The sequence below is a fragment of the Lycium barbarum genome, chromosome 8 (assembly GCF_019175385.1).
Source record: "Lycium barbarum isolate Lr01 chromosome 8, ASM1917538v2, whole genome shotgun sequence".
Taxonomy (NCBI): domain Eukaryota; kingdom Viridiplantae; phylum Streptophyta; class Magnoliopsida; order Solanales; family Solanaceae; genus Lycium; species Lycium barbarum.
This window is the reverse complement of record NC_083344.1, coordinates 104,474,438-104,527,979: the sequence shown is the minus strand read 5'-3', so window position 1 is coordinate 104,527,979 and position 53,542 is coordinate 104,474,438. Positions and strand designations below refer to the sequence as shown.

Genomic DNA, 53,542 nt, shown 5'->3' with positions numbered 1-53,542 from the left:
TATATATATATATATATATATATATATATATATAATATAAGTAGCATGCATGAGAGCCCAAATAAAAGCTACAACTTTATCGGAGTGATGTAAGGTCGGTAACCTCCGATTTATATTATGGAACAATCATCATCGCTATATCTCACCTTGAAGGAACAATGATTATAAGGTGAGATTAACAACAATGAATAAAATCGAGAAAATCATGAAATAAGCTCAATAATCTCATAATAGCATTAAAATCATAAGCTTTGAAATTTCTAGAATTAGAATCATCATCATCACGTTCATCATAGAAAACATCTCATCTTTGGTATCATAAGAAACTTTTAAGAATCATGAACTTCTAACTTTTGGAAGTAAGAAGGTTATGGAAACACATATGGAATCGTAACATAGGAATCATGCCTTTTGAAAGAAAGGGATTAGCCTTAACATACATTTTCGGTCACCTTAACTTTAACTATTTAACGCTTATCCTCCCAAGCTCGTAAATCTACATTCAAGAGAATTCATATTATTGTTAGGCTTATCGTCATATGCTTATCTTAAGCCTTCAAATTAAACCCCTTTAGAATCTGCGAAATTCGGGTAGCATCTCCCCCGTTTATATCCCTAGCCTGAAATCACAATACCAACAAAACAACAACAATAGCAATACTAATATCAACAACATCATCATCAATACCAAAATATTCCATAAAACATCCCACACAATGTTTTTCAACATACAACAACAATATACATTTCCTTTCTTCCCAATCAAGGAGCATAATTTTATCAACACACCAAAAACGTTAGATACTATCCATATACATGGAAATCAGCCCAACCACATGGCCACAACATGCTCAAAACAGTCCATAAACTCTACAACTACAACACAACACTTTATGACCTTTCTTCCATAACTATTTTCACTTTTAAGACTCGCTAAACCTTCAAATCAACTCAACATAAGAGATAGAATGAAGAACATACCTTATACTTGAAGAACTTTAGCCACACCAACTTTCTTCAAGACCAAACTCACCACAACATCAAGTAGAAGCAAGAACAATCACTTTTCATGGACTAGTTTGGCGTAATCTTGTTAAATTCTTGATTTAATGGGCTATAATGTTTGGGGGATGTACTGGGAGATTTCTAGAACTCATAATAATTTAGAATGATGAAAAAATGGAGTTGATGGGGGGTTTTTATACCCCTCATAAGTCGGTTCCACCGACTTTCCCAAGTGGGACCCGCGGAAGCCATTTGGCAGCTTGGATGGGTTATCTTAAAATGGCCATGACTCTCTACTCGAATGTCGTTTTTGACGAGCGGTTTGTTACGTTGGAAACTAGACTTCCTGAATTTCAATTTAGGCTTTTGTTCCACTTCAAAACTCCTAATATACTAGGAGATATACCCCTCCAAAGTTGACCCAAAATCCTGCCAACTTTTTTCAAATTTTCGACAAACTTATTTTCTTCAATTTGCTTGGTCTCGGAATCTTCCGAAACTCTCCATACATGATATTTATCATTAATCATACTTGATAATGGTCATGTCCTTTGGTTCCAAGGTTGTCCTTCCCGGTTACGACTTACGGGATCGTAATTCATCATTTACTTCACTGCTATGTACTTCCCATGGCTTGTACCTTCCAAAACTTCATGGGACCTCTCCGATACTCCATTAATACGGTGAAGTACGTGGCATGCTCATGCTTTGAAAGTGCGAGGTGTAACACAGACTACCGTGTGAAGGAGAAAAGCTAACTAAAATTGAAGGGCACAATTTTTCAAAAAAAAAAAAAAACATATCTTAGTTTTTATGATTAATTATTTTTAGAAAATAAATATATGCCAAAACTAAACTAAATTATCTAATATTTTTTATTATAATTGACTGGGGATAACATGCGAAACATGTTCACAGAGACTAGTAATAATATAAGTGAGTTTGCATGTGGTAGGTTAATATTGTACATATTTTTCAATTTTCTGACGTATTCCTACCAATACATTAAACAAGATCAATTAAAGCGGCTTTTGGTCTTTCCAAAAAAGATTAAACCCATGTTGTCATGTGATTAACACCGGATATAATTTTTCTGTCGAGCGATCCTTAACTAGCAAGCATGATAGCTGATATCATTGAACTGTTTGATTGAACTAAAAAGTGCCAACATGATTATCAACTCTAAAACAAGCGTGTTTGAAACTGATTTAAGGCAACTAAACAGCGAAAATCCATAAACACACACTAATACTAGAATGAGCTTTTAAGAATACTTAAAATATATTATTGTTGAGGTATTTTGTGGAATACTAAAAGTCTGAAATAACGTGATAAAGATTGAGCTCCTACAGGAATAACTAACGGAAGTGAGCAGAGTTGAAGTCTAAACATACATGACTCTGCCTGAAACGTAATCTACAGTATCTACATCTAAAAAAAAAAAGGTGAAAATCATTTACACCCCTTAACTTTACTTTAAAAATCAAGCTCGCCCCCTCAACTTTGAACAATATACACTCCCCCCCCCCCCCCCCCCCCCTTCCCTCTTTGTCCTAATTGATTTTTTTAAATGCTTATATTAGCCTTACATTATCAACTTTTGTCTTTTTTTTTTTTTAATATATGTAACAAATTTCTTATAAAACTAAATATTATCTTTTGGGCGAAGAAAAAAGTGAGAAATACTAATTGAATATATAAGTTAATAATGTTCTATAATGAAATAAATTAGCAGAATAAAAAATTAATTTTATTTGATAATCAAAACTCTAATATCCATTTATACAAGTGAAAATAACATGTAACAAAAACTTTTTCCTCCTGATCTTAATTAGGCCCTGACTCACCCTCCGTGGATGAACCTTGCGGAGGAACCCTTAGGTTTTCGGGACATTGGATTCTTACCGATGTTTATAAATATATTTTAATGTAGGTAATACAAGAAAATTAATAAAAATAGAGACAAATTTATTAAATTTATTTATTTATATTGTAATGAGTTTAAAATTATAATTCACATACATACATACATACTTTAAGAGAGAAGTGAAACGTAAATATACACATACATACATGTACATACATATATACATACTTAATGCATATAATATTGAAATAACAATAATTAAAAATAGCATTAGATTTTCTGAGCAGATCATAAAAATATTATTCTACTTATAATGTTAATGAACTTAAATAAGAATCTACAAATACCTAGGTTAAAAAAAAATAGTATACATAATATAAAAATGTATTACATAAATAGAGGATTGAAAATAACAAGGGTGAAATAGACATTGCATAGGATAAAGGTGGGGTGGGGTGGGGGGGTGGGGGGGATGTTTATTGTTCAAAGTTGAGGGGGGAGTTTGATTTTTAAAGCAAAGTTGGGCGGTGAAAATTACCCATAAAAAGTAAAAACAGGCCCTCACATGGTTAAATTACTCCGATAGGATACTAGTATGTAGAGGTGGAAAAATGGGTAAAAAATATGGTTATTCACCCAACCCAACCCATTTTAGATGGGTCGGATATCCAACCCATTTAAAATGGGTCCAATATGAGTCAACCCATATTATCCACTTAAAATATGGTAACTTAATGGGTAAAATGGATAAAACTCACAACATATAGGGTGTGTTTGGTATGATGGAAAATGTTTTCCTAAAAAATGATTTCTTGGAAAATAAGTGATATTCCTACTTATTTTCTTGTGTTTGGTTGGATGCGAAAAACATTTCCGGAAAAATATTTTCTAGTGTTTGATTTGACGGAAATACCAATTTGACCCCCTAACCACACAAACCTTCATCCCCCAACTCACTACCTCTCGCCTCCTACACCCCCACTCCAATTCCCACCCTGCATTTGAAAAAGATGCTACTTCCACAAAGTGACTATTTTTATAAGATAACCATATATGTGCATACCTTTGCAAGGGACCTTTTTCTAAGATCGAAAAAAAAAACTACTTTTCACTTTGAAGACAACCCAAAAAAGTGACTATGTTTGTAAACTAGCCAATTTTATAAAGTGACACAAAATGGCTATTTTTGTAAATTGACCATTTTTGAAAAGTGACGTAAAGATGGCTATTTTTGCAAAAAACGTATTTTTTGCAAAATGTCCAAAAATGCAAATTTGCAAAAATAGAAACTTTTTGGTCATTTTTCAAAAATGGCCACATTATAAAAGTAGCCATTTTTCTGTCACTTTTTTAAAAAATGGCTACCTTACAAAAGTGGCTGCTATCTTAGAAAGGACACATGGAAAAAATGGTTATTTTAATACTTTCACAAAGTGGCTATTTTTATAAGATAACCAAATATGTGTATACCTCTGCAAGTGGTCTTTTTCGAAAACAACCAAAAAAATGACTACTTTGCACTTTGACGACAACCCAAAAAAGTGACTGTGTTTGTAAACTAGCCATTTTTTAAAAGTGGCACAAAAATGGCTATTTTTGTAAATTGATCATTTTTTAAAGGTGATATCAAATGACTATTTTTGCAAAAATATATTCTTGCAAAACAACCGAAAATGCAAATTTGCAAAAATAGCAACTTTTTTGGTCATTTTTCAAAACAAGGCCACTTTATAAAAGTATCCATTTTTGTCACTTTTAGAAAAATGGCTACTTTACATAAGTGGCCACTATCTTAGAATGGCTACGTTGCAAAAATGATTATTTTAATACCCCCCCCCCCCCCCCGGGCATCCCTACCCCTCTCGAGTTTTCTACTTCATATATTTTATTTTTCTTTTATAAATTTTTTGTAAAAATAAAAAAATTGTGTGGTTAAATTTGGTGTGGGATAGGTGGTAGGGTGGGGGCACAATGGGGCGGGTGGGGGTAAGAATGTTTTTTTCATTTTTTATAATTTCTTATAAAAGTAAAACAAGATATATCAAATAGACGAGTTAGGAGGGGGGTGGGTGAGTATTTTCCAGAAAAGGTTCTTTGGAGGTCGGAGGTCGTATCATTGGAATGTTTCGAAGTTTTATTCTTCGATAAATGCTGAGGCGCAACTATGTACTACGGATTGGATTTGTGGACAAGAAGGTAAATTAATCTTCCCCATATTAGTTACATGAAGCCAACATCTTTTAAGTAGCTTGGGATAATATGGATATCCATATTATCCGTTGGGTAACCCATTTTTTATCCGTGTTAAATATGGGTGGGTCGGGTAATTGATCCGTTTTTTGTTAACCCATTTTCAACCCGACCCATATCCGACTCGACCCGCGCGTTTGTCACCCCTACTAGTATGTCTCCTAGGATAACGCCTGAGTAAAAAGTAGGCGAAAGGTTCTTAGATAAAGGTACACATAGCAAGGAAATAGGAAAATCATATAAGCTAAGGTTGGAACTGATACATGCAGATAACTAAAGTTGTAAGTTGATGACACAGTATTGATAGCTAACACTACACTATAAACCGAACTGTAACTGAATAACTGTCAAGAAACTGAATGTTGAATTAATTTTGAAGATAAATGACTTTTTGGTGAAAAGCATTTGAGATCTGCAAAAACGCATGGGGGAGTGTCAACTTATCTCCCCAGCAAATAATGCAATAGCCCTTACGAGCGTGTGGTAGCTAGCCTTGACCCTCGTTGCACTCATGTAAGGGGAGGCGGCTAGCTCTCTCGCATGAGTCTAGATGTGATCACACTAGTAACTAAATCTAGACTGGACATACTTAGACTAAAACATTTATTAGGAAAAAAGTTAAATTTGTTTGAAAGGGGTCTATAGCAACAAAATTAATTTAATTAATAAATTATTGTATTCAGGTGATGTATTGGTCAAAATGCTCTGATATTTTAGATGGATACACTTGGCAGAAGAAGATAAGATCGAGACAAGCAGAGGAGTTCGAAAATTGAGCCTGATAAATCGGAACGATATGCAAAGGAGTTTCCAGTTATGAATGCCTTCGTTCTAAACATATATATAGCATATATATCACTAGCTGGAGAGTCATCCCACACTTCCGGTAAATGACATTTGAGGATAAGCCCTTATACCTATTGATGCAAGCCAAACTCCATCAAGAGACCTAGCACACAAAATCGAGCTAGGGAGTTCATGGACTTTGCATCAAGTCGCTACTTCGAATGTTTAGAGGGTGCATTGCATCACAATTCATGGAGCATTTCCACACGTCAAGCTATGCACTCCTTGATCATGAAGATGGAGTGTTTGAAGATCAAGAAAGATCAACATAGGACGACCTTCAAGATATGAAAGATAACTTGTATGGAAGACTCCAAGACCACTACGTTCAAGATATGAAAGTAAGCTTGATGAAAGAGGTTATTTATGCAAAAAGGCTATTCTTTAAATATGCTTCCATCATCCCTAAGAAGACTAAGAGGGTGTTTGGATTGGCTTATTTTAGTGCTTATTGACTTTTAAACTCTTTTCTACTTTTTGAAGTGTTTCGGTAAAATAAAAAGTATTTTTAAGCACTTACTTTCAGACAAAAAAAGTACAAAAATAAGTCAAAAGCCAAAAGTTGAGTATTCCCAACTTATGACGTTTAGCTTTTAGCTTATAAGCTACTTTTAGAAAAGTCAATCCAAACACCCTCTAAGAAGACCCTCATTTCATTAAGGGTATTTTTTGTAATAGTCATATTAGTCCTCTTAGCCTAGTTTAGTATAAATACTACACTATATCATTTCATTCCTTAGTTTTTGGATGAACATTGTTGTTTAGGCTCTTTTTGTGAGTTTTGGGAAACCCTCTTAGCTCTCCAAGTTGAACCATCTTGATTACTTGGGTAAGTTTTCCTCGTATGAGTTCATTTTCTCTTCCCTCTTGGATTAATCTAATGATTATTGCATCTAATTGTTAGATTGTCTTTTTTTTTCTAAAGTCTATGCTCTCTCATTTCTATTTCTTAATCATATCCTTATTATCTTATCTTGTTTCCTTGATTGTGGTTCAATTCGTTGTTCTTGCATCTAGAATCACATCACCTTTATTAATGGAATCATAATTTATCCCACTTTGAAGTCCACAATCTTTACGCCAGTAACGTCTACTACATGTCTAGGATTAGGAGATTTAAATAACTAGGTCAAATCTGTATTTACTCCCTTAATTCTTGACTCGTACCCCATCAAATCTCTCACCTAAATAAAATTTTACTTAATGTTGTTCTTCTTGAAGTCACAATTGTTTATGGGCATTCGTTTCACTATTCAAGCAAACTGTTTAACATTCTAGGAGATCGAATAAGATTTTTTTCTAGCTTTTAGTTCAGTTATTTTGATTATTTGTCATTGATTCGCCTAGTCTTAATTATTATTCGTTGTTTCAAACCTAACATCAAAGATTTACAGGATGATTCAATCAATTTCGTTGCTATAAATCCTTTTTAGATAAATTCAATTGATTTTTTTTTAGGTTAAATAGTTTGACGCCCATCGTGAGGTCTTAGCAATATCAATTATCCCAAGTTATTTTAATTCTTCATCTTTTTGTGTTTGCAAGCAAAACTAGGGTTGATGCAAACAACATTTGATTGCTTTTCAAACTGCTGCTATGGCACGTGATGTTGCTGAACTCCTAAACCCTAACAAAATCTTGAACGAGGACGACCCTGTGGTCATAGAGGAAGTCTCTAATGATGATAGGGAACATGAAAAAAGTGAGGACTAGAGTCAATGATCTTCGTGGCAACCGAACAACCTTCACTACGCAACACATCAGGAATGCCCCTCAGCCAAACCGCGCAGAAAAGAGTAAAGGCAACACACAACCTACAATGAAGTAGTTCGCGGGTCTGGCAACAAAATATGAATGCAAAACTAGACCGTATGATTTCCTCTTTGGCCATCCACACGGGATCACTTTCGTAGTCAAGGACGACTCCGGCCTCAAGCATGCCAAACCTCGCACCGAGAAGTTCTGGCATAGCAGACATTCCTGAAAATTCAGAAGCCCAGGTAACTCAGGGCCTGAAGTAATGGTCCAAGGGCCCTATCTGGTGTTGTTGCCACCAACTCATCATCCATCCTGATAGAACGAGTACTAAAACGTATGGAATCGACCAAATTCCTAGAGCCCCTCCGATTATCAAAGTTATTGACATGAAGACGTATTCACAACAACCCTGGAAATCAAGTGCGGCTCCCGCGCTGATTCTTAAGAAATTCAGGATGCCGATCCCCACGAAACTCGTATTTATTCATTCCGACTTTGATTATGGTATCTTGGTAACTTGAGTTAATATGCCTCTAATGTTCAATTATTACTTGCTGGCAGTTAAGGAGAATCTGCAATGTCCCGCTTCATGTTGTTTCACCAATAAATATCCTTCAAATCGTGGTACATCTTAAAAGAACCTAATTATAGTGAATATCTAGAGTTGATAGCCTCTTCCCTAACTACCCTCCAAAGACCATCTAAGTTTGACACATATAAGCGACCATTTATCCCATTCTTATCAAGTTTGAAATTCTTGATCTTACCTCTAAAGACGTTTCCCGTAAGCTTAAATAGACTTGCATCATCAAACCGTCTAACCTTCACCTGTTCAACTAAAGAAGATCTAGCCATTGTTCCCGCTACAAGATCCCATCATCCATTTCGTCAAATGACTTTCTTGATTAGCTATTTTGAACTTCTTTCATTATCGGATGTTTGACTACTACCGAATCAGCCAAACTTCCCATAGATATTCTTCTTAGAGCATCGACAACAATATTAGATTTTTCTCGGATAGAAAATGATATTACAGTCATAATTCTTAAGCAGTTCTGATCATCTTCATTGTCTCAGGTTCAGCTCCTTCAATATGTGAATATATACTCCAAACTCGTGAGATAATATGCACATATTGCAGGGCTCTCCGTACATATAGTGATGTCATAATCATACCTTGTTAATTGGTGGTCCTGAAATTTTGACCCTACCTACCTCCTTGATAGATTTTAAATATTAAAAGTCAAAACTCATTATTCCCTCAGTCCACTTGTTTGGAAAATCAAAGACAAAAATTATCACTTAGTTTCTATATCCTTATTATTAATTAAAATCATTTCCCAAAATATTAAATTTATTATATTCAAAAGGTGATATAGTAAATTTATTCCCTTCATCTCAAAATATGCTTTTGACTTGACGCGAAATTTAATAAAGTAAAGACGAAGTTTAATAAAATAAAGAAGACTTTTGAATTTTGTGATCTTAAATTAAAGATGGGTAGATTGTACCAAAACACATTTTAATCTTGTGATCTTAAACATGTCATGTGAAAAATTATAATTAAAGAGTTGTTAAAAAAAGGAAGAATCATTCTTTTTTAAACTGATTAAAAAGTAAAGTAAAACAAGCATTTTGAAAGGGAGGAATTACTCTATCCGTTTACTTTTACTTGTCCACTTTGAACTTTTTACGCTGTTTAAGAAAATAATAAATGAAGCGCATAATTTATAAATTTATTCATATTAATTGATGTATATGTTATTGAATTTAAAAAAATGATTTGAAGTGAGTATTTAATATCATGAGTAAAATATAAAAAAAAATTGTCTTATCTTGATATGCGATAAAATGACAAATAAAAATAAAAATCTATTTTTTAAATAATGGATAAGTAAATTCATTATTTAAGAGCATATGAGGTCAACAATGGGAGGAGAGAGTAGGGAAAACATTTCTTGGAAAGCGGATGTAAAGGGTTGTAGGCTTTTTCAACAGTATTTTAAGAACCGGTAATTCAAATGTGGTTCGTTTCCAGAACTTGAAACAGCTCACCAATCCTCGTAAAAGAATAGGAAGAAAGAAACCGAATGAAACATCTTATTTACTATTTGGAATGTTTCCAATAATAAACCCTAGTTCCATTATAACTCCACCTCAATTCTCATATCCTCATCCAAACACAACCTCTATTCGCTGCACTGCTGCCGCCGTTGACCCCATTGTCTTCCCCCGGCGCCGGCAGAGCCAAATGTGAGTACCGGAAAAAGATAAGAAAATTAATGGGTGGGGAAGGCGGAACAGAGAGAGTTACTTGGCTGATGATGCTGAATCTCTTCCACTTCCTATGACTTATCCTCACACTTGTCCTGTTTTCCCTGACGAGATTGATCGCCGCCTTCGTTGTGATCCCCAAATACAGGTATGAATCTCGATTTCATTTATTTGTAACTCTGTCCACCAAGACCGCGACAGCTGGACTAGTGTTTTTGTGTCTGCTAGGAATTGAACTTGTGACCTCGTGATTTTCTTCCCACTTCATTAACCACTAGGCTACACCCTGCCATGTTTATTTCATTTATTGTTATTCTAATTTTAGGCTAATGAGAAGCTATCACATATTCCCTCCGTGGCACAGTTTGAATTCCGACAGTCAAACAGTTTAATTTTTTTCACATATCTTTTAAATATTTTGAATTGTCAATTACATATTTTCCAAATATATAAATTTTATGTCCTAAACCTTAAAGATTCTTTGTCCGGCAAAATTAATACGTTTGACTCTCGAAATCCAAACTCTGCCGTATAATTGGACAGAGGGAGTAGCTTTTTTCCCATGCCGGGATATGAACTTGGTCTCTCATGATTGATTCCAGTTTGCAGGCCACACATTTGGGTGCAAGTAAAAATTAGCTAACTATGATAAATGAAAGACCCAAAGTTGGGGCATATTGATTGATAGATTGATTTTGCTTCTTCAAATGGTAGACCCACCCCTATAGTTATTTTTTAGGTTCCCTATAGTTATTTTAGTTTTCTCGTGTTGTTTTGGGCCGATATTTTTGGAGGTCCCTAGCATGTCCTTAATGCTGAGGAATACAACATTACCATTCTCAAAAAAAAAAAAAAAAATGGTGGACCCACACCTGGTCTCTATTTTGTTCTTTTTGAGTGAAGTGCATAAGTATATTACACAGCAACAGTATGCTTGATCTCATTGTTCTAGTTCAGACTATTGAGTTCTGAACTAACTTTTGGTTTTGTAGTTTAAGTTCTTTTATGGATAAAAGGGACCTTTTAGAACATTAATTCTTGTGTATGGACTTAAGGAAAACATCTTCTGTAAAACAAAAAGAACTATATTTTTGAAACTTATATTGCAGTTCAATTCAAGATCTTTGGTCTAGAGGTCACAGGTTCGAACCACAAACACAGGCAAAAGGCTGGTATTTAAGTGGAGGAGGATAATGGGGCAGGCCCATTATCCATCAAGTTTCGAACCACATGCCATTTGACCCTCGGGGATTTCTCACCGGAAAAAATGATCAGCATTTTGTCCAGTATCTTGTGGCACAAAGTTATTTGTAGAGTTACTGACCACGATTGGTCAATATACAGTCTAATTTGTCTTATCTAATTTGTTTCAAACTTTTTCCACAACTAGACTACTAGAAGTATTGGTAGGAACAAGTATGGTATTTGTTATCACAGTGTAATATCTTTGTCTACGTAAAAGAAGATGTTTACCAGAGAATGTTAAAGATATTGTCTGGTCTAGGTTTTATCGTTTTTCTTTGGTCATTCTTATTTTTTGATGAAGCCCTTTGGTCATTCTTGTTACCTTAGGATTGCAAGGAAGTCGTCTATGAGTGGACTGGGAAATGCCGGAGTTGCCAAGGAACAGGATTTGTAAGTTACTACAACAAACGAGGGAAGGAGACCATTTGTAAATGCATACCTTGCCTTGGAATTGGTACAAGCACTTTGCTTTTATTTCCTCTGTGCTTTATATTTTCATGATCATTATTTGTCTTTTCTCTTCTGCTTTACTTTGAAAACGTGGACTGCATGCTCATCCATTCAAGGCTTCTTTGTATACAGTAGTATGCAGTAGGTTATATATTCTTATGTAGGATTAACTGTGAAAGATACCTAAAGATTAATTCCGCGTCAATAAAAAAGGATGCATTAAAATGATGTTAACTTACCGTATCCGAATACAATAACAACTATGCCTCAATCTCAAGCAAATTGGGGTTGACTATATGAGTATGTCCCTTCCAGAAGTTGGGTTCTTGAATCATTTAAATAGCACTTCTCTTGATATGGTATTTATTCGAATTTTGACAGAGTGGTTTGACTCCACCGTGGACCATTAAGGGGAAGGCCCTTTTCCAATTATATGGATCTTTTCCTGATTCGTTAACGATTTTCCTTTGGACAAAACATAGTCTGTGTGCATTTTTGGTTGGATTGAGAAATAATTGCTTTTAAATGCCGGTACCTTGAAAAGTAATAAGAAAACAATAACAGGAGAGGGAAATCGAGAGTGGGCGAGAGAGATGTTTAGTGAATTTCTTGTGGTAGGAATAGTATGGTTACAAAAAAGTAGGAAGTTCTAAAGGAGCTTACGGACCAAGTGATCATGAAGGAGTGGGAAGGCCTTTGACGGGAACAAAATCACTCCAAATTCCTCCTTCATACTAATATTATTCTGGTGTTTTATTGAATATTTGTACATGCTGACTGCTTAGAAATGTATTGTGATTTTGGAACATCTTTCTCAGTATTTCTATTGTAGATTTTGTGTAGGAAAATAAGAAGAGGAGCACCAAGGAGGTTTGCATTTTAAGGTATGAAAATAAAGAGTAGCAGAAGAAAGAGGATCAAAGATGCATTGCTAACAGAAACTACAATGTGTCAGCTAAGTAGTCTAGGAATTGCAATAATTCTCATATCATATCTGAGCACTCTTCGAATTACGATGAATTTGGGGAGTGCAAACCCTTTTTCATTCATGGTGTGTAACCCCCCAGTCTTTCAAGAATCTTCTTTTTCTTCTGTTCATGCTCTTGCTATCTTGTCTTTTTCTTTGGGGGCAGGGGGTTGCAGCACAGTTTCAAGAAAGTTGAGATTTTATTGCCAGCTGATCTCATTAAAACATCAGCCCATTAAAAACATATGAAAGCAATCTGTTAGAGGTTTTGTACTATTTTTATGAGATTGACACTGGTTCATTGCTTATTGCACTTCCTTCACCCCCGCAGTTAGATGGGATTTCACCTTAAATTTCTGGTGGAATAAGTATTATTCTAGCAATCTTTATAATAAATTAATATTATTATGAAAATGCATGACTAATTAAGCTAATTTCTTGTGAATTAATTTCTAAGGCAAAATGTACTAGTTCTCTAAATATCACACACTTATTCGAACCTCACTAGAAAGAACCCTGACATTACCAATCTAATTTTAGCTAAGAACAAGAATGACTAAACCTTAACTATTTCGTATCACCTGTTTGGATCTTTTACTTCTATTTACCATTCTTAGCTCTGTAAACATAGATAGAGATTGCAGGGTCTTTTGAGACCATATACCTTCATGTGATTTTAGGTTTATCTTGTCCTTATTTGGTACCTTCAATCATTTTAGTGTTGCACCTATACATCATTGCACATGGAGGTTTACGTAAGGCGTGACCAATACTTATCTCTTTGTACAGATATATTTTATGAATTGAAGTGCATTTTCTTTAACACCATTAGAAAAATTAAATAAAGTTCTTTACTTTATTTGGCTCTTCTGCTTTAGTACAAGCTTAAACGAGAAGGTATTTGGATACAATTAGCTGACTGAAAAGAAGACAATTGATACTTCTGTACTTTCTAGAACACTGGAACTCGTATCCCTTGATGAAGGTGAAGACGAAAGGTTCATAACAATATTTTTCTCATGGTTTTGTGAGTTTAAACTCTGTAAAAGGATGGATGTCAGTTATAAAGTCCCCAACTAGGCATGAGCCTCATACCTCTTGAGATCTTTAGATGTTCTCTCTTATGGACTAAAACAATACAGAACAGGGGAAAATAATTGAGAAAACAGCAGGGCCGAACTGGCCAATGACTTCTCTAATTGTAATCGGAGCTACAGGAAGCTATAGAATCCCATAATGAGAGCTTTATATCAGTTAACAAAATTTCAGCTTGCTTTTGAGATTGTGGAGCAATCTGATTTTTAATACAAAATCTTTGTCACTGCAGGTTATGTGCAGAAGATAACAGCACACAAGGATATCGATGTTATGGAGGACTTGGATAATGGAAGACCACCTTGACAGAAGTAAATCATCTGATGCACTTTTTGTCTAACCTTAGCAGACATTGATGATAGTTTTGAAGAGGCTTGTTTACTACGGAATCCTAGTATTCTTTAAGGTCCAACACAGTTGCCAGACCGACATAATTTCTGGAGTCAGATAAAAGAGAGACCCCCCACCCCCCATACTCTATTCATAATGCGAGCAAGAAATTCTTTAAAATCAAGGCCAGCATTCTGGGCAGAATGATGATTACATTCCTAGTTCTATAAGCAAATGATATTATTTCACTTCTTTCCTTGATTATTTTGATTATTTCATATTCTTATAGATTGACTCCGACCTCTTGGTTATTAATAAACCATTGATGAATGAAATCTGGTCTTATCCTTCTTCCTTGAAACAGCAGAACGACTTCCTCCCTTTTTGGCCTGACCATTCTACTGTATTCTAGTGTATCACATTCTTCTTGCTCGTTGATAATTTTAAATGGTAATGAAAAAGTGTGTGTTTACTGTAAGTCTTGACCCAATTTATGTTTATACTATTCAGTCAATCAACTATCACTTCCAGATTATTTCGGATGAGCTATATGAGTCCTCTATTGTCTCAATTCCTGATTAGTTCGGATGGGCTAATTTTCATTGCATTACAAGAATGCCAGGTAAAATATGTGGATGCAATTTATAGTCTGCTGTGAGAGGTTACTATCCTAAAGCAGCTTCCAATATTCCAAAATTTCTGTGGGAGTGCCAAAAGGCCTGGTCATGATGTACTGAATTCAATTATCTTTTAGGTACTCGGATAAGTCAAGTAATTTCTGAATTGGTAACCTAAACAAGTTGAAGCAACTAATTGCTTCGTCTTACTGTTATATATTATCAGAACGAAAGAAGAAAGGGTGATTTTGTTTTGGAGCCACTTTAGTTAAAGCAATTGCTATTGACTTATCACTATTTCGTGAGTTTCACGCCTCAATTATTAGCTATTTTTTCCTACCTAAATTATCACATCCATATATTAAACCACACTTTGAAGCTGATGAATAGATGTGACCTAGGTGTGTTTTAATATATAGGTGGTGATAGTTTAGGTGTGTTTTTTATTTTTATTTCAATCTATTATTGGTTTTCTTCTCTGTATACGTGGCATATTGTATATGTCATCCGCCATTTTGTTTACTTGATCTAACTTTGCCTAGCATGCTAGATAATATGTACTACTCACAAATTGAGCTTTCTCTAATTAGGAGGAAAAAAAAAGATTTAATAAAAAAGTATGTTCACCAGATGGGAGACTATAAGAGACACATTGCCCGTGTTTCAAGGCCCTCCTAGTAATTTATAGTCCATTCCTCAATGAATTTTGTCCAATAACCTCGTCCCTCTTGAGTAGTCTCCAAAAGCTATCTCACAATATTAATCTTAATCTAAAAAATCAGTCACCTATTGGGCACCCATTCAGATAGGAACATAGACCATGTGGTGGTCAAATTTTCCAATCAATGAAGTGGAATCTTTTTCACCTTTTCATATTATTAGTCAATCATATACCTTGACCAGTCTTACTGTTTTGGATGACTCTAAGAACTCAAAGCAAAAAGGGGCCAAAAACAGATGTGCCTTGGAAGTTGCCAGTTAAGCCTAGGGATAATATATCTTTGGAGTAGCGTTTTTTAACAATAGAGAATTCAGTATCTAAGCAGAAGTTGACAAGTTATAAAAGCATGTGTTGTGCCTTAGAAACGAAAAGTACATCAAGACTTAGTTCTTAAGCTTGCCAAGTTTTTTCTTTTTCTTTTTTCTTTCTTCTTTTTATTTTTTATAAAGGGTAGTGTTTTCGTTGTGCTTCCCATGTTCTGCATCTTAGTATCGATCATTTTTTTACGCAACCCTTGAGCATTGCTCATGGACTAGCTGGCTAAATTTGCAGAAATGGGTGCATTTTGGAGCTCAATGTAACCAAAAAGCAAATTAAATCTCGGGGGGTCGTAGTAGCTTAGAAATAAAAACATGTATGTGATAATACATCTAAATGTGTGATCTAATGGTTAATAAAGTGAGTGAAAATTATGAAAAATTAGAGTTCAAATTCTAACAGAAATAGCAAAAACCTTGTAAAATAGTGAAAGTGCGTGGAAGTTGCTTGAAAAGAGAACTTTTTGGCTTTCTATATTGCTCAATGGTCCTAATATACAAATTAAATACCGTATTGTTGTATCATCAGGTAATCTCCAAGAAATTGCTCGAAATGTTCAGCGGGATTGGTATTTATTTTTGTTCACGTTTTTGTATATATAAAAAATAGGCATATTTGAATTTACAGGCAAGGCAAATGATGATATATATGGGCTTCAAATAGAAGCAGGTATATCACAAGCTTCCAACAAGTTAATGAGTAAACAGAGAACTTGTGGTGATCTAAATTTGTGACTAATTTAACAAGATAACTAGATTGAGTATGACACATGTAAGATTAGACCAGTATATCCTAACTTGCATGCCGTTGTTCTAAAATGATTTTTTTTTTGTAGCTTTGAAATCGTTAAGAAAGATATCATGAAAGAATAGAATATATAGAAGAGAGAGGCATCATGATTGAAATGTAGTAAATAAGAAAATGTACAAAATAGCGGAATGGAATTAGTTTAGACGAGGTAACGTACCAAAAAAGTTGAAACATGACAATCCGGTATGTTTGTGAGTAATCCAACTGGATATATTCATGAAGTCATACCGATCTATCATGACTTGAATGTGACTATTCTAAATTTTTTTTTTTTTTTTTTTTGAAATCATAAAAAAGAGGTATCATGAGTGAATTGAACGAACAAAGAAGAGAAGCATCGTGAGTCGAATAAAGAAGAGAAGTATCATGAGTCAAATAAATAAAGTAGAGGTACTGTGAGTGAAGTTGAAATTATGACTGTTCTGTATGATTTATGAATTTTCTAACAGGATAGTTGGGTTAGGTATAACATGAAATTGTATCGATTTGTCATGACTTGCATACTACCGTTCTGAAATGCACGTTTTCCTCTTCTTTTAACTTTGAAATCATAACCCTCCCGTATGATTTCTGAGTAATCCAATATAACGATTAGGTTGAACATAACATGAGTGACAGTTTGTTGTGACTTGCATTTCATAGTTTACTAATTTTGATAACTCTTTCATCATCTCTGTCGCTCAACTTAAATGTATTTTAGTCTAAAATGTTTTCATTAAACTTAGAAGGCCTTTTTTTGCATAAATATAAAACTTGAAAGAACATTTAGATTACAGCACAAAATATCCCGGCAATCTCATTGCTCAGGTTTATCCAATACTTAAACAGGAATGAGCAGAAATCCCAGTTGTCTACTTCGAAGAAACAAAATTAGAAAAGTTTTTTCAAAAGAAGAAACCTAAACCATTTAGGACGCCCCTAGTTCAGAAAATTGCTCTTTATTGCGCATTTTCTTTTATTTATTGGTTTATTCACCTTCTTTTTCAATATGTAGTTTACAAAAAGAAAGCAAGGTTTCAAAGACTGCTAGATACTATTCTGCTCCAATTTATATACTAACGATATATAAAATAAAAAAAGAAAAAAAGAAAAGTCCGGTGCACTAAACACCTGCTATGTGTGGAGTCCGAAAAAGGGCCGGACGACAAACTCATTTCTTATACTAACGATTTAAAAAACGTTTATATAATCATGTAGCACAAAAAGCGATTACTAATCAGGGAGGGACTTGGGGGTCGTTTGGTTATTGATTGGAGAGGAATTATTCATGTATTAAAAAAACTAGCATGACTTTATGCAATGTTTAATTACAAAAATGGGGAAAAATAATCTCCACATACAATCTAGCATTGTTATTACAATGTTGGTAATTAAATTATACATTATATAATTAAAATAAACTAAATTTTCAATAAAGTAATTTCTACATCACATTTCATGTGATTAACTCTTTCGTTATCAATCACTATATAACTAATTCTTGCATAATTAATTATTGTATTACTAATTCAAATAATATTTTTTTTGAACCCAATAAATTAAGTGAGCTGTGATAGCATTTGAAATTCAAACTTAGATAAACTACACCATCAGTAAGAAATCTGTTTACATATAAGAACAGCAATTACATATTGTCTGTGAGTGGGCAGAACCTGGAAAACTAAATGCACACTTATCCAATTGTCCAAGTATACATGAGACATTTTCTGCTACATAATTAAGGTTTTTGGAAGCATATATAAGACCATTCAAACATTTACTTTATGGACTGTTGTGTGTACATGAAAAGTAATGTGTTCACAGTCCACATAGATCCATATTATTATTATATTACCTTGATCCTGCCCTCTTTATCTTTGTGGTGGTAAATAGTCAAAAAAGCAGCAACGATTTAAGCAGAAAATTATAGGTTATAGAGATCTAGCTGCCGTATTCAATGCATCTGGCATAACTATAAGGGGCCGTTTGGTTATAGCCTGCAGGGATATAAAATTTAGGATTAGCTTATTCGGTATGAATTTATACTGGGTATGTTGTTGTTGTTATTATTCTAAACCAAATGACCACTAGGATAGAGATGATAAATTAATTTCTCTTCACTAACTTATACTCCAACAGAGAAGATAAGCACTCCAGGTATGGCAATCTGTTATCACGTACTTATGCTGGTTGAAGGTAATGAATACTTAGTAAAATAATTGAAGTGTGCATAAGATAAAAATTATTAAGTACTAAGTGAAAAATAAGTGCAGATTAGTTCGGACAGTTGTAATAAATTAAAGAACAGAGGAGATAACACATGCGATGTGTTATATTTTAATGGACTCACATGTCTGCAGTGTTAGATAAATTAGTTCAAATAGTTGTCAATATTATTCATGCAGCGATGTGCTCATTAATTGTTTTATAACAGACACTTCGTACATACTACTTTCGTGTCTTTTTTTTGGAATTCTTGCTCATCCTCTCGTGATAGTTGTTTAGTAAATGATCATATATTTTTTTTAATTTATGGACCATTTAGACCACAGTTTAAAGATTCACTGAAAATCTTATGAGAAAACGTTAGATCAAAGTTTAAAATTTGTAGACGTGTGATAACAATCTAATGTTTTGGCAATTTCAAAGATTCTATTTGAATCACTTTTTTAAATAGGGATAAAATCTAAATAGTAGCCTAAAAAGGACATCAGTGTAAATCAGCCTTTTCTTTGTATAGCGCCCCGTCAACTTAAGCGTAGCTCAACTATTAGCCCGTTTGGATTGGCTTATAAGTGGTCAAACCAGCTTGTAAGCTGTTTTTTTAGGTGTTTGGCAAACCAGCTTATAAGTTAAAAAGTGCTTAGAATAAGCTAAAAAAAATAAGTTATTTTTTTGGCTTGTAAGCTATTTTTTGGTCAAACCAGCTTTATAAGCCACTTTTTTTAAGCTAAGTCAAACGGGCTCACATTATCTTCCACCAGAACATATATCTTCCACCGGAACATATATCAATAACTAGTTAGTAGTTACCATCTATATAAAGACCAGCAGCAGAGCATGTGAGTACTCATAGCTGGATAAGAAAGATTGAAATTTAGTTAGAGAATTTGGCTTGATTGCCCCAATATGGCATACCTAAACATGTTGAACAACGATCAGCAAGCAGCAGGACTATACACAACAATGCAGGGTCCAAGAATATCCTTTTCTAATAATTCTTTTGATACTCAACAACATGATAATGGCTACAAAGAGGCTCCAGTCTCCTCGGATTTCGAGTTCTCGGTCCCTGGATACAACATGATCTCAGCAGATGAGCTTTTCTGCAAAGGTAAAATGTTGCCCCTCAGGGAAAACTGCACCAAAACAACTCTTAAAGATGAGCTCCTTGTTGATGATGATGATGATTATCACGATGTGTTTCCAAGAATGAGAAAGGGGATGATGAGAAGCTGGAAGGAGCGTTTGGGGTTGAAGAAATCTCACATTTTGGGAAAGAAAAGAGATAGAAGTAGTGGAGCTTTAGATAGAATAGATGAAACAAAGACACCTGATTTCAACCAATATCATAGGTAAGAGGTAGATCCACAATTTACCGTTAGTGGATACAGAATGAATGTTATTTACTTATTATTAGCATTACTTGTTAACTTCCTAATTTATTTTTTAAGTATTTCAGGAGCTAACTGAGATGATTTGAAGATGGAGGAAGCAACGATATTGTTTCGATCTAACCAGGGTGGAAGATTTTTCATTTTCTTGCTGGGGTGTTGTTGGAGAATTTGAGGTTTTCTTGAACTAGTGATTGGAAATGAGTTTAGCTCTTGATCCTCTATTCACCAGGAGAACAGTTAGAGCATGTACGCAGCACACATCTGCATATATGTTAGTACTATTAGTTTTGTACAAATATTTTCAACTTCAGGTGCTAACATATGTAATTGTTTGACAAAATTATAACCTACTAATGTTTGTTCAGATTTCACTTTCTGTTTCTTTTGTACAATTCATTTCTAGTTAATCTGGTATTCGACACTCACTAGCTGAACATAACTTCTTGGTCCCTTTGAGGACATGGACATTCGATAAGATTGAAAAAATACATGTTCCCTGCACAAGGATGACACACAAATAAAGTGCTTTTTTGAAATATGATAGCGCTAAAGACACGTTAGTCCGTTCAATTATTATCTACAAAATGCAGATTTATCGAATTCCATTAGCAATCAATTGACTAACAGTCCCACTAATTGCCTCGGTGTAACTAGTAAGTTGATAATGTAAACAAATTTCTAATCAAAACATGATATCACCATGAACAACTTGCATGATAAAAGATTTACTGAGAATCATCCTTCTAATCCCCTCATTATAGCTCCATTCACAACCCTCTCACCATAATAAGCAGTAGTAGAATGAAGTAAAGATAACAGTTGCAGCATGCGCTAATACTCAAATGCTACCGATTAATTATTCAAGGATATATTTGATATAGAAGATAATGGTGGGGCTTCTATATGAGGATAGACTAACGACGGGCATGTATAAGACGAATCACAGTAATTTGGGGGCTTATTGAATTTGTTGCTGCGATTGAAAAGGTCCAAAATACACCCAGAGTCCAGACATATCCCCACGGTGCTTCCATGTTAGTGCGAGGGGGATATTTGAACCTTTTTAATTGTCTAGGGATATATTTAAGACAGAAGATAATAATGGTGGCTTCTATGAGCCGATAGGTTAATGAAGGGCATATATAGGATGAATCCAATAGGTTGGGAGCCTTTTTTTGGCCCTTTTTCGACACAATGAAGTTTCTGCACTTGTCATTACTTGTAACCTCTGAACACATTACAATGGAGCAGCTAGAACCATCTGCTAGCAAAACCAATTACAAGTATGGATATCACTGGAAATTACTACTGCACTACTTTGGGAAGTTAAGCTTGTCAATTGAAGGTTAAAAGTTCGCCATTTTCCCCCTTTCTTTTCCTTGAAAATGTCAAAAGATGGAAATTTCCACCCAAAATTAGGCTTTCCCCTTGTAAGAATCAAATCCTCACTCAACAGGATAGCATTTTGCACCGCAAAATTCATAACCAGAATGATGTAGACAATGGGGCACATAATAAGAATGAGCATTACGCTATGGCCTACAACAAGCTGCTATCAAGACTCCCAGTTTTTTTCACTTGATCTATACAAATATGGCTTCGAACTTTGCGCATGGGTGGCTTTCGATGTGATTCCTAAAATCATCATCCCCTTTGAATCTGAAGGTGTACAATGCCTGTCGCTGTGTCATGCCAAGAGGATGTACTCTGTAGAGTTTTAGTTCATCTCCTCCGCGTAGTACTTGAGGTCTTTCTTCTTTCCAAATGGGAACATGCTTTAGAGATTTGAACTTTGACAGTACTGCAGATTCAAAAGCTTCCAATGACAAATTGGATGACCTGCAACGGTTCCAGAAATGATGGTGATTGAAATATTGCATCAGAGTTAGGTAAGCTCTAACAACGGGACGTGAAAACAGTTGTATATGCTCAGCAAGACAAAGGAAAAGTGCAGGAGAGAATTCACATGAACATTGATTTCCAAATTTCTTTTTCATGCTAACGATCCAGCTAGTGGCATGATTAGGGGGAACCAAACACCGGTTACCAAATATTTTCTGGAACTTCCACGCTTCATTCTATTAATTCGATCAAGAAATACTTGATACGTCATAGGTTGGCAATGACTCTGTGGATGACCCAACCACAACCATTTACTCTCTCCCTTTTTTTTTTTTTCTTCTTCTTCTTCAAATCAAGATTACTCCTCTTTAGTTTTAGTTAAAATTACTTTATAACCCCATAGACCCATAGCCTCTTAGCCAAGCCAAGTATATCTCATACTTTGATGGTAAGACACAGTGAATAGTAACTCAAATAATTTGATCACTGTGCCTCAACTCCTGGTTGAGGTCGGGTAAACGGCTCCTCTATGCAGGTTTTTCTCTTCTTGGACCCATTTCATTCCAATGCTGGTGGTAAATAATTTGATTACTATGGTACATACTAAACATATATAAGAGCAGCTTTGCTGTGGCATTACTTGGTCCAAATTTAGTGGAAAAAGGACAGGTTATTGGTCTGTCAAGTGTTAGTACATATGAGACCTGCCCAAACCACCACCACTACCAAAGCCCCAAAACATGGAGGCAGTTGGGAAAGGGGATAGTCTGGAATCTGGATAATTAAATAATCATGCACCTTCGGGAAGAATAAACAGAAAAAAGAAGGAAAAAGATGAGACAACGCATGGAAGACTTTTCAAAGCATTACAATTATAGAACACGCTGTGAAAAAAAATAGCTATAGACAACATGATTCCATGAGGTTTGCACCCGAATAAAGACAGCCAATGCACACGGGTATTAAACAATAGGACACTAGAAAGAAGGGGAAAAAAACAGACACCTTCCCCCTGAGCGAAAGAGAAGGGAAAAGAAGATTTTACAGTACATGAATATTCCTGTTTCGCAGGTACATCACATCAGAGAATTTGGAGAAAGTTTTCTTAGATGTTTTCCCTCCATCGCTGTGGAATAGATTGGAAAGAGTAATGAAATTTGGCGCAGGAACATTTTCAGAACTTATATATGCTGGTTAATGGTTATAGTCATGGCAGAAAATACCTTAGGAAAATGGACTCCGCCTGAAACCTCCCTCTTTCACGTACATATACATGATATACAGTTTCTGAACCTCTGGTACATTTGCAGGGACGTTTCATAAATTTTGGACTCTGCTCTTCTCTATCCCTAATACGTGTTGCTAAGAAGATACACAGACGACAGGAAGAGTGAACTGCTGCCATGTCAACCAGGGCTTTGAAAGAATCGGATGGGCCGTCAAACTTCCACCTAAACAATCAAAACAAGCTGTTTGTTAAAAGGAACCAGAAAATTTATGAAACCTTTAATAAATTTTGAAAGGAGAGGATCAATCGCAACTCCCAGCAAGCAAAAGGGGAGAGACGGACAGAGAGACTTCATTCATCCCTATTCAGGAGTCTCACTGTCCTAGTGTAATTTTTTTGTTAAAAAAAAAAAAATAGTAAGTTTAGGACAGAAAAAAAAGACTTATATTCAAGAGGAGCACAATCAAATAATCAAGTAAAGGATTTGACGCAAGAAAAGCACCACTTTTTGAGCATACCTTAATGACTCATTATACGCACTAGGATTTGCTGCAAGGTACTTCATAGTATTGGCAACAGTTTTAGCATCTTTCAGCTCTTTAATGTGTAAAAGTGAATTAGGAGAAGGAGCAAAGTCTTGGATGTTTGGAGCACCAATCACCACGGGGACTGATCCTGCACGTTTACACGAACTTGCTTTGATCAGCACAATAGAGTTAAGCACCATAAACCTTTAGTCTGAAGTAGTAATTTGTGAAAAATCATAAATACAGGATTCTATGCATAAATCTTGTTAAAATATATTGACACAGAAGACAAAAGAAGATGATTAAACCAAGATATCCATGTAAAATCATTTGAACAAAGTTCCTAAAACTTTTCAAATGAATAAGAGCTGAGCATATCTAGGCGCTGTACCAGAATATGCAAATCGAGATACAAAAGATATTGGAAGTACCAGAAAGTACTATAATAAGTTTGTGCTTTTTAATATTTATTCTTCATGTCACACTTTAAAGCAAATATCTTCAAGGTCTTTTGTGAGAAATATGGCATTGCAGAAAACCAAAACCAAAAATGCATCAATGTAGAGGGATGAGAGAATAGAGAACAAAAAATAGATACATCAGAAACAAAGTAGAATAAGAGTTAATAAGCAAAAGCTAAATACCAGCAACCAGAGACTGGAAGAATTTTTCAGTGACGTAATCCTCCTCATTAGAATTCTCAAAAGCGAAGCTAAACTTAAACCGCTTGAGAGCTTCCACTTTGTCCACTGCCATGATATTGAGAACAAAGATGATAAGTGAGAGTCAACAGGATACAATGTAAAATTAAGATATATGCATGCATAAAGACATTGTGCATCCAAATATAAGATTTATCCAGTCATCCAACCTACCTTTTCTCTTTCCAACAAATCAGGGTCTAGCTTCTCACTATGAATTTACACAAAAAAAAAAAAGTTTACTTTCAACTCTTTTTTTTATAACTGAAAAATCCCTAATGGTCAATAGAGCGAGCTTAGAAACTCGGTAGATAATGGGCCAGACCCTCTACTCTTCTCCACTTAAATAATAGGCTTTGTCTATAGCAAGGGTCGAACTGTGACGTGCGTCTAACCCAAACATCATGCAATGTACTTTTACCACTAGACCATAGCTCTAGGGGATGTCTGCTTTACAACTCTATTCTAATGAGTTGCAAAGCAGAATTTTTTTATGCATGCAAGTGGTTTAATTTACAGAAATTGTTTGCTTTTCAACTCTATTCTAATGAATTACATACTAATGTGCAGCTAAACCACATGCACGCATAACCATATTCGGCATTCAAATGTAAAGTTCATCCAAGCTGCCTTTTTTTCTTAAATATTTCTTTTCTAATAAATCAATGTCTAGCTTCTTTGGAATGAATTCATAAAAAGATGTCTATGTTGCAATTCTATGCTAATGGGTTGCAAAATAATAAGTGTTCAAAAGGTAACATAACAACAGCAAAATAATCGATCCACATAAAATCATTAGACTAGCAAAACATCTGACTATTTAGAGAACTTACGTGTGTATGTGCACATTTAGCAAAGAAAAAAATAAAAGGTTTTTATTTCCAGTAAAAGAGGCTTTTCAAGGGATGTATGAGTACGACACTCAGGGAAGAGTGAATCAAACCCATGATATTGAAAAATTCTAGACAATTAGCTCCTTAATGGTGACTACTTTAAAGAATATCTCATAAATTTATCATCATATATAATGGAAAGACACTGACCATTTCCATCCCGGTTATGATGACAACTGCCAAAAGAATCAATCTTGATATTTTCTCTTTCAAGTACTTCAAGAGCTTGCAATCGGAAGTTGCGAGCACCGCAATTAGAAATAAAAGCAGCTGCTAACGCATTCTCGGTTTTAGGTTGCACTGGAGCCATTATATCATACTCGGCCCAAGAGAAGTACCCAACAGGAACATCCGAAGAGAGGCTTGTTGTCATTATAATATCATATCCCCTTCTGAAACACGAGAAAGAATAATAAAGTTGGTTAATAGAAAGATATAATGATTCAGAAAATATTATGAGACAATCAATATTTATATTTTAACCACAACATGATCCTAAGATTATGGTGCGTATGCGGGCTCCCTGATCCAACCTACAATCAAAGAATTTTTAGACACCCCGTCCAGCCTCTGTTGTGGAAAGGGGCTTGGCTTTAATTATATGGGGGGATTAAACTTTTTTCTTCCAATACGTTAAGCATCATTCTAAAAGCTAACCTATTAAGTCATTTGATGCGTTCAGACTCCACTTTCAAACAACTTAAAATCATGGAACATGGGTTACATCCGACATTGTAAAAAACCTAAAATATGTGATCTAGTATGATTATCAAATTGCTATACGCATAGAGATTTGTGTCTTATCGAAAAGAAAATAGCATTGAGTATAAAAAAAGAAATTGCCGACTTAAAATCAAGGCTCCTTTCAAAGTAGTTTGTTTTGTGAGGTTGGTAGCCAGGTAAGGCTTGCTTAACCTAAGATAATTTAAAGAGAACATGAATTCAAATAAGCTCGAGGTGTTATTAATGCTATGCAAAATCAGAAAATAACAGTCATTTAGTTTTGCATTGTGGATGTTGAAGTTGAAGTGTGTGCCCATCTCATCTAAAAGCTTAAGTTGTTAGAGAGAACACACTTTTATTTACTTAATTATGTCTTCAATAGTGGTGTTACTATACAATTGTTACCATTCCAAAAAATATGGTTTTGCTTTTCTTTGGAATCTGTAGTTGGCTACCAGCACAGCCTTTGTGCTGATGCTGATGATTTATAAATTGTTACCATTCTAAGAAATATATATAATCAGAACGACCAAAAAAAAAATCCCACGCTAACATTATAAAGAAAAACTTATCTTGCTGAGTCAGTTAGATTAACATGTATAAAGGTTATAAAGAGCAAACTGGTGCTGGAAATAAAACTTAAATAAACATAAGGTAGTTCTCTCGATTAGAAGGTCCAGGGGGAATGCTCTTCAAAGTACCAAACAAAAGAAAGTTGTCTATAGTTTACACTAAGAAGACTCAATAACTTTTTTTTTTGGGGGGGGTGATAAAGACTCAAAAAGTTGACTTTATTTCTTAGACTATCCTTTTTATCTGTATTATCTATTTACCTAAGCATGTCGATTTAGCTTACACAAGCTTCAAACTAAGTTCAAGCTAGATTTGTATGATCCAATAAGCAAGTCAAGTCACTATTATCAAGCTGAACCAGCTTGTTACCATATTACATGTTTGTCTCTAAAGTAACTTCAAATTTACACACTGGAAACTGGTTCAAACTCCCACCAGCAATCCCCCTCCCCCAACCAAAAAACTAAAACCCAAACAGAAAGCAGAACTAGTGGTTCTCATGTCTCTAACTACAGAAACAGAAATAACGAAACCGAGAAAGAAATCCAGGCAGATAAACAGATATCTAGAAATAAGATAAGCAAACAAGGTCTACGAAAGCTATTACAAAAGTGAACCTTGATTACTTTCTCTAGTTATGGAGACAAATGCTCGATTCTACTAACAAGATACAGTAGGCTATTAGATGCAAACATCCACATTAATGTTACACAGCTAGCTATTTTATAGCCCAATGCAAGAGTAGCTCACTAGAGCAACATGCCTGTGCAGGAAGAAAAATCCCAAAAGTTCAGGCGACTTTTTAAGAATGTCAGGCCGGGCAGCATAATATTGAGACTTTCTCCAAAGAGCCGCTCTTCTTTGAGCAAAATGCAACTGTTTTTCTCATTTATAATGTTTAAAGCTCTTTTCGGAAACTAATAGCAAGCAAGGCTTCCAAGTAAGATATGTTTGGTTAAAAATGACCACAAGATGAGAATTCAAATGTGGCAGAAGGTATTATCTTTTAGGTGCCCCACGTAGATGGGAATGTTTAAGTCTTTTTCAAGATGTGCTTACCCACCGTCGTGCCATAACAATGTCGTTCTCAGGATAGTATTGAGCTGACTCCATTGACCGAAGCACGCCAGCAGTGCCAGCCTGTTGTGGTGTGCCAAATGCTGCATCAGGCTTCTTATCAGAATCCACTCCGAAATTGCATCCCACAGCACAGGACTTCCATTCCTAGAGAATGATTGAATTGGCCATCAGATTTCTTATGTGGTAAAAAAGAATCAAGAAGAAAGACGGTAACCGCATAACTGTTACCTGCTCTCACCTACATGCCAGCGAATAACATGGGAACCAAGAACTAGTCATGATAAACGTAAGAAATTAATGGGAGTTTTACTGATGATTGCTGTTTGTTCCCTACTCAAATGCTCTATGAAGAATTTGATGTAAAGAAGGAATAAGGTAAACGAAAAGAAGGTACTAAAGGTTCCTCCACATATTATATCCCTCACTTGTATATAAAATCCATTAGTATCCTTAACCATATAGCATATGTTTTGGAATATGGTCAACAGCTAGTTCTGTAGACATGATCACCCGCCATGGGTGTGTTAGGTCTGCCAACGAATTGATCTATAGTTGGTAGATTATTTAGTATTTGATGTACACGGCGGAGCCGGAGACCAAGGTATGAGGCCGAACCCAGTAACTATGGTCCATTTACTATGTACAAATTATTAATTTAGAACCCAATAACTTAAAAGGACTAGAATCCTGAACCCATAAACTTAAAATCTTGGATTCGCCTCTGGTTGTACATAAAGCCAGAACCCATCAATTTGGCAGATTCTTGTATTAACAGGCTTCAAAATGCCAAAACATTATTTGAAGCTACAAATTTATGTCCTTCCATCTATAAAGCCAAAAGTCTGGAACAGACAAAGACATGTAGGCAGATAGTTAACATGCATTTTAAATGTAATAAATACCAAGACATAAATGGCAACACAATCAATCAACTATACATCCCAAACTATTCGGGTTCAACTATATGAATCCTCTATGTTCATTCTGCTCTATCCAGGCTCATTTCATTCCAATCCTAATAAATACTCTCTCTGTCCCATATTAGTTGTCATGTTTCGGTTCTTGAGAGTCAATTTGACTAATCTTCGGAGCAAAATTAGATTAGATTAACTTAATATTTTAAAATTACAATTTATATATTGAAAAACTACTCCAAATATACTATAAGTTATAATTCTTCTCATATCAATATGGTCAAACTTCATATAATTTGACTCTATGACAACTAATATGGGACAGAGGGGGGTCTTAATAGCTTAGTCGGTTGGCTACCTGAATTTCACCTTGTTGACGAGAGTTCTATTCCCCACCTTGTAATCCCTTCCCCGTTTCCCCTTCCCCTACCCCCTATATGTAATAAAAATTAAAAAGAAATATGGGGGCACAGGGAGTAAAGTTCACTAGCAATTATATATAAATACATGAGAATGTATCTAACCTTTTCACCTCCATGAACAAGAATTGGATCTTTATCAAAATCTCTAGAATACTCAACAAAATCCTCCTTTTCCAACCATTCCTCACAACTACCAGCTACCAAACCCCTATCAACCTCATCACTCAACACAACCAAACCAACCTCATCACCACCACTACTCCTAATCCCCACTTTAGGAGTTGACCAAGAAGACTTTGTGAACTGATAAAAAGAGTCAGCCCAAGAATTGACTAAGTTAGCTTTTTCAGCCATATCAAGTCTGCCCAAAAAAGCAATTTCAACTATAACAACAAGTCCAACACACAAAGGCAACCAATTGGACCATTTCTTTTGTGGAACACTTGTATGTGATGATGACGATGAACCAAGTAATGAAGTTGTTGTGGGTAAACCTTCATTTCTTGGTAATCTTTGAACTGGAATAACTGTAGCCATTAATGGTTACTTAAATTGTATATCAAGAATTTGTTGTTGTTGTAAGTGGAAACAAGCTAAAGATGTGATTTTTTTTTCTTGATTTTGTATAGAGAGTGGTGGGTTATTTAGGAGTGAAAGTCAAGCTAAGACAACTATGAAGTTTGTTGGTCAATTGTATAAACTGTGGCTCTATGCTATCATTGGTAGACCTGTTTTTCTTTTTCTTTTTTTTTCCTCGCGTGTTGGTGTTTCTGTCTTAGTTGACATTTGTCGTTTCCGTTTTGGTTATTTCAAGTGTTATGCAATGCCGGGTCGTTTCCGTTTTGGATATTTCAAGTGTTATGCAATGCTGGGTCGTTTCCGTTTTGGTTATTTCAAGTGTTATGCAATGCTGGGTCGTTTCCGTTTTGGTTATTTCAAGTGTTATGCAATGTTTGGTTCACAAATGAATTATGGAGAGATTATGACAAGTAAATTATTATAGGGAATAATTTTTTTTCGAAAAAGGCTCAAATATGTCATCGAACTATCAGAAATGGCTCATTTATGTCACTCATTGAAAGTTTGGCTCAAATATGTCACTACCGTTACCTTTTTGGCTCATCCATGCCATAACTCACTAACGGTGGTTTTAAAATACCAGAAATGCCACGTGGCATTGGTCCACGTCATCTAAATGAAAATCAGCCAAAATAAATGCAGTTTAAAAAGCACTCGGAAATGCACAAAAAAGTGACTAATCTACAACTGCATTATGGAGCTATTCCTTTAATCCTTCAAAAAAAAAAAAGTTGGAAAGTCACTTGTGTGCTTGAAATCGATGTTGGAAGAAAAGGAGAGGAGATGGGTTAGATTAGGGTTTAATCGTTATAATATAATGAAAGAGGGGCAAGGAAATAGGTATAAGATGGGTGGGTCGGGTCAACGGGTCGGGTTTGGTTTAAATAGGATTTATTTTGGCTTATTTTCATTTAGAAAACGTGGACCAATAAATTTTTGCCACGTGGCATTTCTGGTATTTTAAAACCACTGTTAGTGAATTATGACATGGATGAGACAAAAAGGTAACAACAGTGGCATATTTGAGCCAAACTTTCAACGAGTGGCATATTTGAGTCTTTTCCGTTTTTTTTTTAATGACATGGGAACCCGCAGCCAATACCTTCGGGTGCGGACATGGTATATCTAACTCCTGTACAATAGCTAGCAAACCACACAGGAGAGGTAACCCACACGCAAGTTTTGTGCGCGGCAAATTTATTATAGGGAATAATAATAAATTAAATAGAAATAAAGGTAATTAAATCTCTCTCGAGTTTAAAGAATCAACTTGATTTGTTATGAAATCTAATAAAGAGATATTTACAAATTTATTATCTTAAATAAGTCATTATATTTGTGTGGATGATAAATCATATATAAGGGTTAAATAAAATAATTTAAGTTACATTATATTTAAATATAAAAACGAGTCATTCATTTTTACCAAACTAATGAAAAAGCATCAAATAAAATCAAGCAAAATATTTGTTATTCCAAGTGTTATGCACTGTCGGGTCGTTTTGGTTTACAAATGAATTATGGAGAGATTATGACATGGAATGTTTATACAGGGAGTGATAATAAATTGATATAATGATAACTAAATCTGTCTCTAGTGTTTATTTGTATGTGAATCTACATGATTTGGTATGAATTTAAGATAGAGAGGTTCTTTAATTATTGTCTTAAATAAGTCACAATATTTATGTGGATATAAAATCATAACATAAGGATAAAATGAAAATTTTAAAATTATATTATATTTTCAAATGTAGAGATGTACTTCCTAATTTCTAACACTTTTCCTATAGCCCAAAATAAATGAATTTTACAAAGTCCAAAGATGTAACAATTATTATTTTTTCAAAATTACCCTCCTTCTTTATAATGATTTTTGTCACCTCCTAACATTGATTGTCTCTAGGTTTAAAAAAAGCTTGGAGATAGTAAAAGAACAATATTAACAAATTATCGTTTGATTAATGTCATTAACTAACTTTCTTAAGGAGTGTGCTACACCCATTTGGGATGGAGGGGGTATCATTCTTCTTTGACAAAACAAAAAAAAAAAAAAAAGGAGTGACACATTAAATCAAATAAAATATATGTGAATTGTGTATGGCATCACTTCACTAATAGTCGTCTTAATACTTTCACATTAATCAACAAATTTTTCATCATTCTCGTCATGCAAATTAGGCATCCCTAGGGCCTAGACCGTAGAATAAATTTTTATTGTCCTTTGGAGTACAACTCATATTATTGACCCCACTGAAGAAATATATGATAACAGTGAAAGAGCAAGCAATTCTCTGATTAATTCTTTCGGTGTACAGAGGATGCATATATATTTATGCTTGCTGGACATTGAGTCATACTACTCTTCCTATTCCTATATGGTTATAGGTTAATATAATACAAACTCTTATATTACAATTATCAGCTCATACAAACCCAATCCTATATATATATAATTCGATGTTATCCGCTAATCCTTGGAGTCTAGATGTTGTGTATCTCTAACATCCCCCCTCAAGCTGGAAGTGGAGAGAGGGACAACTCTGAGCTTGGATCGAAAGAAATGAAACTGAGCTTTAGTCAGTGGTTTGTGAACATATCCGCAACTTGTAGCTGTGAGGGAACAAATTTTGCAACCATAGAACCTTGAGCTACCTTTTCTCGTACAAAATGATAGTCCATCTCGATGTGTTTAGTACGAGCATGCAGCACCGAATTTGCAGATAGGTGAAGAGCTGAAATGTTGTCCGAGAAGAGTAATGGAGGACTGAGCAATGAGACGCCAATATCCCGCAGAATGTATATTATCCAGGTGAGTTCCACAGCCAAAGAAGCCAAAGAGCGATACTTCGCCTCCGCACTTGACTTGGCAACCGTTTTTTGCTTTTTAGAAGCCCAAGATACACAGTTAGAACCAAGAAAAACACAAAGTCCAGTCGTGCAGCGTCTGGTGAGGGGACAACCACCCCAATCCGCGTCCGAAAAGCCCACAAGGTTCAGAGAGGATTGAGCAGTGATGCGGAGACCAAACTTAGTGGTTCCTGCCAAATAACGAAGCACTCGTTTGACCCCAATCCAATAATGTTCGACTGGGTTCTGCATTATTAAACCATGTCCATCCCAATCCGAACGTGGATAAGTTTTAGCTACTATTACTTTGTATCTTAGTGTTATTGGAACTCTATAGTCCATATCAAATTGTAATTCCTAATTGTATATAACGACGTACAAGGCAGCAGTACGAAGTGGTGAGAAAACAACAACATTCATTGCTTCAGTTATCCTCTGTCTCTTGTGTTCTTACATGGTATCCGAGCCATGACGATCTCTTCTTCCGCCTCGAGCACTTCTCAATCTTCAGCCGCCTTGAGCACTTCTCAATCTTTCACTACCCAGTCTACCTCTCTTTTCTCTTCCCCGACATCACTTAACCATGCTCACCACTTTATCTCCATTAAACTAACTGCCACAAACTATCTTTTTTGGCGCACACAATTGTTGTCTTTCCTTCGTGGACAGAATCTTCATGGATTTGTCGATGGCAGTCACCCTTGTCCAGCATCCCATGTCTCAGTTGCCAGCGCTACCGGTGACGGATCCTTTACGACAATTATTAATCCCGACTACGCACCATGGATCCAGCAAGATCAATTGATCTTGAGCCTACTCATATCCTCCCTACCTGAAGAGACACGTCCCATCGCCATTGGACTAAATACTTCGAAGGAAGTTTGGGACGCGCTTGAGGCTACGCTATCTTCTCCCTCCAACACTCGAATTCTGAGCCTTCATATGCAGCTTCAAAACTTGAAGCAAGAGGATCTAACTGTCACGCAATATCTACACAAGGCAAAATTGATTTCGGATGAATTGGCCACTGCCGGCCGTCCGTTATGTCTAGCGGACCAGAACATCTACATATTCAAAGGTTTGCGTTCAGAATTTAAAGATATTGTCACCACCTTATCGGCACGATCTCAACCAGTTACTTTTGCCAAATTGCATAGCCTCCTTCTAAATCATGAGTTCATCAATGGATCGTCACTATCCAACCTTTCAATTTCTACTCAGCAACAATCCGATTCAGCCCAACATCCCTCAGCAAACTTGACCCACAAGAATGCACAACCTGATCGCTCCTACAATAACAACACTAACCGAGGTCGTGGTGGTAGAGGTGGCCGCTTCAATTCCAGAAATTTTTCCACCTATAGTCAACCTTGGCAATCCACTGATCAACGACAAAAGTGCCAAATTTGCAATGGTAATAACCACACTGCCCCAAATTTCTTCCAACGTTACAGCCAAGCTACTAATCCAGTAACTTATCTATCACATTCGACTCCAAACGCAACCTCTCAGCAGTGGTTCCCTGAAAGCGGAGCGACGCACCACATCACCCCTGACCTCACCACGTTTCACTAGATTGAGGATTATAAAGGACCGGACCAGGTTCATGTTGGTAATGGAAATAGCGTCCCTATTCATCACACTGGTAATGTCACTCTTCCCTCCCCCTTTCGACTCTTTCATCTAAATAATATTCTTCATGTTCCCTCTATCACTAAACGTTAGCTTTCCGTCCAGCGTTTTGCTCGGGATAATAACGTTTTCTTTGAATTTCATCCCTACCATTTTGTTGTGAAGGATCGGGCTTCCAAGATACCACTACTTTCAGGCAAGAGTGATGGAGAACTCTACAATTTCCAGTCATCTTCCACTTCTAAGTCTACTTCACCTTCAGCACTTTATACTATCAAGGCATCTCCATCTTGCTGGCACCTTCGACTAGGACATCCTCATCAACGAATTCTTCGTCAAGTTATTAGGACACATAAATTGCCCTGTACTAGTTCTAGTTTTAATTCTATTTGTAGTGCTTGTCAACTCGGCAAGTCGCACAAATTATCTTTACCTTTGAGCATTAATAAAAGTTCTTCCATTTTACAATTGTTATATGTTGATGTTTGGGGTCCGGCGCCCGTTCTTTCCTCTCATGGACACAGATATTTTCTAGTATTTGTTGATGATTACACGAGCTATTCATGGGGGTTTCCTCTTTCTCATAAATCTGATGTGTTGCCAATATTTAATCAGTTTCGCACCCTTTTTTAAAGACAATTTAATACTAAAATTAAAGCGATGCAATCCGACTGGGGCGGGGAATTCCGATCCTTATCACCTATTCTTAATCAACTTGGCATTGCTCATCGAGTCTCTTGCCCATATACTCATAAGCAACAAGGAAGAGTTGAACGAAAGCATCGCCATGTAGTCAAAACCGGTCTCAGCCTTCTTGCCCATAGTTCGATTCCCTTCCGCTTTTGGCCATATGCACTTGAGTCTGCCGTTTTTCTTATTAATCGCCTTCCTTCAGTTACAACTCGTGGTCTTTCGCCGTATGAACTAGTCCATCATTCCAAACCTGACTATTTTTTTCTCAAGGTCTTCAGTTGCCTATGCTTTCCTTACCTCCGACCCTACAATAAACACAAGTTTGATTTTCGAAGTAAACCTTGTGTGTTTCTTGGCTACAGCCCAACCCACCTTGGGTATCGCTGTTTGGATCAACCCACTGGACGAGTCTATGTTGCCCGATATGTTCGATTTGATGAACATAACTTTCTATTTGCCAAGCCATCCATCCTTGGCCCTGCACCCAATCAGTCTCCATCTACTGCGCCTTGGGCTTCTCTTCCCGTCTCTATGTCTCCATCAAGAGTCATTCATCAATCCTCTTCCGGTGGAGATCCTTCTCCATTGCTGCCTAATCTCGTTCAATCACCTGTTATACCCCATTTTAACCGGGTTGATTTAGGAGTATGACGTATTGGTGATTCCTATTTGTTTTATTTTTAAGGAGTCGCCACCTAATTGATTTAACGGTGAATTAGGACACCTAAAGGGTAACTAAGGCAAAGTTAAAACTAAACCTCAATTAATAGTCTGCTTAACCAGTGTGATTCTAGGTAAGGACTCTATATTATCCTAAAGGGAAGGGGTTAGGCATCCTTTAGAATCCGTTAACTTACGGTTATCCGACCAAATTTAGGTTAATTAATTAAGGTCAAAGACGCAAATACAGTATCTAAAATTTAAGAAAATGACTTGTAAATATTGCTAAGATTTTGAAAAAAAAAATATAATAATGTTATCTAAAACAAGACTTTGCGAAAATAATAGTTTGCCTAAAAGTTGTCTTTAAATATCATTTAAAGTAAGATTTATAAATGCTGTTAAGATTTTAAATGAGAATATATAATAAGGCTACATAAAAATGAGATTTGTGAAATATAATAATTTATATATAAACAGGCGAAAAATGCCGATTTGTTCAATATTTGAAACAACTCGAATGATGAGATATTAATCGACTTTGCGATTTTGAGAATATATCAAAATAGCTAATGTGAGTTTTCTTTATCCCTTTTATCATTCCTTATTAAATATACTTAGCTAAATATGTGTGATTAATTCGACTTGAAAAGTTATTTATAAGATATACCAGAGTTTATATTCGCATATTAGTGACGTTTGAAATTTTAAAGTAGTAAGGATAAGTCATGTTCTCCTTAGCTCAAATACGTAGTCATACTCTTTTGAAAATTAATTAATCTAATGAAGATAAATACTATAAGTATTATAGATAACTTTAACGTGAAATGAAAGAGGATGAAGCTTATGGCATTAATTATTAATTTAAACTACCCGCTACTAAACTAAATCCCATTAATTGCTAAGGTTCGTCTAAATTAAGAAAAATAAAGCAATATAAAGGGTTAGTTGCATAATACAAGTTAAATGCACACAATAAAATAAAAGGGTAATAAGTATCAAATTGGCCAGCCCATTTGGGGACTGCGGAACCCATTTTCTGTTGGGCTTTGGCCCAACAAATTCTTATATTGACTGCTGCGGCTGTTCTTGTCTATCGGGCTTTGACCCGGAATTCATTTTCTACTTTTTCTGGCTGCGGATAGAACCGGATACGGAAGAGACGTCGTTGGGCTTTTAACCCAACACAGAATGTAGGAGAAGAACGAGTCCCTCGGATTCGTATGTGATGGTCATGCATAAAACGAAAGGAAAAGGATTAATATATGATCGATGAATAAGGTCAAACTTATGGGATACAAGTTCAAACAAATCAGCAAATCATGTATATTCCATGTTTATTTGAAGTATTCTTCATGTATACATAGGTATATAATCTCACTGCTTTAACAATATTACAGTATTTTATAATGCACTGAGGCACATAATCTGCCCAGCAATGGCGATGGGTATTACATAAACAATATATACTCAATGTTCTAAAGCAAACAACCTTTTATATGGCAGTGGTCACATACTTCACAAACAAAATTATCTGACTACAAAATACACCAAAACACACAAAATCTCCATAGCAATGGCAGCGACAAGAGCCTGCCGATTACGAATGATTCCCAATTTATACGATACCATACATGAGTACACAACAACAGAAGTACAAGGCAGGATTCTAAATCCCTTTGGCAGCCAGCCACACAAAGTTAAGCAGAGATGAAGCTAAAGTTTGTTCGCATATTAGTTGTTGATGAACCTAGGCAGAAATAAAAGATCTACAAAGACATGCATGACATTCAGAATACTAAAAATCAGTCATTTTAGAAAGGGTCCATTGAGCTAGATTTCCAGCGTTATTTGATTCCTTAAATGAAACTCATTCAAACTCTTTCACACATCATACAATGTTATAACAAGATGTCACGGTTTTCAGATACCCAATCAACCAGATTAAAGGAGAACAGAAATGCTACGATGCACAAATGTTCAGTTATACAGAGGCATGAACATTTAACATACCCACATGAATCGCACACGGACACGAGCAGGCTAATGAAACTAAAATAGCTGAAATTAAGGCATGCATAGGTAGATTCTGCTAACTACTAACCTAGAAATTAAACCATATTAACATGAATGTCTAAGTATTTTAAAACGAAACTTAAGCTAACTAAAAATAGGAATATGCATAAGGTTATTGGGCCAAGCTAAACTAAATACCAACTGAGCGTTTGGATTATAAATATAAACCAAACAGGGGACAGCAGGATCAAATAGCAAAACAAAGCAAAGAGAGCACCAATACACCTAAACGCACTAATACCAGCTGAACCCATATTCGGACTTAAGAAAATGTTCAATAATGCACTATCTATGATGATAAAGAATACTCAAACAGCAGCAGATTTCGAACTTGTTGGCATATTAAAGACATCACTTTAAGATACTGCGACAAACACTCAAAAGACAACACACCACAGACAAACAAACAGATTTGCATACTGGACTCCTATTTAATAGGGAGCATGAACCAGCTACTTAAAAATAGAGGAAAATATCAGAGAAAGAAGGGGAAAGTATAACATGATAAGAATGAAACAGCTGTAGTTTGAAATATCAGGCAGAAGGTCTTACTCAAATATACCACAAAGTTGCAAGTGATTCATCATACGAATTTGGATATCAGAGACCAATTTAGAATGATATATGCAAACTAGTCTGGACTAGGCAAAGCCCTCTACATTATTGAAGTTTAAACTAACCCTGTTTTCACAAATTATGAGTCAATAATTTAATACAGAATCCTGATTCAGTTAACAAAACCAAACAGCATCCCCAGGCCACTTCAATATCAAACAAATCTACGGACTATACTAATAGCATGTCTAATCATACTGATTTTATTTCAACAAATCACAGGTGACTGAAACTAATTTAAACTGAGCATAAACGAGTGTCAATGAATCCCCGAGGATTATGCTAACCTACCTTATTACTATGACATTATTAAACCACATTGAACAAACTTATAGAGGTGTTCTTCGTTAATATAATCAGAAATAAAACAGAAATCAGCCACAGACTCGAATACTAATCATGCCCGACCTAACAACAACCCTTAAACGAGTTCGAATATCCTACTGACTAATTAACCAGATGTGTATAACAATACGCAACTTAAACCAACTAACATGATTAATCCACACATTTGAATCAATTAAAGCCCAGTTATCGCACCTAATACATGTAATTACACAAACAGAGCCAAGCTCGATAATCAAACCATCATACCAAACAAATTAAGTCTGAATTACTATCAACATGCAAACAAACTATTTAAACTGAGTTAATCAACTTTAACTAAACAGCATATAGAATAGCAACCGAAGGATGCGGAAACAAATAGAAAAGGGGAATTACCTTCTCCGGGTGCAGCGAAATGAGGCCTCGAATCTTCGATCTACTTCGAACACTACCAAATTCGAGCTTGCGATGCTCGGATTCGCAACAATACCGAGGCAAACGAAGACAAAATTGATTCGATATTTTGACTTGATAACAAAACAAGATAAAAACTGTTAATCGAACTCGTATTTTAGGGATTATAGGCGGCTAAAGGACTTAACTTTTTAAGGGTTTCGAGGCGGCTCAAGAACTCGTTTTCTTGTCCCCGGATTCTTGTTTCTCCTACCTCGAATCCTAATTTCTGGGGGATTTCCACGGCTAAAAACAAGCTGTGCTTGGGGAGATTTTATGAATCAAAGATCCTTTCTTTTTTGGGGTAATTTCATGAATCCCCAAAATCCCCCGTTTCTTGAGGTAATTTTATGAACCCGAAAATCCCCTTCTTCTTGACTTGGACAACGATTATATATAGGGCGAATTAGGGTTTGTTTGAGAGGAGCGGGGGAGACAAGATTAAGTGGGGGATGACAGAGGAGCGTGGGGGGACAGGGGTAAGTGGAGAGGAGCGGGGTGCGAGGGAGAGGAGAAGTGGAGAGGGGAGCGGGAAAGGGAGAAGCGGCGGAGATGATGGGGAAAGAAAGAAAAATGAAGGGAAATCCTTTCCCTTATCTTGAAAAGGGATGGGTCGGACCGGTTATGGTGTGGGCTGGACCGGGTTATGGTGTGGGCTGGACAATTAAAAATGTGGATTGGGTATTAAAATGGGCTAGTGAATTAAAATGATGTCAGTTAAATTAAAATGTGGACTGATTTTTGTGAATTGGTCGGAAAAATAGTATGAGTTGATTGGGTTACTACATTTAAATAAAAGACCTATTTAAATAATTTGTGTTAAAATATTACTTCATATAAAATATGCAATTATTAGTGATCAGATAATAAAAAATGGTGTTGTAATAGTCGTGCAATAATATTTTGAAAAATTCACAGTCAATAAATACTATTATTTAATTATGCAAAGATAAAATGCGATGGGAGTGCGTAAGCCGGTAAAATGTGCTGAAATGATAAAAATGTGAGTTATAATAATATTAATAATAATAATGATAATGATAGTAATAATAATAATAATAATAATTAGTATTGTAATAAAATAGTGAAACGCTAGCATTGATAAAAGGCTAATAATTATAGTAAAATATAATATATATATATATATATATTTTTTTTTAATTTTCCAAAAAATGTTAGAAGCATAAATAGGTATTTCGGGGAAGAGGCGGGACAAAATTGGGTGTCAACATCACCTTCACCGCCACCGATTCATCCTACTACTCGTTTGGGAGACTCTTCTCCACCCTCTTTAAGTCCCGATCACACTCCGAGTCCAACCCCATCATCTACTCCTACATCGTCTTCACATGCTCCCACTTCAGAACCAACTTCCCTCCAAGGTATTCCCAACACCTCTTCTTCTGGCCTACCTCTTGTTGTCGACTTAAGTAGCTATGACATGTTCCCAGATCGTTCCCTTGCTCCGTTTCCTCCTCTAACCCGTACCAATAGGCTCATAGTCCCTTCTCAACGTTCACATAGGTGGTACTTAGGAACATGCATCCGTCCTCAAATTTGGCTACTACCTCGGATTCATTACCCCCTCCCACAGATGAGCCATCGTGTTTCACTGAAGCTTCCAAACATAAAGAATGGCGGGCTGCTATGGCATCTGAAATGGATGCATTACTGCGAAATGACACATGGTCACTGGTTCCTTATGATCCACAAATGAATATTCTTGGGTGCAAGTGGGTATTTCGCATCAAAAGAAATTCTTCTGGTGCAATAGAGCGCTACAAGGCTCTATTAGTTGCAAAAGGATTTCACCAACTCGAGGGACATGACTATTTTGAAACATTTAGCCCTGTTGTTAAGCCGACTACTATTCGCATTGTTATTGCCTTGGCAGCATCACACAACTGGGTTTTGCGTTAATTAGATGTGCAAAATGGCTTTCTCCATGGTGCGTTGCAAGAACAAGTCTTTATGTCACAACCTTCCGGTTTCATACATCCTCAATATCCGAATCATGTCTGCAAGCTTAAAATATCCCTCTATGGTCTCAAACAGGCGCCTCGAGCATAGTACATGTGCCTTCTTAAGTTCCTCCTCGCTGTTGGGTTCACTACGTCAATATCAGATGCATCATTGTTTATTTATCGAGCGCATGGTGTAGTGGCTTATATCTTGGTCTATGTAGATGATATTGTTGTCACTGGAAACAATTCATCCTTTATGGAAAGCATAATCTCTAAACTTGCTGCAGAATTTTCAATTCGTGACCTTGGTCCCTTAAGCTTTTTCCTTGGCATTCAAGTCTCTCATGGATCTGCCGGCATCACACTCTCTCAGAAGCAGTACATTACTTCTCTTCTAAAAAATGCTAGTATGCAGCACTGTAAACCCCTTTCCACACCTATGGCAGTGAATTAGAAGCTTCATGCTGGTGACAGCCCCCTGTTCCATGATGCAACGTTGTATCGAAAAATTGTCGGAGCCTTACAGTATGTCACACTCACCCGTTCTGACATTGCCTTTGTAGTCAACAAAGCTTTCCAACGGTAAAATAATGGGCTGCAGTTAAGCATATCCTACGCTATTTGAAGCACACCCAACATTTCTCTTTTCACATTTCGCGCTACTCCACACTGCTTCTACAGGCTTTCACTGACTCAGATTGGGCAGGGTCCCTAGATGATCGTAAGTCGACTGGAGGCTATTCCATATTCCTTGGTGTTGCTATTGTATCGTGGTCTTCGAAGAAACAACGTACAGTGGCTTGCTCCTCCACTGAGTCGGAATACAAGGCGCTCGCTGATGCTGCGACTGAGCTAACCTGGATACAATCTATCTTAAATGAGCTTGGGGTGCACCTCCCTAAAGCTCCTATCATGTGGTGTGATAACATTGGTGCGGCCTATCTTTCTATTAATCCAGTTTTTCATGCTCGCATAAAGCATGTCGAAATAGATTTTCACTTTGTTCGAGATAGGGTCGCTAAGAAGGATCTGCTGGTGCAATTCTTGTCATCTAAGGATCAATTGGCCGATGTCTTGACAAGGCCACTTTCAGCAGCGCGCTTTGAATTTCTACGTTCCAAACTGAATGTGTCTTCGCCACCGTCAGTTTGCAAGGGGAGTATTAAACCATGTCCATCCCAATCTGAACGTGGATAAGTTTTAGCTACTATTACTTTGTATCCTAGTGTTATTGGAACTCTATAGTCCATATCAAATTGTAATTCCTAATTTTATATAATGACATACAAGGCAGAAGTACGAAGTGGTGAGAAAACAACAACATTCATTGCTTCAGTTATCCTCTGTCTCTTGTGTTCCTACATGCATAAACTGACAAAGGAGGTTCACAGCTTGCGCAAGGTCTGGTCGCGTAAGGGTGAGGTACTGAAGGGCTCCAACTATACTCCAAAACTCCGAGGAATCGATTGGCAGACCATCTATATCATATAGGCTATGTTTCTGAGCAAGAGGTGTGTGAATAGCACGAACTAGATGTTGTGTATCTCTAACACCCACTATATTGAATTTCAACAATTCTTTATCTTCTTGCAAAGTCTTAAGCCTAACTTTGTCATTAGCTTCAAAAATTTTGCTCAAAGAAGTGTTCATAAACCTGTGTCCGACCATCAATCGCAATAGGATAGGATCCATGTCATCATGACAATGGTCTCTAACGACCTTAGACACAAGCTATGCATTATTTTTCTCCAAAACGAAATTAAGTTCAGCGTATAGCACTTAACCCTCCTGTTGTGCCTATTGTTAGTTGGTTTTCTAGACTTGTCAAACTCACAAGTAATTCCTAGCTAGCATTATCACTACCTTTTTCTGGAGGATCTTCTCCACACAAAACTCATTCGTTCTTACATGTTCTTTATAGGAATTAAACAATAAATCGGTACCGCTATATTTAAATCTAGATATAGGACATGCTAATATATAGCCTCTTCAATAAACTCATCATCTTTTCATGATTCTCTTCATATTCTTCATCTTCATCAGAAATGTGATCTTCGCTATCCACATACGAATTTATTCCAGCATTAAAATTGTTGTCTGAATCAATATTTAACTCTTAATCTCCATTGAGCAAGTAGTCTTCCAATATAATTCCTAGAATATCATCCCAACGCATGCCTAAGTTGCTCATCCATATTATATTGGTTCAGGTTCATGTTTAGGTTAAGATAATGGATGTGATAATTCGGGTGAACGTAATAGTTCTAGTAAAGTTTTTATTTGTGTAAATCATATACTCATTGATTTGGTAGACCAAATAATTCTAGGTTCGCACTATAATTCTAATAGGTGTAGATATAATGTATACACCGTTTTGGAGGGAAAACAAAGTGAGGAAAAGCAACGAATTTTTGTTCGATATATTCTAGGTGTTAATGTAAATTAAAATTGTTGTCCATGCTTAGAAGTAATAATTACGTTGTTCGGATAAAACTAATTGGAGGACAAAGAGTACCTCCTGGAGCCAAAGTAAAATAAGGGTGCATTAAACATTTTACATAGTATAATGTCCGAATTCTTGTTGTGTGAACCATTTAGCACTAACCATTACTCCAATAATTTATCTTCTATAAATTTAGGGTTAAGGTAAATAACATTTATTTTCATTTTGTTTAGACATGTGTTAAAATGATTATTAATGGAATCTAATAGAATTTTACTTTTCTCCAAACAAGAAATAGTAAATTTTTCTGTTCATATTCTCAAAAAGGGTTGCAGGGGGATGGGGTATGTTTAAATTTTAAATATTTATCTTAAGTGTTAATTCTTGTTCGATTTTTTGTGCTTGTTCCCCCTCTCTTTAAAATTAAATTAAAGGTGGTAAATGGCTTCAACTCCTGTATCTGTATTGACGACTCCTGACGTCCTGAATATACCTGATGTAATCCTTCATTTATCCTTGTTAGGATACTAGCAGTCTAGCAGTGCCTATACCATGCTAAGTGTCTATACCATGCTAACTATAAGAAAATGTAAAAAAAAGAAAGTCAAACAATTAGCCATTTCCTGGTGAATATCAAGTCATGTGGGAGTTGTTACTCCTACTAATGATCCTTGCTCATATTTTATTAGGCTACAACCACCGGCAAGAGATTAATTTTTGTAGCAGGTGAAGAAATTGCTGTGAATTCACCCACCCTTTCCAACATCCCTAACTCACCCTCATATTTTAAACAATATTTTTCTCCTCTTTTTCCTATTAGTTTCTTTCGTCAATTCCTATTAAGACTTAAGTCTGCATTTGTATATCCACATGTATATCTACCTATCTATTGTAGCTTCACATGCTCAGCCGATTAGCAACTGTGTTCAGTAGTTAGTTAGCTCGTGGTTAGTATAGGATTAGGAGTGGATCGTGGGCAGCTGTTAGTTAGTCAATCCAGCTCAGATCCAGCTGTCAAGCTAGTTAGGATAGTCTGTTAGGATTGTCTATATATACCTCCTCACACTTGTATACAATTTACAGTTTTTCATTCTCAATGATATGAGATATTTCCTCTCCAGTTTTACTCTCTCCTCTCATGGCTGCTTGTTTGTAATTGTTCATTCACCATTAATGGTGAATTTTTATTCTTCAATATCTCGATCCGTGTCTGAATTTAACATGGTATCAAAGTAGAGCTAAAATTGATATACCGCATTTCGATCATGATATACACTTCCTTTTGTTTCTCTTTCAATTCTGCGGCTTATTAGGAGTTGTATTTGTATTTTTTCTTCGTAAAGATTGAAGATATTTGGTTTGTTTTTGATTTATAACCACATATTGCAATTGTCTTTCCTTCATAAGATCGAGTACATTTGGTTTTGCTTTGATTCCACGGATTACAATTGTTTTCCCTTCATAAGATCGAGCACGTTTGGTTTTGCTTTGATTCACACTTCATTTGATATACGAAGTCACAAAAATGGTGGAGATTACAAATCAAACTCAAAATGCAGAAGAAACAATAGCTGGCACTAGCATAATCGATATGACCAGTCCATTGTATATTCATCCATTTGACAGTCCAGGTATCTCACTGGTCTTAACTCGATTTGAAGGAATAGGATATTGTTCATGGAGGAGAGGCATATTTAGATCACTTTCAGTCAAAAACAAGTTAGGCTTCATAAATGGAGAGTGCAAGAAACCTTACTCAAACTCTCCAAATTTTCGACAATGGAAAAGATGTGATGATATGGTTACTCAATGGATCCTAAACTCTCTCAGTAAGGACATTGCAGACAGTGTGGAGTATGTCTCTGATGCTATGGAACTTTGGAGAGAATTGGAAGACAAATATGACCGAACTTATGGAGCAAAGCTGTTTCAAATCCAAAAGGAAATAATTGACCTGAACCAAGGAGTACTGAACAACACCACTTACTATACTGATGTGCCGTGAATTTTAGCACATTTTATGCCTTTGTAACTAGACATGTTGCTTGATTTTAAGTGTTTTTACATTGTTTCTTATGTTATTTTTGTGTTTTATAGGGTTGATTAACTAAGGATTGAAAATGAGAAGTAATGCTGAAAAAACGGACAAATTGGAGCTAAGCGACGCCCCGTAACTCATGTTACGGACCGTAACTCATGTTACGGACCGTAACAGGGTCCGTAACTCATGTTACGGTCCGTACCTTTGAACCGTAACAGGGCCTGAATTTCCAGAAAGTTTTCATTGAAACCAGCAGTGTTACGGTGGAGTGTTACGGTCCGTAACTCATGTTACGGTCCGTAACATGTCACCGTAACATGAGCTAAATTTCCAGAGAGTTTCAATAAAACCTTCAGTGTTACGGTTTAGTGTTACGGTCCGTAACTCATGTTACGGTCCGTAACCCTTCACCGTAACATCATCCAAAATTCCAGAGAGTTGCCAAGTAATTGTCACCACTTACGCTTCAGAAGGACGGACCGTAACACAGGGTACGGTCCGTCGCATGGTGGCCGTAACGTCAAAGTGGTCAAATGACGAAATGAAGGACGGACCGTAACCTGAATTACGGTCCGTAACAATGCGGCGTAAGGGCATTTTTGTCCGGAAACTTGGCGCGATTTTTGGCTCTATAAATACATAATGTAGGGTTTTAATTCAACATTCAGATTTTATTTTAGAGGCATAAACCCTAGGTTTTTAATCTTGAAGTGGTTGGAGCATTTAAGGCAACAACTTCACTCTCATTCCATCTTGTATTAGTATTGTAAGTGTATTATGTTAATCTTTAAGCTTTTTCTATCAAGAAACATTATGAGTAGCTAATTTCAATTCTAAGGTTGTGAATCCCATGATGGGTATTATGTGAATGGGTTTCTATTATTGATATATGCATAATGGTTGTTGTTATTTATTCTATCTTTGAGTTGTAACGTTGGGTAATGATTGCAAGCATTAGCCGAAGCCATTATATTGACTTTTCTTGGGAAAGAGAGTCAATATTGGTAAGATTGAATAACAATGACTCGAGGCGTTAACCCTCGTTTAATAGACTAACTTAGGAATAAGAATACGTTTAAATTGGCATCATTGGTCGCTCTTCGATTGTAACTCTTTTATATTCGGAAGAATCATAAAGAGGAAATATTGCTTAACTGTTGGGAAACATTAAGAAGTCTTTAAGAGACCAAGTGCATATTCATAGAACAACCATTAGAAGTATATCACTTTGAAACCTGAAGCATAATATCTAATCAAATTGGGGAACACAACCTTAGTCTCTCTCTCTCACATTAATTACATTTTAAGTCAAAGTATTAAATTACATTATTCAACAATCAATTCAAACTATCCGGAATAGGATTAAAGCATCTAAAGATCGGTATCGCATACGATTAGTACTCTTTTCTCTCCATATTCCCTGTGGGATTCGACCCCAACCTTGTTGGGTTACTATATTTGACAACGTCCGCTTTACGCCATTAATAGGTGTAATTTGAGCGTATCAAATTTTGGCGCCGTTGCCGGGGAATACGGTTCAGAAATTACTAATTGTTGTGTACTATTCTTTAAAACTTTTTCTATTCCATCACACCTCGTTTGCTGTTTTAGTGAACCAGGTGAACATGGCTGGAAGACCCCATCGCAATCAAGGGAACCAAGGGGGGATCCAAGTGAACCATCCTGCACCAGAAGAAGAGGAGGATGAGAATGTATTTGCAGAATTCATCGACGAAGCTGATTATGCTTCTGCTGTAGTTCCCCCGAGAACAGGAAATGCTAATTTCAAAATTGATAGTTCTATCTATCAGCTATTGAAACTTGAAGGCTATTTCCGAAATTCTTCGGAGGACTGTCCACTTCGACACCTAAAGAATTTCGTGCATGTATGTTCCCAACAATCTCAAGGTGCTGTTCCTGCTGATGCACTGCGACTGCGGGTTTTCAAATATTCCTTAGCTGGCCAAGCTAGGGAATGGTAGGAAAAGCTCCCGAGCAATACTATTCATACCTGGAATGAGCTGGCCAATATCTTTCTAAAAAAATTGTTCCCACCCAGCAAAAAGGCTGAGCTTGGGGATAAGATTTTTGGGTTTAAACAACTTCCAAGGGAACAACTATATGCTGCATGGGAGAGGTTCAAATATTATCTAGCTCAATCTCCGACTCATGGATTTCCAGATGCAATTCTCACAGAGAAGTTCTACAAGGGGCTAGATACAATGAATCAAATAGTTGTCAACACTGCAGCTGGGGGATGCTTCATGGACAAAACCTTTGTCAACATCACCCGGTTGCTCGACAAGCTTACTACCCATAATCAAGCCTGGCATTCGACTGATAGCGAATTCCTATCATATGGTAGTCCCTCTGTGGCCGCGGTGGCCAAAGAAAATCATGAGCGAGATCATGCGTTCGCTCAATTGCAAACCACCGTGGATTTATTATCCAAAAGGCTTATGGATAAAGAGGCCAAATGTGTAAATGTTATCGATGAGATGCCACCTCATGCTCCCGGAATGTATCAAGTTTCTGACGAAACTTATCTTGACGGGCAGCCACAATATGAGGATGCGAATTATGTCAATAACTCGCAAGGGGGTTATCAACGGCAAAACTACCAAGGTTCCGGTAATCACCCATGGCAAAGGCCTCAACAAAATTACCAAGGACAGAATTATGGAAGAACTGATCAGGGTAATCCCAATCAAGGGAATTACAATAACAATAATTATGGCAACAAGAGCTCTAACCCCTACATTCCACCTAGGGGGCAAGCATCCAATTCCCAGCCATGTAAAGATAATTCAGCTACTAACTCTGCTGGTAACACGTCTAATGATTCTGCAGAACTGAAGAGTATGATGCAGAAAATGCTGATGAATCAAGACAGAACAGAGAGCACAATCAAGGGAATGTCCCAGGTCCAACTATCGCATTCAGCTTCCATTCAGAAGCTTGAAGCGCAATTCAGAGACCTTTCCCGAGAAGTGCATACTTCTCAACGGGGACAATTACCGAGTGATACAGTTCCTAATCCAAAAGGTAGTGGAGTGAACTCTGTGGAGAATGTACTTGCCATTAGCACCAGAAGTGGAAAAATACTTCAGGGTGACAATAAAAAGCCAATTGATCAGGAACCAATTGTTGAAAAAGAAGCGCAGCCTAATGTATTGGATGATATTGTCGAGGAAGAAGCAGGGGAGGAAGTCCCCATTGTAGTTGAAGAAGAGCTAAATCTTAATAAACCAAAGGAACCGGTGGAAAACCAGGAAAAGGGGAAGGCAAAACTTTCCGGTGCTCTTCGCCCTTTGAGCCAATTGTTCAAATCTTCACCACCTTTTCCTCAAAGGCTGGTGAGAAAAACAGAAGATGAGAAGTGCTTGCGATTTTATGATCAACTCAAGCAGTTAACAATGAATTTTCCGTTCATGGATGTTGTCCAAGAAATGCCTGGCTTTGCTAAGTATTTGAAGGACCTTTTAACAAAGAAGAAAAAACCATTGAAACATGACACTGTGGGCATCACTCACCGCGTTAGTGCCATTCTTTCCAAGACCACAGTGCAAAAGAGGGAAGATCCTGGAGCATTCACAATTCCATGCACCATAGGGCAGCAAAATTTTGCTAGGGCTTTATGTGATAACGGGGCTAGCATAAATCTTATGCCCCTGGAAATTTTTATGAGATCAGGGTTAGCGATGCCGAGGCCAACTACCATGAGATTGCAGATGGCTGACAGATCGATAAAAAGGCCAGTGGGGGTAGTTGATGATGTACTGGTTCAAATCGGGAAATTCCTTCTGCCGGCAGATTTCGTGATTCTTGATTGTGCTATTGATCAAGAAATTCCTATTATTCTGGGAAGACCTTTCCTTGCCACGGGGAGAGCTCTTATGGATTCCGAGAAGCACGAAATAAAGTTCCGGGTGAACGATGAGGAGGTGACTTTCCACGCAAACAGAGGTATGAAATTACCTAGTCCTTATCAAAGTATTTCAGTCATAAATTCTGTTGATGAGGTGGATGATGCTGTGGAATTCAAAATGGAGGAAGAATGTTTGAGTGAAGCACTATCGGCCATCTTGGTAAATTTTGATGCTGAACAAATGGAGGGATATACTGAGACAATAAATGCACTCATCGGTCTGGGGTCTTACTCTTATGAGCCCAAGAAACTATCTTTTGATCTAGAGAAGCGAACAACTCCTCCAGCAAAACCCTCAATTATTGAGCCACCGAAGTTGGATCTCAAGCAACTTCCAGCTCATCTTAAATATGTGTTTCTTGAAACGAATGCCTCCCTCCCAGTTATTGTGTCATCACTTCTGAATGAGGGCCAAATCCAAAGACTCATCGAAGTATTGAGAAAGCATTTAAGAGCTTTGGGATGAACTATTGCAGACATCCGGGGGATTCCCGCCGGAATTTGTGAGCATCGAATACAGTTGGAGGAGGAAAGTTCGCCGAGTGTTGAGCATCAGCGAAGATTAAATCCACCGATGCAAGAGGTGGTGAAGAAGGAGATAATTAAGTGGTTAGATGCTGGGGTGGTTTACCCGATTGCCAACAGTCCATGGGTAAGCCCAGTTCAGTGTGTGCCAAAGAAAGGGGGCATCACTGTTGTTCCTATCTCTAAAAATGAGTTGATTCCGACAAGGACTGTCACCGGTTGGAGAGTGTGTATGGACTATCGGAAGCTGAATACCGCATCTTGCAAGGACCACTTCCCTATGCCTTTTATTGATCAAATGCTTGATCGGCTAGCCGGAAGATCTTATTACTGTTTCTTGAATGGGTACTCAGGATACAACCAGATCAACATTGTGTTGGAAGACCAAGAAAAGACTACTTTCACTTGTCCCTATGGGACATTCGCTTTCAGCCGGATGCCATTTGGTCTTTGCAATGCACCAGCTACCTTCCAAAGATGCATGATGTCCATATTCTCTGATATGGTTGAAAACGTTCTTGAAGTTTTCATGGATGATTTCTCTGTGGTGGGAGATTCATTCGATGAATGTTTGGGTCATCTTGATCGGGTGCTGCAAAGGTGTGAGGAAACCAACCTCGTGCTCAACTGGGAGAAGTGTCATTTTATGGTCAAGGAGGGCATTGTCCTTGGCCATAAGATTTCAGAAAAAGGGATTGAGGTTGATCAAGCTAAAATCGATGTGATTTCACAACTCCCTCCGCCCGTTTCAGTAAAAGGAGTTCGGAGTTTCTTGGGGCACGCCGGATTCTATAGAAGGTTTATCAAAGACTTCTCAAAAATTGCAAATCCCATGTGCAAACTCTTAGAAAAAGAATCCAAATTCAATTTTGATGAGAAGTGCATCAAGGCGTTTGACGAGTTGAAGCTGAAATTAACCTCCGCACCGATTGTGGTGTCCCCAGATTGGTCACTTCCCTTTGAATTAATGTGTGACGCCAGTGGTCTTGCAATTGGTGCTGTGCTTGGTCAGCGGCTAAACAAAATCCTACACCCAATTTATTATGCCAGCAAAACATTGAATGGAGCCCAGCTGAACTATACAGTAACAGAGCAAGAATTACTTGCTATTGTTTATGCTTTTGAAAAGTTCCGGGCTTATTTGTTGGGTGCCAAAGTAGTGGTTCACACTGACCATGCTGCATTGCGCTATTTGATGGCGAAAAAGGCTGCTAAGCCTCGGTTGATAAGATGGGTGTTGTTGCTACAAGAATTTGACTTTGAAGTCAGAGACCGGAAAGGGTCAGAAAATCAAGTAGCTGACCATCTTTCCAGACTGGAAGCACCAGGGAGACCGAGTGATGTGCTAGATATTGATGACACTTTCCCGGATGAAAGAGTTTTGGTCATTTCCAATGATGTGGCACCATGGTATGCCGATATTGCCAATTATTTGGTAACTGGCATCGTTCCTGAAGAGTTGAAGACATATCAAAAGAAGAAGTTCTTGAGAGACTGCCGATAGTATTGTTGGGATGAGCCTTACTTATTCAGAACGTGTGCTGACAATATGATCCGGAGATGTGTGGCGGAATCTGAGGTGATGGACATTTTGAAAGCGTGCCATGATTCTCCAGTTGGTGGACATCACAGTGGAAATCGAATAGCAGCCAAGGTGCTAGAGTGTGGCTACTACTGGCCAGCCATTTATCGTGATGCAAATATGTTGGCACGCTCTTGTGATAAATGCCAACGCCAGGGCACAATAGGTCGGAGGCATGAAACTCCGATGAACTTTGTTCTTGAGGTGGAGCTATTTGATGTATGGGGAATTGATTTTATGGGGCCCTTCGTGAGCTCCTACGGCCTGAAATACATTCTTGTCGCAGTGGATTATGTCTCCAAATGGGTGGAGGCGGTGGCCTTGCCTAACAATGATGGTAGGAGAGTCAATGCGTTTCTCAAAAAGAACATCTTTACTAGATTTGACACTCCTAGAGCTATTATTAGCGATGGTGGATCTCATTTCTGCAATAAACCATTTGCTGATCTTCTTGAAAAATATGGCGTGCATCACAGGGTTGCCACTCCATATCATCCTCAGACGAGTGGTCAGGTTGAGGTCTCAAACAGAGAAATAAAAAGCATCTTGGCAAAGACGGTCAATGTGAATCGCACTGACTGGTCTAAAAAGTTGGATGATGCTTTATGGGCATATCGCATGGCATTCAAAACGCCTATAGGGACTTCACCGTATAAGTTGGTATTTGGGAAAGCATGTCATTTGCCTATTGAGCTTGAGCATAAAGCCCTTTGGGCATTGAAAAAGCTGAATATGGATTGGCATGAAGCAACCAAGCTGCGGTTGTTTCAAATCAACGAGATGGATGAATTTAGGAACAATGCCTATGAAAGTGCAACATTGTACAAGGAAAAGATGAAATACTATCATGACTTGAAGATCCTAAAAAGGGATTTTCAGCCAAAATACTTGGTCTTGTTATACAATTCACGCCTGAAGTTCTTTCCAGGCAAGTTAAAGTCCCGTTGGTCTGGCCCTTTTGAAATTGTGAGTGTATCCCCAAATGGAAGCGTCATTGAGGTGAAATCCGAGGATGGCACTCGGACGTTTAAGGTGAATGCACAAAGAGTGAAGCATTACCATTGGTGTATTGATGATGGTAAGGTCGTGGATAGGTATCGTTTGAAATATGGCTCCTGAACTCGAAAATGAGGTACCACGTCGAGCTGTGACGTTAAACCAAGCGCTGTGTGGGAGGCAACCCACATTTACCGCTTTGTAAGTAGTTTAAAGTTTGTATTGTCCTTGTATTCTTTTGTGTTGTTGATGTGCTAATGTGATGGGATTTTGAGAACTGAAGGGACGAAATAACTGCTGAATGATTCAAGGCGAGACGCTCCATGTTACGGCCCGTAACTCATGTTACGGTCCGTATCATGAAGCGTAACAGGCAAAAAGAAAAAAAGAAAAAAATCACTGAAGGATGAGGAAGAGTGTTACGGTACAAGTTACGGTCCGTCGCACGTATTACGGACCGTAACCCTGGGTCGTAACGTTGATACAAAATCTGGGCTGCACTGGAAATTTTCAACATGTTACGCCAGGTGATACGGACCGTAACACGAGTTACGGTCCGTCGATTGGACTGCCAGGTCATTAATGAATAAGTGAAACGGGGTCGTTTGATGGACCGTAACACAAGATACGGTCCGTATCTCAGGATACGGTCCGTAACAGGTAACGTAATTGTCGGAAATGTTTAAATACATTACCGACGGTTCCCATTTCAAATTAAAAGGATTCTTAAAACGTTTTTCAACTCCCTCTCCCTCATAAATCCTCTCTTCTCTTCTTCACATCCTCCTCTCTTCATCTTCCATTCTCCCCCATATTTCTCTAAAAATCTCTTTACTATCTTCTTATCACAATCCCTGTTGTAAGTTTGAGTTTCATCCTTACAATCGCCAACGATCAGGTATTACATGTCTTTGCTCTTTTCTTTTAGCTATCAATGCGAGTTCTATGATGCTCATGAGTAATTTCATATAATATGCGTTGAAATTCGTGTTTTGGGCTGTGTTGGTTGAGTTTGAATTTCAATTGATAAGTTATGGGGGATTTGACAATGGTTGGGGGTTGGGATTGGTATTGGTGCTGTTTAAAAGATTCTTGGGCACGAGCAATTGCTTCCCACTGAATTGGA

The 53,542-nt window shown here is 36.8% G+C and overlaps 4 protein-coding genes and 1 non-coding gene across 6 annotated transcripts; 3 read left to right on the top strand and 2 right to left on the bottom strand.

Annotated features, from left to right (window-relative positions):
- Nucleotides 1–9,666: 9,666 nt before the first annotated feature.
- Nucleotides 9,667–14,566, top strand: LOC132606512 (protein disulfide-isomerase SCO2-like). Of its 2 annotated transcripts, XR_009569917.1 has the most exons (4): nt 10,137–10,148; nt 11,573–11,699; nt 12,528–12,579; nt 13,990–14,566. XR_009569917.1 is itself a non-coding variant. In XM_060320051.1 (3 exons), exons 1-3 carry the CDS (start codon nt 10,074–10,076, stop codon nt 14,061–14,063), a joined length of 276 nt encoding a protein of 91 aa, XP_060176034.1. In that variant the 5' UTR covers nt 9,667–10,073; the 3' UTR covers nt 14,064–14,566. The 2 variants fall into 2 exon arrangements, 1 of the variants encoding a protein (XP_060176034.1); XM_060320051.1 differs by lacking the exon at nt 12,528–12,579 and having other exon boundaries at nt 9,667–10,148.
- Nucleotides 14,567–19,565: 4,999 nt separating this feature from the next.
- LOC132605216 (uncharacterized) lies at nt 19,566–20,520 on the top strand. Its single transcript, XM_060318429.1, has 2 exons — nt 19,566–20,107; nt 20,215–20,520. The coding sequence occupies exons 1-2, from the start codon at nt 19,662–19,664 to the stop codon at nt 20,219–20,221; spliced, it is 453 nt and encodes a 150-aa protein (XP_060174412.1). The 5' UTR covers nt 19,566–19,661; the 3' UTR covers nt 20,222–20,520.
- Nucleotides 20,521–21,292: 772 nt separating this feature from the next.
- Nucleotides 21,293–29,878, bottom strand: LOC132606511 (putative fucosyltransferase-like protein). Its single transcript, XM_060320050.1, has 7 exons — nt 29,155–29,878; nt 27,700–27,860; nt 25,491–25,732; nt 24,391–24,495; nt 23,738–23,894; nt 23,215–23,442; nt 21,293–21,988 (listed from the first exon to the last, which is right to left on the bottom strand). The coding sequence occupies exons 1-7, from the start codon at nt 29,587–29,589 to the stop codon at nt 21,733–21,735; spliced, it is 1,584 nt and encodes a 527-aa protein (XP_060176033.1). The 5' UTR covers nt 29,590–29,878; the 3' UTR covers nt 21,293–21,732.
- A 10,598-nt stretch (nt 29,879–40,476) lies between these two features.
- On the top strand, nt 40,477–40,857 carry LOC132608070 (uncharacterized mitochondrial protein AtMg00820-like). The gene has a single exon (XM_060322143.1). It carries the CDS (start codon nt 40,477–40,479, stop codon nt 40,855–40,857), a length of 381 nt encoding a protein of 126 aa, XP_060178126.1.
- A 6,597-nt stretch (nt 40,858–47,454) lies between these two features.
- On the bottom strand, nt 47,455–47,561 carry LOC132608506 (small nucleolar RNA R71). Its single transcript, XR_009570420.1, has one exon. It is a non-coding gene; the product is annotated as a small nucleolar RNA R71 (small nucleolar RNA).
- Between the last annotated feature and the right edge of the window lie 5,981 nt (nt 47,562–53,542).

Excerpts from the sequence above, each read along its gene's own strand:
- LOC132606512 (XM_060320051.1), top strand. The coding sequence starts at position 10,074 with ATGACTTATCCTCACACTTGTCCTGTTTTCCCTGACGAGATTGATCGC. Across the intron at positions 10,149-11,572 it reads GTTGTGATCCCCAAATACAG|GATTGCAAGGAAGTCGTCTA; the intron begins GTATGAATCTCG and ends TTGTTACCTTAG. Across the intron at positions 11,700-13,989 it reads CATACCTTGCCTTGGAATTG|GTTATGTGCAGAAGATAACA; the intron begins GTACAAGCACTT and ends TTGTCACTGCAG.
- LOC132605216 (XM_060318429.1), top strand. The coding sequence starts at position 19,662 with ATGGCATACCTAAACATGTTGAACAACGATCAGCAAGCAGCAGGACTA.
- LOC132608070 (XM_060322143.1), top strand. The coding sequence starts at position 40,477 with ATGCATCCGTCCTCAAATTTGGCTACTACCTCGGATTCATTACCCCCT.
- LOC132606511 (XM_060320050.1), bottom strand. The coding sequence starts at position 29,589 with ATGGCTACAGTTATTCCAGTTCAAAGATTACCAAGAAATGAAGGTTTA. Across the intron at positions 24,496-25,490 it reads TCATAACCGGGATGGAAATG|TGGACAAAGTGGAAGCTCTC; the intron begins GTCAGTGTCTTT and ends ATATCATGGCAG. Across the intron at positions 23,895-24,390 it reads CTTCCAGTCTCTGGTTGCTG|GATCAGTCCCCGTGGTGATT; the intron begins GTATTTAGCTTT and ends GTAAACGTGCAG.